This window comes from Aquarana catesbeiana, linkage group LG13, assembly GCF_042186555.1.
Source record: "Aquarana catesbeiana isolate 2022-GZ linkage group LG13, ASM4218655v1, whole genome shotgun sequence".
NCBI classification, from domain to species: Eukaryota; Metazoa; Chordata; class Amphibia; order Anura; family Ranidae; genus Aquarana; species Aquarana catesbeiana.
This window is the reverse complement of record NC_133336.1, coordinates 182,837,637-182,909,725: the sequence shown is the minus strand read 5'-3', so window position 1 is coordinate 182,909,725 and position 72,089 is coordinate 182,837,637. Positions and strand designations below refer to the sequence as shown.

The following is a 72,089-nucleotide window of genomic DNA, read 5'->3' as shown; positions in this document are numbered from 1 at the left end:
TGTTGTGTCTGCAGCAAGCACGGATATAGGCGTGACACCCGGTATTATTGTCCCTCCTGTCCTGACAATCCTGGTCTTTGCATTGGTGAATGTTTTGAACGCTACCATACACTAGTTGAGTATTAGCGTAGGGTACAGCATTGCACAGACTAGGACACACTTTCACAGGGTCTCCCAAGATGCCATCGCATTTTGAGAGACCCAAACCTGGTACCAGTTAAAAAAGTTAAAGTTACAAAAAAAAGTGTAAAAAAAAGTAAAAAAAAAAAAAAATACAGAAATATATATTAAATAAAAAAAACAAAAATAGTTGTCGTTTTATTGTTCTTTATCTCTCTATTCTCTCTCTATTGTTCTGCTCTTTTTTACTGTATTCTATTCTGCAATGTTTTATTCTTATTATGTTTTATCATGTTTGCAGTTTTTTTTATACTTTACTGTATACTGTGTTTTATTTTTAATAATTTTTTTATTTTCAGGTACGCCATTCAGCTGCAGCGCGGATTTTTTTATCTTGACAGCAACAGTGTTTGCTCCCACGATACATAAAGCCGTGACTCCGCATGGGGGCAGCAGGGGCAGAGGAGCGATTTACTCCTAACTTTTGCCCCCATGGTTCAGCATATATAAATGGTGCATGTATGCCCATCATTAGAAGTGGGTGGATGAAGGGAGGTTTTCTAATGGTGGGCATACTCACCAATCAAATCTCTTTTTTTCGTTCAACCCACAGGCTGCATGAAAAAAAAGATTACGATATATGCCCAACAAGGACCAGCAACGTACTGGTATGAGTGATTATACCAGAATGATGCCTGCAGGCAAAAAAAAAAAAAAAAAAAAAAGCACCCGTGCCCCCCCCTGCTCTCGCACAAAGGCGAACGCAAGCGTCGGTCTGGCGTCAAATGTAAATAGCAATTGCACCATGCATGTGAGGTATCACCGCGAAGGTCAGATCGAGGGCAGTAATTTTAGCAGTAGACCTCCTCTGTAAATCTAAAGTGGTAACCTGTAAAGGCTTTTAAAGGTTTTTGAAAATGTATTTAGTTTGTCGCCACTGCATGTTTGTGCGCAATTTAAAGCATGTCCTGTTTTGTATCCATGTACTCGGCCTAAGATCATCTTTTTTATTTCATCAAACTTTTGGGCAATATAGTGTGTTTTAGTGCATTAAAATTAAAAAAAGTGTGTTTTTTCCCAGAAAAATACGTTTGAAAAATCGCTGCGCAAATACTGTCTGAAAAAAAAATGAAACAGCCACCATTTTAATCTGTAGGGCCTTTGCTTTAAAAAAATATATAATGTTTGGGGGTTCAAAGTAATTTTCTTGCAAAAAAATAAATTATTCTTTCATGTAAACAAAATGTCAGAAAGGGCTTTGTCTTCAAGTGGTTAGAAGAGTGGGTGATGTGTGACATAAGCTTCTAAATGTGCATTTTGTCATTATTCAATCACTTGGGACAAAAAAATAAAATATTCAATGGGCTCAACATGCAATTTCCTTGGGGTGTCTACTTTCCAAAATGGGGTCATTTGGGGGTGGGGGGGTTGTACTGCCCTGCCATTTTAGCACCTCAAGAAATAACATAGGCAGTCATAAACTAAAAGCTGCGTAAATTCTAGAAAATGTACCCTAGTTTGTAGACGCTATAACTTTTGCGCAAACCAATAAATATACGCTTATTGACATTTTTTTTTACCAAAGACATGTGGCTGAATACATTTTGGCCTAAATGTATGACTAAAATTGAGTTTATTGGATTGAGTAGAAATTATCATTTTTTTTTCAAAATTTTCGGTGTATTTCCGTTTATAGCACAAAAAACAAAAACGGCAGAGGTGATCAAATACCATCAAAAGAAAGCTCTATTTGTGGGAAAAAAAGGACGCAAATTACGTTTGGGTACAACATTGCATGACCGCGCAATTAGCAGTTAAAGAGACGCAGTGCCAAATTGTAAAAAGTGCTCTAGTCAGGAAGGGGGTAAAACCTCCCGGGGTTGAAGTGGTTAAAGAGATGTGCCAATTGGAGCAAAGTCATTAATACCCAAAATTAGAATCAAAGCAGGAGATGACTGTAGAATGTGCAGAATGAAGGAAGTGTCAGTGCTGGTATTGTTCAGTGATCTGCTGCGTGTGAGCTTCTACTACCAGCCTCTCTACCTAGTCATCAGATAAATGAGAGACTGTTAAGAGAGCCACAAACATAACTAAGCCCACAAGTGCGAATAAACTGACCATGCACGATGAGAGGATTTCAATTTTTATGTGGGGTCCATTCATAATTATGGGCTGTGCTGCGATGCATCATGGAAAATGATTTTTTTGATGCACCAGATCTTGCTTTTGGCCTTGTAGGCTTCAATAACAGCATATGAAAAGTGCATGAAAAATGTGCATCAAAATGCTAACACAAATAGCAGGGGAATACTGCAAAGCAGTGGATCACATTTCGTAGGATGTGTGACAGATGATGAGGGGGCGATATGTTTTAATCCTCAATATTCTGACCCACCTTGCCATAACAGTGCACTGCACATGGTTTTAGGGCGGTTGAGGTGTGGCCATATCCACTTAAGTGGGTCTTGTTTGATGGCAGTAATGCCCACCAAATGCAACATGCTGTTTTGTTTTTTTCTATGAAGCAAAGCACTGCAGGCCGCATGTGTACAGTCCTGTTCACCTGTATATCTGTGTTTGGGTGGGAGGTCAGGGGCCAGTAAAATCTCAGCTCAACTGCCTGATTTTACTGCCTTCTGGCTGCCCATGTGAATGAGCCCTTAGACAGTTGTCGCTGGAACAGATGTTCTGAATGAAGGTTTTCTCTATATCTCTGTTGGGATGAAAATGTTGGATACCCCATCAGTTTCTGTCCTGCTGATAATGGTCACCAGGACCAACTGAGAGTATAAATGTCCCCAGTAAGAACACAAACAGCAATAAATCACCTAAAAGGGATTCTAACCCTTCCAATCTGTATCCAAAACTAAAATCAAACTAGTGTTAGATATATATTTATCGAAACTTGACACCTGAACTGTTATATAAGACACACATATATTATATTATTATACAATATAAAGGCACACAAATATTATAGTATTATATAATATTGGTACACATACAGAATTATATTTTTATACAACATTTGGAACACACATAATATATTATTATATTATATAAGATATATATATATATATATATATATATATATATATATATATATATATATATATATTTATTTATTTATATAATATAAGGTACACATACAGTATAATATTATAACATAAGGCAAAGATACAGTATATTATAATATTATATAATATAACTTACACATATGTTATATTATTATATAATACAGTATAAGGTGCTTATATAATATAAGGTATCCATATGTAATATTATTATATAATATAAGGCACACATATGATATATTATTATGTAATATACGGCACGCATATATTATATTATTATATACTATAAGGTGCACATACAGTGGGGACGGAAAGTATTCAGACCCCTTTAAATTTTTCACTCTTTGTTATATTGCAGCCATTTGCTGAAATCATTTAAGTTCATTTTTTTCCTCATTAATGTACACACAGCACCCCATATTGACAGAAAAACACAGAATTGTTGACATTTTTGCAGATTTATTAAAAAAGAAAAACTGAAATATCACATGGTCCTAAGTATTCAGACCCTTTGCTCAGTATTTATTAGAAGCACCCTTTTGATCTAATACAGCCATGAGTCTTTTTGGGAACGAGTTTTTCACACCTGGATTTGGGGATCCTCTGCCATTCCTCCTTGCAGATCCTCTCCAGTTCTGTAAGGTTGGATGGTAAACGTTGGTGGACAGCCATTTTTAGGTCTCTCCAGAGATGCTCAATTGGGTTTAAGTCAGGGCTCTGGCTGGGCCATTCAAGAACAGTCACAGAGTTGTTGGGTGGCACAGTGGTGTAGTGGGTAGCACTCTCGCCTAGCAGTAAAAGGGTCGCTGGTTTGAATCCCAACCATGACACTACCTGCCTGGAGTTTGCATGTTCTCCCTGTTCCTGCGTGGGTTTCCTCCGGGTACTCCGGTTTCCTCCCACACTCCATTGACATGCTGGTAGGTTAATTGGCTTCTGCCCAAAATTGGCCCTAATATATAAATGTGAGTTGGGGACCTTGAATTGTGGGCTCCTTGAGGGTAGGGACCGATGTGAGTGTGCGATGTATATGTGGAGCACTGCGTAATTTTTGACAGCGCTATATGGGTACCTTAAATAAATAGGGATAATTGTAGACACTCACTCAGGTTGAACTGGATGGACTGGTGTCTTAATTCAACCTTACTAACTATGTAACTATGCTTAGGGTCATTGTCTTGTTGGAAGGTAAACCTTCGGCCCAGTCTGAGGTCCTGAGCACTCTGAGGAAGGTTTTCGTCCAGGATATCCCTGCACTTGGCCGCATTCATCTTTCCCTCGATTGCAACCAGTCGTCCTGTCCCTGCAGCTGAAAAACACCCCCACAGCATGATACTGCCACCACCATGCTTTAATGTTGGGACTGTATTGGACAGGTGATCAGCAGTGCCTGGTTTTCTCCACACATACCGCTTAGAATTAAGGCCAAAAAGTTCTATCTTGGTTTCCGTCGGGCCACTCTGCCATAAAGCCCCGACTAGTGGAGGGCTGCAGTGATGGAAGACTTTCTACAACTTTCTCCCATCTCCCGACTGCATCTCTGGAGCTCAGCCACAGTGATATTTGGGTTCTTCTTTACCTCTCTCACCAAGGCTCCTCCCCCCCGATAGCTCAGTTTGGCCGGACGGCCAGCTCTAGGAAAGGTTCTGGTTGTCCCAAACGTCTTCCATTTAAGAATTATGGAGGCCACTGTGCTCTTAGGAACCTTAAGTGCAGCAGAATTTTTTTTGTCACCTTGGCCAGATCTGTGCCTTGCCACAATTCTGTCTCTGAGCTCTTCAGGCAGTTGCTTTGACCTCATGATTCTCATTTGCTCTGGCATGCACTGTGAGCTGTTAGGTCTTATATAGACAGGTGTGTGGCTTTCCCAATCAAGTCCAATCAGTATAATCAAACACAGCTGGACTCAAATGAAGGTGTAGAACCATCTCAAGGATGATCAGAAGAAATGGACAGCACCTGAGTTAAATATATGAGTGTCAAGCAAAGGGTCTGAATACTTAGTACCATGTAATATTTCAGTTTTTCTTTTTTAATAAATCTGCAAAAATGTCAACAATGCTGTGTTTTTCTGTCAATATGGGGTGCTGTGTGTACATTAATGAGGAAAAAAAATGAACTTAAATGATTTTAGCAAATGGCTGCAATATAACAAAGAGTGAAAAATTTAAGGGGGTCTGAATACTTTCCGTCCCCACTGTATATTATATTATTATATAATATAAGGTATACATATGTAATAATATTATATAATACTGTATAAGGCACACATATATTATATTATTATATAACATAGGGCACACAAATATATTTTATTATACAATATACGGTACATATATTATTATATTAAGCACATATATATTACATGATATTATATTTTATGATTATATTATATTAAACATACTTTTTGTGCCTGTCTGCCCCTTTAGGATTTTTTTCATCAGCGTCCTGCATCTGCTCCTACCCCCCACCACTCCATCAGGGGGGGGGGAGTCTATCACTCCAAAACACGCCAACATTAATTAAAGGAACGCAGAACTATTTTCCCTAAACCTTTGAAGTATATTCATACTGATGACAGAGTGTTTTCTGCTGCATTGCTGGGAGACATAAACGCAGCTGGCTTTATTTTAACTGACAATTGCGCAGTCGTGCAACGTTGTACCCAAATAAAATTGATGTCCTTTTTTCCCCACAAATAGAGCTTTCTTTTGGTGGTATTTGATCACCTCAGTGTTTTTATTTTTTGCGCTATAAACAAAAAAAGAACGACAATTTTGAAAAAAAAATATATTTTTTTACTTTCTGCTATAATACATATGCAATAAAAAAATTTAAAAAATCAAGTTTCTTCATCAGTTTAGGTCAATATGTATTCTGCTACATATTTTTGTTAAAAAATAAATCCCAATAAGTGCGTATTGATTGGTTTGCGCAAAAGTTATCGTGTCTACAAACGATGGGATATTTTTATGCATTTTTTATTTATTTATTTTTTTACTAGTAATGGCGGCGATCAGTGATTTTTATCGTGACTGTGATATTGCGGCGGACAAATTAGACACCTAACTGACACTTTTGACACTTTTTGGGGACCAGTGACACCAATACAGTGATCAGTGCTAAAAATATGCACTGTTACTGTGATGTGAATGTACAATGTATATATAAAACGCTGTGTAAATTGACAGCGCTATATAAGTACCTTAAATAATAAATAATACTAATGACACTGGCAGGGAAGGAGTTAACACCAGGGGCGATCAAAGGGTTAAGTGTGTCCCTAGGGGGGTGATTACTAACGGATTGTTCTGACTGGGAGAGCACAGAGATTCGTGTTCCTGCTTAACATTCCCATATCCCTGTATATTGTGTTCGCTAAGATGCCCATCAAAAAGTTTTATTGAAAAATAGCAAATAATCCACAATAAAAAATTTTTTTTATTAGATTTATGTGGTCTAGGTAGCTTACTGGGGGGATGTGACGGAGCGTCGTTACGTAGGAGCGCTCCGTAGGAGGCCTGGCGCCACTGCTCTCCCCGCACACCCGCTCAACAGAGAGGAGGAGGTTTGGAAGCCGCAAAGACGCCGGCACCGCGAGATGCTACCGACGCGGCCCGACGTGAGATAGTGTGAGTCCCTCGCTGCCCTGGCTGCCGCCGCGAACCACAACACCGCCGCTGACACTGACACCGGGAGCTGGGAGCTCCGAAGCAACGGACAGGGAGGAGACCGCGTACGGCTCTGGAGGTACAGGTTGGCTCAACAACAGCAAGGTAACGCTGCAGCTGGAGGGGGGTGAGCCTATAAAGGGATACACTGAAACGAGAGCTGGGAGAGGTGAGAGAGGATGAGAGCTCAGTATAGGCGAATATCCCCTCTGGTGTCCCGCCTGCTCCCCTATTGAAGTGTCTATGGTGGGAAAGCAGCTGGAAAACAGGGTAAGAACTTAAACTGTATTCCTGATATAAAATCAACTCCGCTATACACTGCTATATATTATTGAAGCACTTGGATTCATGATAAGTCTATAGTGGGAAAGCAGCTGGGAAATAGGGTATGAACTTAAACTGTTATCTTGATACAAAATTAACCCTGCCACATATGATTGAGACACTCGGATTCATGACATGTACTAAAAAGCAGAATGAACAATTCTTAGAACAATAAGGAACAGATGAGATGTGTCTGAGGCGCATTTGTCTATATACAGATGAACCGTTCACCCGTTTATCCAGTGTGAGCTCTTGCATGCACCCACACCCCCTCCCCGTGGATCCCTGCAATCTCTTAAGGTAAAGGAGGAACGGAAGTAGGGAGACTAAACCATATAGATAAACCCCAAGGAGAACAGAGTGGGCTTTGGGTTCACAAGAATAGCCGGAGTCGAAGATAAAAATCTTAACTCTAAATGACAATCACTGCAACAGTATGAACACTATGAGACGCTTGTATTAGATTGCAGTTGATCGGAATAGACGGTACTGTTCCTTTTTTTTTTTTCTTTCTGGTTTTTTCTCTCCTTTTCCCCCTCCACGGATATTTTAACGTAGGGACCATCCCGGACTCTTTTTGATGTCTAAGGTTAAGAAACTTTAAGTATCCGGCTTAAACACCGATTTTCCTGGACTACTTGGACTAAATAGTGAACATTTGGCATAGGGATAGAAGGGTACAGAGGTAGGCGCAAGATTCACCCAAGAAGAACTACACATTCTAAGCCTGGGTTTGGGGGCTAAAACTCATTTTTCACTCCGACAAACAGGGTATATAAGGAGCCTGACAGTAGCCCTGCGGTTTGTGTGGGAGGTGAACGTTCTTGCCCGGACCTGACGAGCAGAGTGGTCAGTGGCGGACAAGGCTCCTACGCGAGACCCCCCATAGACCCAAGTGGGCCCGGGAGGTCCCCCGTGGAACTAATATAGGACCCTTTGCATAAGCGGATACAAGCGATTCACACACTGTTATAAGAGGGTTATGAGAGGGAACTGAGGGAGTCGGCCCCCGACCCTGCCAAGGAGCAATCTGTATACAACTACTAGGTCTTATACCCAGGCTTGCATCTTTCCCTCAGGGTAGGGCGGAGTACTAGAGGCCTGCGGAGATGAGGGGGAAGGCAACTAAAGGTAGCAAAGGAGCGGTAAATGCACCAAGTCCAGGTGGGATTCAGCGCTACATGTCAGCTGAAGCCAGCATGCTGGAAGAACCTCAAGGGAGTCCCAGATTGGGAGTATCCTCACGTCCAGGAATTAACAAACAGAGAGGGGCATCAGAGGAGAATAAAAGCAAAAGTGCAAGAGCAAGGATCAGCGGAAGCCAACAGATGTTGGGCCCTGAGACACAGGAAGGCCCTTATGAGAGAACTGAGGAGGAAGTCACTGCAGGGGGGAATAAACCACCACTGCAGCTCACACAGGAGGAAGCTCCATATATTAGAGAGATGCTTGCTGAATTGCTACTGAAACTGGAGACCTCCCTTAAAAAAGAGATTGCGACCGTAAGAGCAGACATTGGACACGTATTGAAAAGGGTGGAGGAGACGGAAGACAGATTGGAAGAACACGAGCGGAGACTAGAGGGTATGAATATGCAAATAAGAGACATGCAAAGAGCAAACAGAAGTCTCCTCTATAAATTAGAAGATCAGGAGAATCGCAGTAGACGCAAAAATCTGCGACTTAAGGGTCTCCCAGAGAAATTCGGGAAGGAAGAGCTGGCGCCGGCACAACAGCAATTACTAAACCCATTGCTGGATAGAGAAATAACGACCCCCCTGAAAGTAGATAGAGCCCATAGGGTCGCACGATACCCCAGAAATACATCAGAGAGTCCAAGAGATGTAATAGTGAAGTTCCACTATGAGGAGGAAAAAGTGAAAATTTTGGGAAAACTGCGACGTCAACCAGGCTTAAGCATTGAAGGGGCAGAGATACAAGTTTACTCAGACCTATCAGCAGAGACCCTCACAAGAAGGAGGCTGTTGAAGCCGCTAACAGGCCTACTGAAAACGACAGAAATAGCATATCAATGGGGGTTTCCGGCTTGCCTAATTGGAAAAAGGAATGGACGAACGGCAGTGCTTAGATTCCCAGAAGATCTTGAGGACTTTTGTCGCAAGTTAGACATTGCCCCTCCACATATTCCTGGTTGGGGTGTGGAAGAGACTGCAGTTCCAGCGCGAGACACAATAGGGTGGAGGGAGGGGAGGGGCACAATGGGTAATGTAAGCTAACAACCAAGAAGCTTAGTTAGGGGATGAAGGGCAGTACCGATATGAGCGGGGCGGGGGGCGGGGGGAGGTGGGAGGGCGCTGGGGTAATACGGGGAGTCCTCACGACATGAGCCCTATGGGGAATATGGGTGTAGGGTGGTATCTGATCGAGGGAGTCCACCTGACCCATATCTTGAACAGAGGAGTTTGCCCCGCCGGTAATAGGCGATCTGTTCCAGATGGGGGGGTGGGGGGGTGGAGGGTGTGGGGGTGGGAAGGGAAGGTGGGGGTGAAGGGAGGGGGGGTGTGGGCGGGTTTTTTTTTTTTCTCCTCCCTCTCTCTCTCTCCTGCTATGCCACATGGGATTGGCCGGACGCTCTCTTCAGCAATAAAAAATGGGAGTAGTTAGTTTCGTCACATATAACGTGAGGGGACTGAATACAGAGAAAAAAAGATATAAAATTAATCAGGACTCGGAGCTACAACTCCTAGGCGCAAACGTGGTGTTTCTGCAAGAAACATATGTAACGCACGCAAGTAAGGGATTAACATCACACTTGTTCCCTAAATGGTTTTATGGGGATGCTGGATCAGCACATTCAGGGGGAGTAGCTATAGGGTTTGATAGAACAATGACGTTTGAAGAAGAGGAGCGATTGGCCGATCCCGGAGGCAGGTTTCTGTTTGTGAAAGGGAAAATGTTTGAGACGTGGATCACATTGGTGAACATCTATGCCCCTAATAGAAACCCGGAGAACTTTGTAAAGAGAATTTTGACGAAACTAGAATCTTTTAGAAAAGGCAAACTAATAGTCGCAGGAGATTTGAACCTATGTATGGATCCGGAGGTGGACACGTCAAGGGGCGATTTAAGATTAAGATTGGGCACACAGGGAAAGACACTCAAAAAAATGTTAAATCACCTTCAATTAATGGATGCATGGAGAATAAGCCACTTAAAAGATCGGGACTACACTTTCTTTTCCCCTGTTCATAAATCATTCTCGAGGTTAGACTACATTTTTATAGAACACCAGATGGTCCCTTTTCTGAGGGCAGCAGAAATTAAGGCTATTACCCTATCCGATCACGCACCGGTGAAAATCCAAGTAGAGATCACCGGTGTGGACCGGCCTAGGATAAACTGGAAACTTAATGATTCCCTCACACGGGACCCAGATGTAGTTGCGAAAATAGAGCAGGAATTAAAAAATTACTTCGAGATTAATGATACAGAGGACATATCCAGATCCACTCTGTGGGAAGCACACAAAACCTATATAAGAGGGATTTGGATTGCTATTGGAACGAGGAAAAAAAAAGAGAGGGGAGAAAAGTTGACACGTCTACTCAGGGAGATTCAGGAAGCAGAACAAAGCACAAGACCTAAGGGTCTCCCAGAAAAGCAGGAGCTAATTAAGAAAAGAAGAGACCTAAATGAGTTGCTGGAGAAGGAAAGGAGCTGTGCTTTCGATATGATAAACAGAGACATGTACCGAGAAGGGAATAAACCAGGAAGGTGGATGGCCAAAAGGATTAGGGAAAAAAGGAATAGGACCTTTATACCTAAAATAAGAGATGAAGAGGGGAACCTTGAATTCTCTACTCCAAAAATTGCTGGAATATTCCACTCTTACTACAGTGCACTTTATAAGGTAGGACGGAGGGAGAGATTGAGCGACAACAAGAAGGAAAGGATAAGGGAGTACCTTCGGGGACTAGACCTTCCCAGGGCAGAGAGGGATATGGTCGAGCGTCTCGATGCACCCATATCCCAAGGGGAGGTAGAAAAGGCGATAAAGGACACTGCCCTGAGAAAGAGCCCGGGCCCCGACGGATACTCCGTAGCTTACTATAAAAAATTTTCTCAAATACTTGTACCCAAACTGTGTGACTATCTGAATGCCCTCGGGGAGAACGAAGAGTCCCGAGAAGAATCCCTATTAGCGTATATTACCCTTATCCTGAAAGAAGGAAAGGATCCAGCCTCACCCGGAAGCTACAGACCAATCTCGCTCCTTAACGTAGATACAAAAATTTTCGCTAAAATACTTGCAGATAGGCTGAAAACTGGATTAAAACAATGGATACATAGTGACCAAGTGGGATTCGTCCCGGGTAGGGAGGGGAGAGACAACTCACTGAAAACACTTCTTCTTATGCAGGAAGCAATCAGGAGCAACACCCCTGCAGCCCTGCTATTAATCGATGCCGAAAAGGCATTAGATAGAGTGGATTGGGGCTTTATGACTGAAACCCTGAAACATCTAGGATTGGGGGAGAGGATGATGAAATGGATCCTCTCACTATATAGGCATCCCAAGGCGAGGATTAGAGTGAATGGGACCCTGTCTTGTCCCCTTGAACTGTTTAACGGGACAAGACAGGGTTGCCCTCTTTCCCCAATTTTGTTTATTTTATCCTTGGAGCCACTCTTAGCGACTTTTCGTAGGAACGAAGATATTCAGGGAATTAAGGTGGGAACGAAGGAGTATAAAATAGCAGCTTTTGCTGACGATCTGCTATGTTTCGTTACCCGACCTAGAACGACAATCCCCATGGTGCTCAAGGAGTTGGAGCACTATGGAGGCTTGGCAAACTTTAAAGTAAACATGAGTAAGTCAGAACTCCTAAATATATCAATTCCTAAGCGTGAACAGAGGGCACTCCAAGCTGGGCTTCCATTTGTATGGTGTGAGAGGGAATTGGTTTATCTAGGTATAAAAATATCATCTTCACCGGGGGACTTGTTTGCCGATAACTATGTACCCCTACTTAATAAAACTAAAGATCTACTAGGTAGGATGAGATATAAAGCCCTGTCTTGGATCGGCAGGATAAATGCGATCAAAATGTTTGTGCTTCCCATGTTATTATACACCTTCCAAATGGTCCCAATAGAAATCCCCCCTATATTTTTTGTTAAACTGCAGTCATTAATCTTAAGATTTATATGGGCACGTAAGCACCCTAGGGTAGCGTATGACACTTTGTCGAAGGATAAAAAATTGGGAGGGGTAGGTGCACCGGATATTAAAAGGTATTATCAGTCGGTTGTTATCTCTAGAATAACTGACTGGCTACACAGTAAACAGGAGAAAAGTTGGGTGAATATTGAAGCAACACTGAGTGGGGTGGATATAGAAAAATTAATATGGACCCCACCACAATATAGGGATTTGGGAAATAGAGTTAACTTTTTGACTAAGAACACTTTTAGAATCTGGGATAGGGTAGGCAAGAGTTGCCATTGGGAATTCAACTCACCACTATTATCACTATTAAACACGGATTATTTTTTACCTGGGAAGGAGGAACACCTATATTTTACGAGATGGGCAAAAAAAGATGTAATACAACTACAAGATGTGATGAAAGGAAATAGATTGTACACTTACACTGAAATCACACAGGCTTGGGGGAACAAACCACTAGATAAGTGGAAGTACGCACAGATACTGCACTTTACACGTTCACTGCCACAACCACTAAGAGGAAAGGACCAGTTAAGAGATATTGAAAAACTATTAAATACCCCCACGTGTGTGAAAGGAAGTATCTCAAAATTATATAGCGTTCTAAGGGGGGAAGCTAGTAAAGGACCCCCCACTTTCCTGGAAAAGTGGGAAAAGGAAATAGGAGGCTTAGAAGGAGAAGCACACAGAAGTAAGATTCTAAAGATGGTTCACTTAACGGCAAGAGACTCCTGGACACATGAAATGGCCTATAAAGCGATAGCAAGATGGCATAGGACGCCTCGGAAGGTACATGAATATGATGCTGAGACCCCCCCAACTTGCTGGAGAGGATGTGGAGAAATGGGCACTCTTGCCCATCTTTGGTGGGAGTGTCCTAAAATCCAGAAATATTGGGGAGAAGTCCTGGGTGAAATACAACAGATAACGGGGGAGCAGGTTAATAAAAATCCTTGGACGTGTCTGTTCCATGACACGGAAAGAGAGATCCCCCAATACATCAAGTCAGTAACCCCATTCCTCTTAAACGCAGCTAAAGCACTGATCCCTTGTCACTGGAAAGGGGTAGAAGCCCCAAGGATGAAGGATTGGATAATAAGGGTAGAATGGGTTAGAGGAATGGAAGAAGCAAAACACGCGATGGAAGGCCGGCGAGATAAATACACTAAGACGTGGGCAAGATGGCATGAGTATAGGAACACAGAAAAGTACTTGACAATTATGGAGGCTTGAGGACCATGGAGGGGAGAGGGACGCCGGACCGGAAGTCGAAAGTTACATGCTCCGGTCACCAGGAAAATGACGCCGGACCGGAAGTCACATGCTCCGTTCACCAGGAAAATGACGCCGGACCGGAAGTCACATGCTCTGGTCACCAGGAAAACGACGCCGGACAGGAAGTCACATGCTCCGGTCACCAGGAAAACAACGCCCGACCGGAAGTCACATGCTCCGGTCACTAAGAAAATGACGCCGGACAGGAAGTCACACTCTCCGGTCACCAGAAAATGATGCCGGACCGGAATCACATGCTCTGGTCACCAAGAAAATGACGCTGGACTGGAAGTCATATGCTCCGGTCACTAAGAAAATGATGCCAGAAGTCACATGCTCTGATCACCAGGAAAACGGCGCCGGACCGGAAGTCATATGCTCCGGTCACCAGGAAAATGACGCCGGACAGGAAGTCACATACTCCGATCACTAAGAAAATGACGCCAGACCGGAAGACACATGCTCCGGTCACCAGGAAAATGACGCCGGACCAGAAATCACACGCTCCGGTCACCAGGAAAATGACGCCGAACCCGGAAGTCACATGCTCCGGTCACCAGGAAAATGACGCCGAACCCGTAAGTCACATGCTCCGGTCACTAAGAAAATGACGCCAGACCGGAAGTCACATGCTCCGGTCACCAGGAATATGACGCCGAACTGGAAGTCACATGCTCCGGTCACTAAGAAAATGACGCCAGACCGGAAGACACATGCTCCGGTCACCGGGAAAATGACGCCGGACCGGAAATCACACGCTCCAGTCACCAGGAAAATTACGCCGAACCCGGAAGTCACATGCTCCGGTCACCAGGAATATGACGCCGAACCCGGAAGTCACATGCTCTGGTCACTAAGAAAATGACGCCAGACCGGAAGTCACATGCTCCGGTCACCAGGAATATGACGCCGAACTGGAAGTCACATGCTCCGGTCACTAAGAAAATGACGCCAGACCGGAAGTCACATGCTCCTGGTCACCAGGAAAATGACGCCGGACCGGAAATCACATGCTTTGGTCATCAGGAAAATACTGCCGGACCTGAAGTCACATGCTTCGGTCACTAAGAAAATGACACCGGACCAGAAGTCACATGCTCCCGTCACCAGGAATATGACGCCGAACCCGGAAGTCACATGCTCCGGTCACTAAGAAAATGACGCCGGACAGGAAGTCACACACTTCAGTCACCAGGAAAATGACGCCGGACCGGAAGTCATATGCTTCGGTCACCAGGAAAATACTGCCGGACCGGAAGTCACACACTTCAGTCACCAGGAAAATGACGCCGGACCGGAAGTCATATGCTCCGGTCACAGGAAATGACGCCGGACCGGAAGTCACACACTTCAGTCACCAGGAAAATTATGCCAGACAGGAAGTCACATGCTGCGGTCACAAAGAAAATGACACCGGACCGGAAGTCACATGCTTTAGCGTGAAATGCATTACCTTTTATGTTCCTGTCATATTTGTGATGTGATTTTAATGCTTCAATAAAGATACCAAGAAGTGCAGCAATTAAAAAAACAAAAAATAATAATATATACCAAGCAGTCTAGCAATATTCCGGATTTTGCATGTTACTGAATCTCACAGACAAGCTGTGCAGCACCCTGGGTTCCAGTTCACAACATGTGAGAGTCACTCACCTAGAGCGTCATTTCCTTGGCCTGAGTGTATTTTGTGTTTATATAAAGCAGCTGGTTACTTTTACGGGTCTATATTTAATTTTTTTTTGGATACAAGTCCCCTTTACAGCTTATAGAAGGAGGGTTTCATGAGAATAAGGTGGTTTGTGTTGAACTAACACTTTTAAAGGGCTGTCTGGAGGAAGGGGTTATATTTGTCTCCTAATATTTTGGGGGCAAATCCATTTCTCCTGCTGCCGTGCATTTTAAAAGTGTCCCTGTAAGAGTCCCGGCACCGTATTGCAATGCTTGAATAGCCTGCAGCCTTTATTTTTCTTCTTGTCAGAAACTCTGGCTTACATGGACTGTGATAGTCTTAGCTGAACGACTGTGCTAGTCTTAGCTAATACTGAAAGTATTAGCTGAACGACTAACACACACCCAAGAAGGAAAAAAAAAAGAACAGCCCGTGCAACAAACTAAGTACGACTGTGATTGGCTTCAGAAATCATCAGACACTCTTACGTCCTCCCAACCTTTACCCTCCCCCCGCACACAGCTGAAGCTCTATTGGTGTTTCGTGTACTCGCAGTATTTCCAGTTTTACTGGTACATTGCCAAGTTGTGAAAGCGTTCTTCATTTCCTGCTTCTTGCTGTAGTCATACACAGGACGGAGAGTCACCATGTTCCTCCGTCGGTTCCAGCTCTTATTTATAGAAAAGATGTCTACACTCCAGATGAGGTCCCATTATGGACTCTCCCATATGGTAAGATCACGGAGACGTGTCTCAGTAATGATTGGGGATTTATCTGTAGGGTTGTGACCTGTTAGATTTTTTTTTTCTTTAAGCCCTCAGGCTGAAGAAGAAAAATCTACATATGTATGGCCAGATTCAGAGAAGGCCTTCATCAACTAGAGGAGGGGACACTGAAGCAGAGAGAAGTACAGACCGGACTGAGTGTGTGTGGGACTGACAGATAGAGGAGAGTGAGGTGGAGAGGAGAGGGACAGGCTGTGTAGATGTAGATGGAAGGAGAAGAACAGCGACCAGAGAAGAGGAAGGGCAGGTTGGGAGCAGTGAGTATTTTAGATCTGACCGCTGGGGGGGAGGAGTTCCAGCTGACAACAAAAAAAAACCTACATGTGTCAGTGAGAGATGATGATTAACACTTGAGGATTTAAAAACTCCTTCACATCTTCTCCTGGCACATCACTCCTGTTATCATACATTCCTGTACATAGATCTGAAATGGATCTCCCCATCCCACTTTACTACTGCATTCTACTCGGTGAGTACATAGTAATAGACAATAGGAGATGTCAGTAAATTGCATGAATAACTGTTACATATTATTTTTTTTTCATTTTTCATTTATAACAAAATGAAAAGTACAGGACATCAATAGTATATTCTGTATGCTGTTATGATTAGGCACAATAAAGCGTAATTACTAATAGAGCAGAATCAGTTATTTGCTGGTGTTGTGTAAGGCTCGCCATACATGTTACAACCTGACCGTACAATCAGCATCTTTTGATTTACCAAAACTACCCACCTAAACTACTTATTAAAACTTTATCCAATCAAGCAGGCTCTTGCATTGCATACTTGTTGGTAGATCTAAAGGATATTGTACAATCAGAATGTAACATGCGTGGTGAGCCGCACCGCGAGAATGGATGTGGTATGTGTGCCTTATAAGCATGTTATTTATTAAAGAAGGGAAAACAAAGAGGAGACTCACAAGGAGGTTGAAGGTGAAAATGTACTATTTCTATTACAATGGACAGTAGCTGTATAATGCAATCTGTATTATAGAACTATATGTTCCACTAGTAAAAGTTTGTCCATTCTGGGTCCAGGAGGGGAAAGTGAAAAAGTGAATTCACACAGCAACACATTCTACATGTATTAGAGACACAACTGCATAAGTCCGTCTTGTTACAGAGGGGTATTTAAGGTAATCCCCCGTACACACGGTCAGATTTTCCGATGGACAATGTCCGATCGGAGCGTGTTGTCGGAAATTCCGACCGTGTGTGGGCTCCATCACACATTTTCCATCGGATTTTCCGACACACAAAGTTTGAGAGCAGGAGATAAAATTTTCCGACAACAAAATCCGTTGTCGGAAATTCCGATCGTGTGTACACAAATCCGACGGACAAAGTGCCACGCATGCTCAGAATAAATAAAGAGATGGAAGCTATTGGCTACTGCCCCGTTTATAGTCCCGACGTACGTGTTTTACGTCACCGCGTTCAAAACGATCGGATTTTCCGACAACTTTGTGTGACCGTGTGTATGCAAGACAAGTTTGAGCCAACATCCGTCGGAAAAAATCCTAGGATTTTGTTGTCGGAATGTCCAATCAATGTCCGACCGTGTGTACGGGGCATAAGAGTTGTGAATGTGTGGAATGATCTGCTACAATAACTGTTCTAGTCAATTGAGTAGATTGTTTATAATAAGAGGTAAATGTGATTGTAAATGCACAATACAAAAATAACTATTTATATTTTTAACGCTTTATAAATGTTTTTTTAACCCTCTGGATTTTTTTTTCTTATCTTTTTTTTGTATAACTATGTATCTGAATAAAACTAAACTGCAAAATGTTTTTCCAGCTCTGCTCTACAAAAACGTTGCTGCCAATCCTGAATATACTGCGGTTTCATCAGAGATTACTTTGTGTGGATTTTCGTGTATAGAAGATGTTTTTTATGATCTTATAAAAAAGCCCTGAAGAGTACCTTGTGTATGTGTCTTGTAATACCTGGAGCCAACAGCATTTCAGAAAAGGAATCTATGTGAATAGAACCACTGGGTGTTGCATAATAGAAAATGTGCAGAAAAGTGACAGCGGATTCTATGAGTTGTTCGCCGCTAAAGAAAGTGGAGCTCAAGTAAATGTTTTGCATAAGGAATGTAGAGTCATAGGTAAGTGCATTATTATCTTTCCCCTAATGCTCCATCTTCCATCTTGGCAGTAAGTTAAAGGGGCAAAATATGTTGTATGCATCCTTTTTTTTTCTTTTTGTTACCTGTAGAATGTGTTTATATGAAACTTGTTCCGCCCAGTAGCATAGTGTGTGTTGTCAGCACCCGGGGCAAGGCAAGTCATTTGTGCCCCCTAATCTGCGGACTTTTAGCACTCCCCGAGTCCCTTCAAATACAATAGTACTGACCTACCTAATTCCTTTACTGACCATTACACTAACCTACTTAATTTCAACACTGACCAACCTGATTACTGACCATTACACACTACACTGACCACTACACTATACTATCCACTACACTACACTGACCACTACACTATACTATCCACTACACTTACCACTACACTATGCTATCCACTACACTACACTGACCACTACACTATACTATCCACTACACTTACCACTACACTATGCTATCCACTACACTACACTGACCACTACACTATACTATCCACTACACTACACTGACCACTACATTACATTGTCCACTACACTACACTGTCCACTACACTACACTGACCATTACACTACACTGACCATGACACTACACTGACCATTACACTACACTGACCACTACGCTACATTACATTGTCCACTACACTACACTGTCCACTACACTACACGACACTGTCCACTACACTACACTGACCAATACACTACACTACACTGTCCACTACACTACACTGACCACTACACTACACTGACCACTACGCTACATTACATTGTCCACTACACTACACTACAATGTCCACTACACTACACCGACCACTACACTACACTGACCACTACGCTACATTACATTGTCCACTACACTACACTACAATGTCCACTACACTACACTGACCAATACACTACACTGTCCACTACACTATACTATCCACTACACTACACTGTCCTAACCATTACACTACACTGACTACTACACTATGCTGACCACTACACTGACCAGGGGTTGAAAGAGGAGAGAGGGAAAGAGGGTGAAAGATGGAGGATAAAGGGGGGGGGGATAAGTGGGGAGAAAGAAGAGGGATAGAAGGGAGAAAGAGAGGGAGGAGGGAACAAGGGGAGAGAGAAAGTGGCTCCAAATTCCAGAAATGGATGATGAGATTTATTTTATGATACCAAAATGTCCTTTCCAGGCCTCCTCTGTCTAAATTCTTTACAATGAGAATAAATGTTTGAGCTGCTGTCTCATTCCCACAGATTACAGAGCTAGTGTGATCTCACTTCCCCCTCCATACAGGGGGTGGAGGAAATGGTGTGGAAGGGAGGAGATCTGCACTATAAAACACAGAGCTGTCTGCATTCTAATCACATCTGACGACCGCTGGGAGTTGGACTCTGGGAGATGTTTACGTGGAAATTGACAGAAGGGAAAAGAATAGAATCTTTAGGGCTCATTTACACTTTCTTCGACTTTAACACAAATTAAAGCGCCTACTGCTTCAACATGCTTTTTTGATGTATTTTTGATGCTTCTGAAATACTTTGGTGATGCTTTTTTGATGTGTTTTTGATGCTTCTGAAATACTTTGGTGATGCTTTTTTGAAGCTTTAATGAAGCTTGGCAGATGCCCTGTGTGTGTTGATATCTCATACTTGCAATACCTCCAAAACAAAGCAAAGTTCCAGTTTGTCCCATTCAAAATGAATGGACTGGCATGCACCTCAGCAGACCTGCAACTTTTTTGACAGAGCAGTGCACTGCAACGCATGTTAGCGTGTTGCCATGCGTTGCGCTGCAAGGTGTGTCGGAATGAATAGCACAGCGTTGCACCATTGCATGTAGTGCCTCATGTTGCAGTAACGTGCACAGAAACATGAGTGTTCCCACGATGTGATAATGTGAACAGAGTTTAACTTGCTAGTTAAAGTTTGCTACATTATAATAGTCATGTCAAATCGTTTCAGAGCATTAGCAGTACATGTGAATTCGCTTTGTGGATACTGCCATCTAATGGACAAAATTATAAATGCAAAAAGACACATTCGATGCCATTATAATTAATACAATGCTGCCATCTAGTGGACAAAATAAGAAAGGCAGACAGAAATATTTGATGTTAGAAAAATGTACACAATGCTGCCATCTTGTGGTCAAAAAATTAGTTGTGTCCAAACCACCTGCACACCAAAGGTGTGAATTATATCTGAGCAGCAGGCTCCATCCTACAGAACATATGAACTCAAGACAAATCTGCAATTTATCATTAAATTCAAAATCACCTGTCTTGTGAACAATGTGAGACTGTCAAGGCTGACCTTCTATGTTGATCCCCTGGCTTCAATTTTTTGAGTTACTGACCTGGAACAAGCCTTCACAAGTTAAGTAAGAACTCCATTTGCATATATGCTCCGAGCTGGTGGTAAACTAATGAATGAGAAATTAATAAAGCGGAGTTCCACCCAAAAATGGAACTTCCACTTTTCCGGTTCCTCCCCCCCTCCGGTGTCACATTTGGCACCTTTCAGGGGGGAGAGGGGAACAGATACCTGTCTAATACAGGTATGTTGCTCCTTCTTCTAGGCATAGATACCCGAGCCACGTGCGGGTATCTACGCCACTTCCTGTCCCCCCCCCTGCTGTCTTTTGGGAGACACACAGGTCCCAGAAGACAGCAGAGACCAGTGGGATAGCGCAGCGTGAGTCGCGCCTGCGCAGTAGGGAACCAGAAAATGAAGCCTCAAGGTCAACCAAAGTCAGACGGATTCGTACGTGATGACATACACCGGACTAAAATAAGGAAGTTGATAGCCAGTAGCCAATAGCTGCCCTAGCGTCGGTTTTTGTCCCTCGGCCTAGCATACAGACGAGCGGATTTCTGGGTCCGGCGGAGTTAAGACGTAAAGATTTGAAGCATGTTCCAAATCTAAAGTCTGTCAGATTTGCGGCTGGAAAAGTCCGCTGAAGGTCCGGTGAAGCCCGCACACGATCGGATTGTCCGCCGGATTTGGTCGAAAAGTCAGACCGTGTGTATGCTGCATAAGTGTTGTACTCTGCTTCTGCAGCATTTCTGAAGGCTGTGGAAAGCCATCTTTGAGTTGGGTCTTGTGGAACTGACTATATTTGCATTCATTTTTTATTTTGATTATATATATATATATATATATATATATATATATATATATTTATATAAAATATATACATACAGTATCTCACAAAAGTGAATACACCCCTCACATTTTATTATATCTTTTCATGTGACAACACTGAACACTTATACTTTGCTACAATGTAAAGTAGTGAGTGTACAGCTTGTATAACAGTGTAAATTTGCTGTCCCCTCAAAATAACTCAACACACAGCCATTAATGTCTAAACCGCTGGCAACAAAAGTGAGTACACCCCTAAGTGAAAATGTCCAAATTGGGCCCAAAGTGTCAATATTTTGTGTGGTCACCATTATTTTCCAGCACTGCCTCTTGGGCATGGAGTTCACTAGAGCTTCAAAGGTTGCCACTGGAGTCCTCTTCCACTTCTCTATGATGACATCACGGAGCTGGTGGATGTTAGAGACCGTTTGAGGATGCCCCACAGATGCTCAATAGGGTATAGGTCTGGAGACATGCTTGGCCTTTCCTTTACCTTTACCTTCAACTTCTTTAGCAAGGCAGTGGTCATCTTGGAGATGTGTTTGGGGTCGTTATGTTGGAATACTGCCCTGTGGCCCAGTCTCTGAAGGGAGGGGATCATGCTCTGCTTCAGTATGTCACAGTACATGTTGGCATCCATGGTTCCCTCAATAAACTGTAGCTCCCCAGTATCGGCAGCACTCATGCAGCCCCAGACCATGACAATCCCACCACCATGCTTGACTGTAGGCAAGACACACTTGTCTTTGTACTCCTCACCTGGTTGCCATAACACACGCTTGACACCATCTGAACCAAATAAGTTTATCTTGGTCTCATCAGACTAAAAGACATGGTTCCAGTAATCCAGCCATGCAGACCAATTTGATGCAGTGTGCGGCGTATGGTCTAAGCACTGACAGGCTGAGCCCCCCACCCCTTCAACCTCTGCAGCAATGCTGGCAGCACTCATACGTCTATTTCCCAAAGACAACCTCTGGATATGACGCTGAGCAGGTGCACTTCTTTGGTCGACCATGGTGAGGCCTGTTCTGAGTGGAACCTGTCCTGTTAAACCACTGTATGGTCTTGGCCACCATGCTGCAGCTCAGTTTCAGGGTCTTGGCAATCTTCTTACAGCCTAGGCCATTTTTATGTAGAGCAACAATTCTTTTTTTCAGATCATCAGAGAGTTTTTTGCCATGAGGTGCCATGTTGAACTTCCAGTGACCAGTATGAGAGAGTGAGAGCGATAACACCAAATTTAACACACCTGCTCCCCATTCATACCTGAGACCTTGTAACACTAATGATTCACATGACATCCGGGAGGGAAAAAGGGGTATTTTGGCCCAATTTGGACATTTTCACTTAGGGGTGTACTCACTTTTGTTGCCAGCGGTTTAGACATTAATGGCTGTGTGTTGAGTTATTTTGAGGGGAAGCAAATTTACACTGTTATACAAGCTGTATTTACAGCTTGTATAACATTTACATGTAGCAAAGTGTAGCAAATTGTACATTGTAGCAAAGCGTCATTTCTTCAGTGTTGTCACATGAAAAGATAGAATAAAATATTTACAATAATGTGAGGGGTGTACAATTTATGTGAACAGTTTTTCTACAATATACCGTATTTATCGGTGTATAACACGCACCCCAAGTTTAGGAGAGAATTTTAAGGAAAAAAACTTTTAGGAGGGAAGTTTAAGGAAAAAAAACTTACATTAAAATGCCCATCAATGCAGCCTCATCAGTGTTCATCTGCAGCCTTGTTAGTGTCATTGCAGCCTTTTCAGTGTCAGTGCAGCCTTGCCCCAGTGTCCATTGCAGCCTTGTCAGTGCAGCTTTGCCCCAGTGCAGTCTTGTCAGTGCAGCTTTGCCCCAGTGCAGCCTTGTCAGTGCAGCTTTGCCCCAGTGGTCAGTGCAGCCTTGCCCCCAGTGTCCATGCTTGCCGCCGCCGCCGCCGACATATACATAGCTTCATGTAGTTTTAAATATGGCGCCACGGAGTTCGGAGGGACTGGGCGGAGCTGAACGAACGCCGCCGAGATACACATAGTCGAGTGTATTCGGCTCTTTCCGGCGCCGCTCACAGTCCCGCCCAGTCCCGCCATTGGACCTGTGTTATGTCCATCATAGGGCGGGACTGGGCGGGACTGTGAGCGGCGCCGGAAAGAGCCGAATACACTCGACTATGTGTATCTCGGCTCCGAGCAGTCACTGTGATTTTGGTGGCGCTCGTTCAGCTCCGCCGAGTCCCTCCGAACTCCGCGGCGCCATATTTAAAACGACACGCTATGTGAATGTCGGCAGCAATCGCCGCCGATAGATCACAATTAGCGGGGATCGGCGTATAACACGCACCCACTATTTTCCTCTGACTTTAAGGGGAAAAAAACTGCGTGTTATACGCCGATAAATACGGTAACTAATGATTAAGTATCCACGTGGTGTTACTCCATTTTTGAGTAGACTGGTTAGTCTCTACACACAATTCTGCCCCAAAGAAATATGTGTATTTTTTTGAGCTTTACTCACTGACACAATGCTCAGGTGTTTAACAAGCCCATTGAGAATAATGGGATTCTTCATCTTGAGTGTTGCTGTTCTTCAGAAATCGTGCAGCAAAATACTCAAGTGTGAATGTTAGTCTGAACGCACCCTTATGCCGTGTACTCACGAGCGGACTTTACGGCAGACTTTGCCCGGCGGACGGGATTTCATCGGACAATTCGATCGTGTGTGGGCTCCAGCGGACTTTGTTTTCTCAAAAGTTGGACGGACTTAGATTTGAAACATGTTTTAAATCTTTCCGTCGAACTCGAGTCCGGTCGAAAAGTCCGCTCTTCTGTATGCTAGTTAGACGGACAAAAAGCCACACTAGGGCAGCTATTGGCTACTGGCTACAGTATGAACTTCCTTGTTTTAGTCCAGTCGGACTTTGGTGGATTGTGTGTAGGCAAGTCCGTTCATTCAGAAAGTCCGTCATAAAGTCCGTCGAAAAGTCCGCCGGGCAAAGTCTGCCTTAAAGTCCGCTCGTGTGTACGCGGCATTAGTTATAAGAAGGCTCTAATCGGATACACATTGGACTAGCTGAGGGTTTTTGGTGTCTTCAGTCCTTCCTTGCTATAACTATCTAGGTTGTTAAATTTTGGTTGTTGTTCACCAAGTCCTTCTCCATTGAAGTCATGGTTTCCAAACACAGTACCGATGATGTCCAACAAGCATTGCAGTTTTGGATAAATGGTTCTTTTATTTTAGGTTATATCTGTTCTACACACACCAAATTCTGGATGTACATTTAGTCAGTTGGGCATAAAGCAAGGATTTGCATGGCCTAGCTAACTATCCTGAAATGAGGAGTAATACTCTTATTTTTGGTATATGTGATGGAATGGAATAAGACATGTACAGTATTGTTAATATCTTCCAAGGCTTCACAGTGGTTCCGTCAAGGAATTTTTGTTTTCTTTAGTCTAGTAGTTCCCCAACCTAATTTCTCAAGTACCCCCCCCCCCAGGTCATGTTTTCCAAACTTCCTTTCCTTCCTTGCACAGGTCCTTTAAATCAGGGGCCTCCACACTTTCTAAACAAAGGGCCAGTTTACTGTCCTTCAGACTTAAGGAGGGCTGGACTGTGACCATTGGGAGTAGAAAAGGTCCCAAAATCAGTGGGTTTTACAATGCCCCATCATTAGTGTCATTGGGAGGAATTGTGCTCCATCATTGGTGTCATTGGGCCCCATTGTTGGTGTCATTGGGAAGTATAGTGGCCCGTCCTTGGTGTAATTTCGAGGACTTATGCCCCATTACTGGTGTCAGTGGGAGGAATTCTACCCCTTCAATGGTGTCAATAGGGGAAATTATGCAACATTGTTGGTGTCAGTGGATGAAAATAGTGCCCCAAGGGTCGGATAAAAGCAAGCATCTGGCCCCTGGGCCACAGTTTGGAGACCACTGCTTTAAATCAATGTCAATGGCCTGCTATTCTTGACAGTTATTTTTTTCTAAGCTACATTCCTAAAACATGGCCTGTCGAAGGTACTTAGGACTGAGGATGAGCACCACTGTTTTAGTCTGTTCTTACCATACCCTTCTGGGTTATATACCTGTTAGTGGCAAATACAGTAGATGCTTGAGCAGTCAGAGGCTATGGGCCCTCCTGGCCCCGGATGGCTGCCCAAACTTTCCATAAGGTTCACATGCAATTTTTACATGCACCAGTATAGCCCTTTGCTGTGTGTTGCCTGCAAGTGTTCTGAATGTTCTTGACCAACAAAAATCAACAAAACACAATATCTGTCACCTAGCCATATGCCATTTTGCCAAAATGCATTATATGCATTTATTTTTTATTTTTATAGGTCCCAAAACACATGTACATGTTCAGCAGTGCAAAGGAAGGGGCCTAACTAATATATATATATGACAATTCTATGTATGCTACAGTTTCCCCGTGGCTAGGAACCACTTAGATCTGAAAGCAGCCTCAAGCAAGTAACTCCAAGCTTACTACCTCCTGAAATGTTGCAAAATGTAGCCTATGAACCACAGACTACTGGTATAGACCAGGGGTCTCCTAACTTTTGAAACAAAGGGCCGGTTTACTGCCCCTCAAACTATGGAGTAAACAATGCCATACGCTAGGTGGTCAGTGGGAGTAAACAAAATGGCATCCTTGGTGTCTGTAGGAGGAATAGTGCCCCATCATTGATGTGTGTAGAAGAATTAATTTCCCATCTCTGATATCAGTGGGAGGAATAGTGCCTCAAACCAGTAGAAGGAATATGGCCCCAAGGGCCAGATAAAGGCAAGCAAAGGGCCACACTCGACCCTCGGGCCGCAGTTTAGAGAACCCTGGCCTAGTCCATTTTCTCAGTGGACATTCCTGCAATGCCACATTAAATCATTCTTTCCCTTTTATTAATGAATGAACTTTACAGCACAAAACACAGTATAGTCTCCAATATTTGGTAATAAAATATAAAAGGTTGCATCGAGTAAATCGATACCATGTTTGGTATCTACAGTATTTACTTGACAAAACATCATCTTTTATTCTAAAATGTAGAGAAAATTTGATACCCAAGATTGTTCACAGGCTACACTGTAAAAGCCTTTACAGGTCATCAGTTTAACGTTCATAGTAAACGATAGACCTAGAATTATTGCTATGACTTCAGAGTATGCAGATATACCTAAAATGTGTGGAACAATCGTATCATACACTCGAGAGTCTGCGCTCATGGAGCAGGAGACCTTTATGAGCCCCCATGTGACAGATTCAGTTTAAAGAGACATCAGGGATATATTATCTCCAGCCAGAGAGGCCATGAGATGACAAATCTATACCTGGTAGTGCTTAGAGCCAGGGCAGCCAACACAGCTTTAGCCCTGGGCCTGACCACCAATATTCCCCAGGACCAACCCACTGGCCATCCCACCAAATCCACCCACAGTCCTGCGGGCAGCCCCGCCCCACATCTGTACATACTCAGTCCCCTTTGACGCAACACCCACGCACAACCTCACAGTCCCCCCTGTACACAAACAGCCCCTCTCTTAACCGGTGCACACAGCTCCTACTTGTAAAGGAGATCTTCCTAGTCCCAGCTTGTTTCCACAAAGCTGACACATGACCCAGAGACAGGGCAGTCACGTGCCTCCCGGACCTGCTTGGCGGTCGGCCCCTAGGGTAGGGTTGCCACTTTTTCTTCAAGCCAATCCCGAACACGTTAGCGGCACACAGCAAAACTTTTTTTTTTTTTTTTAGCATACTCTATAGGATTGTAAAAGACCTGGGAAACCTTTGGGTGCTCCAAAGAGAATAGTAATGTGGCGTGCATAGTGCCCCATCACCCTCCTATCAAGCCCTGTTCTGAGCTACATTCCTGTCTGAATATTGTGTCCAGGTTTCAGGTGGACTGAAATGCAGACACATGATTCAAAACCCGAACTGTCTGGGTGAATCCCAGACCCTACCCTGGGGACGCCCAGGCCCCTTACATGTGTATTGGTTGTCCCTCCCTGATAGAGGCCCTGCTCAGAGCTGAGTGCTTTCTGGTTCATTCTTTGCTGATCCCCTGCCACTTTCTATCCACTGGAATCCTAAAAAACAAAACTGTAGAAGTGTGCAGCTTTAGGGCTCCTGTGCACAGCTGAGCCAGTTCAGCATGATTGCCAGGTAGTCTAGGTGCAGCCGTGTGCTACTGTACTAATTTAGAGGAAAAATAGAAAATGATTATTTTTGCATATGGCTGTAAACATAGCTCCCAACTGTCCCTGATTTTGAGGGACTGTGCCTGATTTGGAGCAATGTCCCACTGTCCCTCATTCCTCCTCATTTGTCCCTCATTTTGGTCTGATCTATATAGTTGTATATAAAATGCACTTTTTATCTTTCAAAAAGTGTTTCCCAGTGCTAAACCTTTCATCCAATTTTCTAAATTGCTGCATTTGTAAATTCCAAAAGCCAATAAAGGAATAGTAGTGGTAAAAAAAGCACTTGCGGGTTTAACCAATCTTGATTTTTTTTTTGTACAATTCTCTTTAAGGGGGCGTGACAAGGGGTGTGTCCTATGGCTGCATACTTTTGCTGATAGGTGTCCCTCATTTCCATCTCAAAAAGTTGGGAGGTATAGTTCATGGGTATGTGTGTACAGCCCCCGGACGCACAGGGGTTCAAACCACTACTTGTAAAACTGGGCTGAGTGGGTGAGTTCGTACAACTGCCGCATCTCTATTTACTTACTGTATATGGCCTCATGCATACTAAGCATTTGCCCAGCTCTCTTGAATGCCATTCTCCTGGCTGAAGAAAAGCAGCATCAAAACTGCACCTAAGCCTAGGTTCACATTGATGCGATTTGCCAAATCGCATGCCTAATTGGCCGCTATTGCCGCACCGATTCCCAAAATGAGTTTCTGTACTACTTTTGGCGACTTCGGGGTTGCGATTTATATAGAAACCTGTGCAGGAACCCGCACAGATGTCTCTGAAATCGCTCCCGAAGTCGGACTGACATGCGGGTATGAAATTGTGCGAGTTCAATCTTGCTGTCAGTGTGAGGCTAAAGCCAAGTTTTTGTAAAAGTGTTTGGGCTAGTCAAGCACTTGGGCTTTAATCACTTCAGCTCCGGAAGATTTACCCCCCCCCCTTCATGACTAGGTCATTATGAGTGCTGCCAGCATTGCTGCAGAGGTTGAAGGGGTGGGGGGTCAGCCTGTCAGTGCTTAGACCATACGCCGCACACTGCATCAAATTGGTCTGCATGGATGTCATCCCAGAAGGAAGCCTCTTCTAAAGATGATGCACAAGAAAGCCCGCAAACAGTTTGCTGAAGACAAGCAGACTAAGGACATGGATTACTGGAACCATGTCATGTGGTCTGACGAGACAAGATAAACTTATTTGGTTCAGATGGTGTCAAGCGTGTGTGGTGGCAACCAGGTGAGGAGTACAAAGACAAGTGTGTCTTGCCTACAGTCTTGCCTACATGAATGCCAACATGTACTGTGACATACTGAAGCAGAGCATGATCCCCTCCCTTCGGAGACTGGGCCGCAGGGCAGTATTCCAACATGATAACGACCCCAAACACACCTCCAAGATGACCACTGCCTTGCTAAAGAAGCTGAGGGTAAAGGTGATGTACTGGCCAAGCATGTCTCCAGACCTAAACCCTATTGAGCATCTGTGGGGCATCCTCAAATGGAAGGTGGAGGAGCTCAAGGTCTCTAACATCCAAATTGTAAATATTGTATTATATCTTTTCATGTGACAACACTGAAGAAATGACACTTTGCTACAATGTAAAGTATTGAGTGTACAGCTTGTATAACAGTGTAAATTTGCTGTCCCCTCAAAATAACTCAACACACAGCCATTAATGTCTAAACTGCTGGCAACAAAAGTGAGTACACCCCTAAGTGAAAAATTAGCCCAATTGGGCCCAATTAGCCATTTTCCCTCCCCGGTGTCATGGGACTCGTTAGTGTTACAAGGTCTCAGGTGTGAATGGGGAGGTGTGAATGGGTGTGTTAAATTTGGTGTTATCGCTCTCACTCTCTCATACTGGTCACTGGAAGTTCAACATGGCACCTCATGACAAAGAACTCTCTGAGGAGCTGAAAAAAAAAATTGTTGCTCCACATAAAGATGGCCTAGGCCAGGTATGTCTAAAGTCCGGCCCGCGGGCCAATTGCGGTCTGTGTTCCTGGTTTCATACGGCCCCACTGGTAATTTGGATATATACCGTATTTATCGGCGTATAACACGCACTTTTTTCCCCTTAAAATCAGGGGAAAATAGTGGGTGCGTGTTATACGCCGATCCCCGCTAATTGTGATCTATCAGCGGCGATCGCCGCTGACATTCACATAGCGTGTCGTTTTAAATATACATATACATAGCTTCATGTAGTTTTAAATATGGCGCCGCGGAGTTCGGAGGGACTCGGCAGAGCTGAATGAACGCCACCGAGATACACATAGTCGAGTGTATTCGGCTCTTTCCGGCGCTGCTCACAGTCCTGCCCTATGATGGACATAACACAGGTCCAATGGCGGGACTGTGAGCAGCGCCGGAAAGAGCCGAATACACTCGACTATGTGTATCTCGGCGGCGTTCGTTCAGCTCTGCCGAGTCCCTCCAAACTCCGTGGCGCCATATTTAAAACTACATGAAGCTATGTATATGTCGGCGGCGGCGGCAAGCATGGACACTGGGGGCAAGGCTGCACTGACCACTGGGGCAAAGCTGCACTGGGGCAAAGCTGCACTGACAAGGCTGCAATGGACACTGGGTCAAGGCTGCACTGACACTGAAAAGGCTGCAATGACACTAACAAGGCTGCAGATGAACACTGATGAGGCTGCATTGATGGGCATTTTAATGTAAGTTTTTTTTCCTTAAACTTCCCTCCTAAAAGTTTTTTTCCTTAAAATTCTCTCCTAAACTTGGGGTGCGTGTTATACGCCGATAAATACGGTATATCTTTTGTGGCCCCCCAATGAATCTGGTATTCGTTGGGGTGGGCACAAAAGATATATACCGTATATATACCGTATTTATCGTTCCTCGGAGGGGACAGAGAGGGGGGCAGGACGAGTGCCGTCAGATTACATACAGGAGAATTTCCTGTTTACTCAGTGGATTCTGTAATAGGAAGTCCTGTCTCCTAGGCTGCTATTGGATGACTGTTCTGTCTATCATAGGAGGTGGGACTTTGTATTAACCACTTGCCAACCGCCCTATAGCCAAATGACGGCTGCAGGGCGGCTGGATAACTCTGGGATCACGTCATATGACGTGATTCCAGAAAACTGCTCCCGCGCGCCCCCTGGGGCGCGCACACGGGAACATCCGTGACCGCCGGGTCCGGAGGACCCTGCGCATCACGGATCACGGTAAACGGCCGCTTATCGCGGCCGTTTACCATGTGATCGCTCCGTCAAATGACGGAGCGATCACATGTAAACAAACCGGCGTCATGTCATGACGCCGGTTCCTCCCTCCCCTCTCTGTACCGATCGGTACAGAGGGGGAGAAATCGGATGTGAGCCGCGCTGTGGGCTGGATGTGTAGTGCCCACAGCGCAGCTCAGTGACATGTACAGTCACATCCATCCATCCCTCCATGCTCAGCCATCCCCCCCTATGCTCTGCAATGACCCTGTGCAACCCTGTGCAATACTCTGCAACCCTGTGAAATACTCTGCAATGATCCTGTGCAACCCTGTGCCATACTCCGCCATACTCCGCCATACTCCGCCATACCCCGCCATACCCCGCCATACTCCGCCATACTCCGCCATACTCTGCCATACTCTGCCATGCCCCGCCATACCCCGCCATACTCCGCCATACTCCGCCATACTCCGCCATGCCCCGCCATACCCCGCCATACTCCGCCATACCCCGCCATACCCCGCCATACTCCGCCATACTCCGCCATACCCAGCCATACTTTGCCATGCTCGGCTGTACTCGGCCTCTGTATGTGGCCAGGCTGTGGAAGTCTCACACATGTGGTATCGCCGTACTCAGGAGGAGTAGGAGAATCTATTTTGGGGTGTCATTTTTGGTATGTCGTCATACGACGTCCTTGACTTTGTGTGGGGATATCTGAATGATGCCTGCAGCTACAGGCATCATTCAGATATCATCTTTTTCAGCCGGCGATTCCCTACACCATAAGAATGATCATAGCGGCTGTTCCACTGCTTGATCATTCTTACGGGAGGCGAGAGGGGACGCCCCCCCCCTCTCCCCGCCCTCAGGTGCTTCTACAGACTCACCGCTACGATCAAAGCCAGGATCATTTTTTTTTTTTTTTTATCTCAGGCTTCCCAGCCTAAAGGTGAGATGTGGCGTCTTATTGACCCCATATCTCACTGTAAAGAGGACCTGTCATGCCATATTCCTATTACAGGGGATGTTTACATTCCTTGTAATAGAAATAAAAGTGATCAAAAATTTATTTTTTGGAAAAAAGCCCCAAACTAAAATAAATAAAGTAAAATTAACAATAAAAAAAAAAAAATAAAAAAAAATTTCCCTGTGTCCCCGTGTGCTCGCAGTCAGAAGCGAACGCATATGTAAGTTGCGCCCACATATGAAAATGGTGTTCAAACCACACATGTGAGGTATCGCTGCGATCGGTAGAGCGAGAGCAATAATTTTGGCTCTAGACCTCCTCTGTAACTCACAACATGTAACCAGTAAAATTTTTTAAAGCGTCTCCTATGGGGATTTTTAAGTAGCGAAGTTTGGCGCCATTCCACGAGCGTGTGCAATTTTGAAGGGTGACATGTTAGGTATCTATTTACTCGGCATAACTTCATTATTCACATTATGTAAAAACATTGGGCTAACTTTACTGTTTTGTTTTTTTTGAAAGCACAAAACTGTTTTTTTTTTCAAACAAAACGTGTTCGAAAAATTGCTGCGCAAATATAGTGCGAGATAAAAAGTTGCAACGACCGCCATTGTATTCTCTAGGGTCTTTGCTAAAAAAATATATATAATGTTTTGGGGTTCTATGTAATTTTCTAGCAAATAAATGATGATTTTTACATGTAGGAGAGAAATGTCAGAATTGGCCTGGGCACTCCAGAACGCCTGAAGGTGCTCCCCTGCATGTTGGGCCTCTGTATGTGGCCACGCTGTGTAAAAGTCTCACATGTGGTATCGCCATACTCGGGAGTAATAGCAGAATGTGTTTTGGGGTGTAATTTGTGGTATGCATATGCGGTGTGTGAGAAATAACCTGCTAATATGACAATTTTGTGAAAAAAAAAAAAAAAAGAAAAAAAAAATCTTGATTTTGCAAAGAATTGTGGGAAAAAATGACAACTTCAAAAAACTCATCAGGCATCTTTCTAAATACCTTGGAATGTCTTCTTTCCAAAAAGGGGTCATTTGGGGGGTATTTGTACTTTTCTGGCATTTTAGGGTCTCAAGAAGTGAGATAGGCCGTCAGTACTTCAGGTGTGATCAATTTTCAGATATTGGCACCATAGCTTGTGGACTCTATAACTTTCACAAAGACCAAATAATATACACCGATTTGGGTTATTTTTACCAAAGATATGTAGCAGTATAAATTTTGGCCAAAATATATGAAGAAAAAATTACTTATTTGCAAAATTTTATAACAGAAACGAAGAAAAATGCATTTTTTTACAGAATTTTTGGTCTTTTTTCTTTTATAGCGCAAAAAATAAAGAACCCAGCGGTGATTAAATACCACCAAAAGAAAGCTCTATTTGTGTGAAAAAAAGGATAAAAATTTCATATAGGTACAGTGTTGCATGACTGAGTAATTGTCATTCAAAGTGTGAGAGCATCGAAAGCTGAAAATTGGTCTGGTTAGGAAGGGGGTTTAAGTGCCCAGTGGTCAAGTGGTTAAAGAGGCCACCGAGTAAACAGGAGATTCTCCTGTACATAATCTGTCGGCGCTCGTCCCGGCCCTCCCTGTCCTTTGCGAGGCTGCAGATGGGCTTGGATGAGGCTGCACTGATGGCAATGGTGAAGCTGCATTTATGGCAATGGTGAGGCTGCATTCAGAGGCAGCATTTATGGCAATGGTGAGGCTGCATTTATGGCAATGGTGAGGCTGCATTCAGAGGCTGCATTTATGGCAATGGTGAGGCTGCATTCAGAGGCTGCACTGTAAGCAATGGTAAGGCTGCATTCAGAGGCTGCATTTATGGCAATGGTGAGGCTGCATTTATGGCAATGGGGAGGCTGCATTCAGAGGCTGCATTTATGGCAATGGTGAGGCTGCATTTATGGCAATGGTGAGGCTGCATTCAGAGGCTGCATTTATGGCAATGGTGAGGCTGCATTCATGGCAATGGTGAGGCTGTATTCAGAGGCTGCATTTATGGCAATGGTGAGGCTGCATTCAGAGGCTGCACTGTAAGCAATGGTAAGGCTGCATTCAGAGGCTGCATTTATGGCAATGGTGAGGCTGCATTTATGGCAATGGTGAGGCTGCATTCAGAGGCTGCATTTATGGCAATGGTGAGGCTGCATTCATGGCAATGGTGAGGCTGCATTCAGAGGCTGCATTTATGGCAATGGTAAGGCTGCATTGATGGGCACTGACCCTTATTTTGCTGCACAGTTCTTTATTTAAAATGTAACTTTTTTCCTGAATCTTTCCTCTTAAAGTGAAGGTGCGTGTTATACGCCTATAAATACGGTATATCCAACCTGTAAGACAAAGGCATAATGAGCTAGTATGCAATGGTGTGAGTGGCTGGAGCCGTGATGACATCATGCGTGGGAGTCCTCCATTCTGGCAAGGTCCGGCAGCATCCGTCTGACCTTCAGAGCGCATGCAGCTGTTGATGTCAGTGGCTGCGTGCAAGGTGAATATCTCCTAAACCATACAGGTTTGGGAGATATTAATTTTACCTACAGGTAAACCTTATTATAGGCTTAACTGTAGGTAAAAAATGTGCAAGCAGGGTATACAACTGCTTTAAGTGGTTAAACACATGTGCAGAAGATGCAAAAAACACCTCTGGCAGCGAAAAGGGTTAAAGTCAATTAAACACTTCCTGCCGGGAGGGCATACATGGACGTCCTCGCACTTCAGTGGTTATACCAGGCTGATACCTGCACCTATAGGCATCAACCCAGTATCCTTTTCTTCAGCCGGTGATTCCCTTCACCGTAAGAACAATCATAGTGGCAGTTCAGCCGCTTGATTGATCTTACAGGTGGGGGGAGGGGAAGTCCCCCCCCCTCTCCCGCTTCCCTCTGGTTCTTCTCCCTGGTCACCCGGCCATGCCATCGGTGAGCCGGACAAGGACACCACCCGCGGCAGCAGTTGACCGTAGAGATGTCCAGGGAACAGATGGTCCTTGGCCATCTCTATGACTCTTGGAGGTCTGGGTGTGACATCATAACGTCGCGCATGGATCTCCGAGAGTCATAGAGATGACCAAGGACAGTTGTAAATACTGCCATGTACTCGGCTGGAAAGCCGAGATTGTCCTGTGTTTTTTACATTTTTTTATTTTGGTCTTATTTATTTTGGAACCCACATCTCTCCATAAAGAGGACCTGTCATGCACTATTCCTATTACAAGGGATGTTTACATCCCTTGTAATAGGAATAAAAGTGATCAGAAATGAATACATTTCAAAGTGAAAGTGTAAAAAAAAACCTAAAGTGCCCTGTCCCCCTGAGCTCGCACACAGAAGCGAAAGCATATGTAGGTTGCACTTACATATGTAAACGGCATTAAATTCACACATGTGAGGTATCACCCCGAATGTTACAGCGAGAGCGATAACTCTAGCACTAGACCTCCTCTGTAACTATAAACAGGTAGCCTGTAAAAAAAAATAAAGCATTGCCTATGGAGATTTTTGAGTACCGAAGTTTGGCGTCATGCCACGAATGTGCGCAATTTTCAAGCGAGACATGTTAGGTGTCTTATTTACTTGGCTTAACTTCATCTTTCACATCATACAAAAAAATTGGGCTAACTTTACTTTTTTTTTTTTTTTTTTTAATTCATGAAACTTTTTTTTCCTAAAAAAGAAAAAGCATTTGAAAAAGCGCTGCGCAAATACAGCGTGACATAAAAAGCTGCAATGATCGCCATCTTATTCTTTAGGGTCTCTGCTAACAAAAACATATAATGTTTAGGGGTTCTGAGTAATTTTCTACCCAAAAAATTATGATTTTTAAAATGTAGGAGCGACGTGCCAGAATTGTCCTAGTATGGAAGTGGTTAAGAGAATAACCTGTGGAGGTCACATGATTCTTGTGGCCGGGAGGCGCTCCAGTCTGCAGGCTGCCAGCCATAGGCTGTAGTGCTTGCTGCGCACGCGCGTTCGTCCCAGGGCGCATGTGCATTACAGGCTCTAGCTGGAAGTTACGCACAGCTGAGTTCCGATCTCCGCCGAGAGACGGGGGGAACAGATTTTGACGGGGAAACCATTCTCGGCACAACACCGGACGTTCTCACAGGTGCAGAAGGAGAAGGCAGAGGCGTCTGCTGGCTTCATAAATGTTTAGGCCCATTGTCGCCGGTAAGAATATTACATATATAGAACAGTTCGCCCATTGAATGTACTGGAGCGCCGGGCTCGTTCACATCGGTACAGCGGGGGGTTAGATATGATAGTGGGATGCAGAGAAATCCACCTGTAGGCTGGCTCCAGCCCTCCAGCTGTTGTGGAACTACAAGTCCCATCATGCCTCACTCACTGGGAGTCCTGTCTGGTTGTCAGAGTCCCTCAATGCCTCATGGGAGTTGCAGTTCAGCAGCAGCTGGAGGGATAAAGTGAACCCCCGCAGGCCAGTTGTGCCTTCTGTAATTTCTGTATACGGTATGATGGTCCTCTGTATGTAACAGACGTCACAGTGTGTGGAGTACCATGCCCACAGCCTCTGACATCTCCTGTACCATGCCCACGGCCTCTGACATCGCCTGTACCATGCCCACGGCCTCTGACATCGCCTGTACCATGCCCACGGCCTCTGACATCTCCTGTACCATGTCCACAGTCTCTGACATCTCCTGTACCATGTCCACAGTCTCTGACATCTCCTGTACCATGTCCACAGTCTCTGACATCTCCTGTACCATGCCCACGGCCTCTGACATCGCCTGTACCATGTCCACGGCCTCTGACATCTCCTGTACCATGTCCACAGTCTCTGACATCTCCTGTACCATGTCCACAGTCTCTGACATCTCCTGTACCATGTCCACAGTCTCTGACATCTCCTGTACCATGTCCACAGTCTCTGACATCTCCTGTACCATGTCCACAGTCTCTGACATCTCCTGTACCATGTCCACGGCCTCTGACATCGCCTGTACCATGTCCACGGCCTCTGACATCTCCTGTACCATGCCCACGGCCTCTGACATCTCCTGTACCATGCCCACAGTCTCTGACATCTCCTGTACCATGCCCACAGTCTCTGACATCTCCTGTACCATGCCCACAGTCTCTGACATCTCCTGTACCATGCCCACAGCCTCTGACATCTCCTGTACCATGCCCACAGTCTCTAAGGTAGTCTGGAGAGGAGTCAAGAGTGGGAGTGCGCCGGGATGGGGGTCACGGGAGAATTCAGACATGTGCGGGCTGTGGAGAGGAGACTATAGGAAAACCAGAGCCACCAAGCTGGAGCCGACTGTCTGAGTCCTGCATGGTGCACCTGAGAGGAGGTCAGAGACAGCACCGCTAGGCCAGTCTGGGGGGGGGGGGGTCATTGATGTAAGGGGGGAGTGAATACAATAATGTAAGGGGGCACTGATATAAAGGTTTCCCTCTTACCTTAGTGTATTTTCTGCGGAAGGTGGTCTCTGGTCCCCAGAGTCCCCCTCCCCCCCCCCCATATCTGTCTTATCTATACATAATACGCTCTTTAAATGTGCATTAAAATAAATAGTTTTTTCTTTCATGAACAAGAAAATAATGACGTTATGCTGTTGGGCTTTTATAATAATGCTATGGGGCTTGTATGACATTTACTCCAGGGCTGGATTTTATTCCCAGTCCGGCCCTGGTGGAGTATACAGTATGATGGTCCTCGTATGTAACAGACAGCACAGTGCCTGAAGTGATGTGCAATTTTCCAGGATACTGATTTTCTTCCAATTTTTTGGCAATAGCGTGCTCAGAGCTGCCACATGCTGTACCTTGCATATTGTGGACCACCAGGCTCTATACCGTGCACTGTGTGTACATGCTCAGGACCTGCACACTGTGCTGTAATTTACACACCACAGACTGGCACACTCCATATGCTGCACCTGTGCATGACAAGCTTTAGACCACCACACTGTATAATCCACACCACTCCAGAACCTGTGCTGTACATTACATGCAAAGGACCACCACACTACAGAGTACTATACAGTGCTTTGAAAAAAAGTATTCGTACCCCTTGAAATGTTCCATATTTTGTCATGTTACAACCAAAAACCTAAATTTTATTTGGTTTTTAGGTGATAGACCAACACAAAGTGGCACATAGTTGTGAAGTGGAAGGAAAATGATAAATGGGTTTTCAATTTTTTTACAAATAAATATGTGAAAAGTGTGACGTACATTTGTATTCAGCCCCCTTTACTCTAATACCCCTAATAGTGGAACCAATTGCCTTCAGAAGTGTGTAATTTAAAGCAGAGCTCCACCCTAAAGTGGAACTTCCGCTTATCGGATTTCTCCGGCATAGATATCCGCAGAATCTGCATTGATTTACACCACTTCCCCCCCCCCCGCTGTCTGCTGGGAAACACACGGGTCCCAGAGACAGCAGGGACCATCCGCATTGCGCTGCGCGATTCGCGCATGCGCAGTAGGGAACCGGGATGTGAGGGCGCAAGCCTTCACTTCCCGATTCCCTTACCGAAGATGGTGGCGGCAGCACCCGAGGACCAAGAGATGGTTCGGCCTCAGGTGCCGACATCGCGGGTGCCCTGGCCAGGTAAGTGTCCATGTTTTAAAAGTCAGCAGCTGCAATACTTGTAGCTGCTGACTTTTTAAAAAAAAAAAAATATTTCGGCGGAGCTCCGCTTTAATCTCAGTAAAAATACAGCTGTGAAGCCCTCAGAGGTTTGTTAGAGAACCTTAGTGAACAAACAGCATCATAACACCAGACAGGTCAGGGATAACGTTGCGGAGAAGTTTAAAGCAGGGTTAGGTTGTAAAAAAATATCCCAAGCTTTGAACATCTCACAGAGCACTGTTCAGTCCATCATCCGAAAATGGAAAGAGTATGGCACAACTGCAAACCTACCAAGACATGGCCGTCCACCTAAACTGACAGGCCGGGCAAGGAGAGTATTAATCAGAGAAGCAGCCAAGAGGCCCATGGTAACTCTGGAGGAGCTGCAGAGATCCACAGCTCAGGTGGGAGAATCTGTCCACAGGACAACTATTAGTCGTGTTCTCCACAAATCTGGCCTTTATGGAAGAGTGGCAAGAAGAAAGCCATTGTTGAAAGAAAGCCATAAGAAGTCCTGTTTGCAGGAAGCCATGTGGGGGACACAGCAAACATGTGGAAGAAGGTGCTCTGGTCAGATGAGACCAATATTTAACTTTCTCTAGTCATCTTCCAGAACGGCACACATGATAGGCTCCTCCCTACAGTTAACACAATCAATTGACAGCTGTTTTAAGTCCCCACCTTCCCCTTGATCCTCAGTTTTTGATTTTGTTTCTCCCTGCACAGCGAAACGTGTTTTTTTTTTTTTTTTTTTTTTCCTAACCAGATGACCAAGTGTCGGATGGTAACCCTGTGAGGCAGGTATAGGCAGGCCTGGGGCTGAAATATATCCTGCGGGCTCCGGCCTTCTCACAGGTGGCCCAGAAACTGTATCAGTGATCCGGTCACTGGGGTGTGAATCCGCCACTGTTGTACACTGCTCAACATCCCTGCTTCTCAGGCTCCTTCTGTCTTCCTTCCTAAGTGGAGGACGATGGTGCGACCCCAGGAAGGTGAGGTGCTGGAGGAGACGCCGACCAGAGTGGCAGCTGAAGAGAGAGCCCAAAGAGGCACCAGTTCACTACGGTGGACAAGTGGTGCAGAGGAGCGAGTGTCTGCCCAAACCACCTCAGATGGGAAAGAGTAGAGTAAGGCATTGACCCCCCGTATATACTGACTGGTGCAGTGCAGGACACAGCCTAACCTTGCAGCTCCCTATGAGGGACAGCAGTTGGGGGGGGGAACTTTGGTGGCTATCCTCCATACGTGTGGACCATAAGGATGGAAAAGCGAGCCCGGTAGCTGTGGCAAAAGGGGAAGACGATGACAGTGAGTACTTCCCTTTGCCTTGGGAATTTAGCTGCAAAATCCCTAATACCAGCCAGATGGTTTCTGGGCATTTGAGATAATCTCCCCTGGGGTCTGGATACAAATAGCCCAGAAGCTTCTGCTAAAACCACCAGCCACAGCTCCCTCTTACACCAGAGACGCTTTGGTTATCGGAACAGTAGGTTTCCAGCCTCTCTTTATAAGCCCGATTGTAGTAGGGTGAATATAGCGAAGAGGGGATACCTGGTAGATAAAGTTTTTCTTAGAGGCCAGGTATACCACTGAACTAGTTATTAAAGGAGCGTTGACTGTGCATTGGTTGTCAGGAACCTGCAGGGTTCAGGAGTAAGCTCCCCTGGTCAGAAGGTGCACTACAATCCCTGGCAAAAATTATGGAATCACCAGTCCCTGAGGATGTTCCTTCAGTTGTTTATTGTTGTAGAAAAAAAGCAGATCACAGACATGGCCAAAAACTAAAGGCATTTCAAATGGCAACTTTCTGGCTTTAAGAAATACTAAAAGAAATCAAGAAAAATAATTGTGGTGGCCAGTAACAGTTAGATTTATAGAACAAGCACAGGGAATAAATTATGGAATCCCTCAATTCTGAGGAAAAAATTATGGAATCGCCCTGTAAATTTTCATTACAAACACTAACACCTGCATCAGATTAAATCTGCTTGTTAGTATGTAGGTAAAGAGGGTAAATCATCACGCAGTGTTACACAAGATGTTGGTTGTTCACAGTCGGCTGTGTCTAAAACATGGACCAAATACAAACAACATGGGAAGGTGGTTAAAGGCAAGCATACTGGTAGACCAAGGAAGACATCAAAGCGTCAAGACAGTAATAGCTCGGATTGTGAGTAACTTGGTTAACGAGCGTTTTGCAATACGAGCTATTACTTTTAAAAAATCCTGACTCGGTTTGCGAGTTTGTCTTGCAAAACGAGCAGGATTCAAGTCTCTGCGGTGTGCAGTACCGCTTTTGGCCAGAGGTGCAGAAGCGCCGGTGACGCTCGGAGCCGCTCAGATGCACGTGGAAATACTCGGAAATACTCAGTTCCCGAGTGTTTCCGAACCTCTCCGATGGTTTCCAAGTGCATCTGAGAGGTCTCCGAGTATTTCCGAGTCTCTCCGGTGCCCCCCACCTCTGGCCAAATGCAGTACTGCATACAATAGAAGTCAACGTGGAATGCATTATCTTCATTTCCATTGACTTCTATGGGGAAACTCGCTTTGATATGCGAGTGCATTGCATTACAAGCATTCTCCTGGAATGGAATATGCTCGTAATCCAAGGTTCCACTGTACAGTATATCTCTTCTGTCTGTTAATCTCAGAGTAGATTAGAGATTTTGCTCCCTAACCATATAGTTGGTTATTTATATTTACCACTGCATAGAGGTATTTTAAGAATAAATTGCCTTTAAAAAAAAAAAAAAAACTTTTACATATTAACCACTTGACCACTGGGCATTTAAACCCCCTTCCTAACCAGACCAATTTTCAGCTTTCGGTGCTCTCACATTTTGAATGACAATTAGTCAGTCATGCAACACTGTACCCATATGAAATTTTTGTCCTTTTTTCACACAAATAGAGCTTTCTTTTGGTGGTATTTAATCACCGTTGGGTTTTTGATTTTTTTGCGCTATAAAAGAAAAAATACTGAAAATGTTTCTTTGTTTCTGTTATAAAATTTAGCAAATTAGTAATTTTTCTTCATAAATTTTAGCCAAAATTTATACTGCTACATATCTTTGGTAAAAAGAAGTACAAATTGGTGCATATTATTTGGTCTTTGTGGAAGTTATAGAGTCCACAAGCTATGGTGCCAATATCTGAAAATTGATCACACCTGAAGTACTGACAACCTATCTAATTTCTTGAGACCCTAAAATGCCAGAAAAGTACAAATACCCCCCAAATGACCCCTTTTTGGAAAGAAGACATTCCAAGGTATTTAGAAAGATGCATGGTGAGTTTTTTGAAGTTGTCATTTTTTCACACAATTCTTTGCAAAATCATTTTTTTTTCACAAAATTGTCATATTAGCAGGTTATTTCTCACACACCGCATATGCATACCACAAATTACACCCCAAAACACATTCTGCTATTACTTCTGAATATGGCGATACCACATGTGTGAGACTTTTATACAGCATGGCCACATACAGAGGCCCAACATGCAGGGAGCACCTTCAGGCGTTTTGGAGCACCCAGGTCAATTCTGACATTTCTCTCCTACATGTAAAAATCATATTTGCTAGAAAATTACATAGAACCCCAAAACATTATATAGGTTTTTTTTTAGCAAAGACCCCAGAGAATACAATGGCGGTTGTTGCAACTTTACACGGTATTTGCGCAGCAATTTTTCGAACACTTTTTTTTTTTTTTTGGAAAAAAAAGTTTTGTGCTTTAAAAAAAAAAAAAACAGTAAAGTTAGCCCAATGTTTTTGCATAATGTGAAAGATGAAGTTACGCCGAGAAAATAGATACCTAACATGTCACCCTTCAGAATTGCACACGCTCGTGGAATGGCTCCCAACTTCGCTACTTAAAAATCCCCATAGGCGACGCTTTAAAATTTTGCTCTCGCTCTGCCGATTGATCGATACCTCACATGTGTGGTTTGAACACCGTTTTCATATGTGGGTGGGACTTACGTATGCGTTCGCTTCTGCATGCGAGCACATGGGGACAGGGGCGCTTTAAATTTATTTTAATTTTTTTTTTTTTATTTTAGTTTGACACTTTTTTCCAAAAAATACATTTTTGATCACTTTTATTCCTATTACAAGGAATGTAAACATCCCTTGTAATAGGAGTATGGCATGACAGGTCCTCTTTACAGTGAGATATGGGGTCAATAAGACCCCACATCTCACCTCTAGGCCGGGAAGCCTGAAATAATAAAAAAAAGAAAAAAAAAATCCTGGCTTCGATCGTAGCGGTGAGTCGGTAGAAGCAGCGGAGGGCGGGGGGACATCCCCTCTCGCCTCCCGTAAGAATGATCAAGCAGTGGAACAGCCACTATGATCGTTCTCATGGTGTAGGGAATCGCCGGCTGAAAAAGCTGATATCTGAATGATGCCTGTAGCTGCACCCATCATTCAGATATCCCCACACAAATTCAAGGACGTCATATGATGGCGGGCGGAAAGTGGTTAAAACGTTTGTGTTAAAAAAAAAGTTGTCCATTTATACAATATTTCTAGCAAATAGCATGTACATGCCAAAAATGACACCCCTCCTACTCCTCCTGAGTACGGCGATACCATGTGTGAGACTTCCACAGCCTGGCCACATACAGAGGCCGAGTACAGCCGAGCATGGCTGGGTATGGCAGAGTATTGCAGAGTATGGCTGGGTATCACCAAGTATTGCAGGGTATTGCTGAGCATGGAGGGATGGCTGAGCATGGATGTGACTGCAATTGTCACAGAGCAGTGCTGTGGGCACTACAGATCCAGCCCACAGCACTGCTGCCATCCGATCCCTCCCCCTCTCCTCTCAAACTGTACCGATCGGTACACAGAGGGGAGAGAGGAACGGGCGTCATGAGATGACGCCGGTTTGTTTACATGTGATCGCTCTGTCATTTGATAACGTTTGTTGTTTGTAAAGGCTCGCTTTAAAACAATAAAAAATAAAATAATCACTTTAAGTACGGCTGAAATGTTTTGCATCAAATATCTATTTTATATCATAATAATTTTTTGTCTTTCAGTCCTGCTGCTGGCCAGTTTCGGCCATGCCATCTTCCCAGATGTGGAGAAAGACCCATGCGTCAATCTGATTTTCTGTACATTGAGGTCGCAGAATAATTACTGTGAGTTTTATCGTGGTTCAGACTTTGTACTGGAAGTGGACAGAAATAGATGGAATGTTGCCGATGAGCTAAAGAACAGGTCCATCGTCCACAAATATGGTGACTATGGGTGTGCGACCATCAGAAACCTGCGAGAGAGTGACGCTGGGTACTACACGTTGCATATCTCCAAAGAGGATGGGATACGTCACTTGAGACAGACCTTTTCACTGAGTAAGTGAACTTGCATCTTTTCCATCCTGTGATCTTATAAGTAATCCCCCCCCCCCCCCATTTCTGGGGTGCAGTAGTGTTTTTTTTTTTTTTGTATCAAAGTTGAACTCCAGGCAGATATAAAAGGTGCAAATAAATGCAGATGTGTAATCATTTAAACGTAACCCCAGGTTTACTTTCACGTTAAAGCAGAGGTTCACACAAAAATGGAACCTCCGCTTTTCGGAACCCCCTCCCCTCTGGTGTCACATTTTGCACCTTACAGGGGGGAGCGGGGTGCAGATACCTGTATAATACAGGTATTTGCACCCACTTCCGGGCATAGACTCCTCCTATGCCTCTTACCGCCACCCCCCCCCCCCCCCCCCCCGCTGTCTGCTGGGAAACACACGGGTCCCAGAGACCGCAGGGACCATCCAGATTGCGCTGCGCGACTCGCGCATGCACAGTAGGGAACCGGGAAGTGAAGCCGCAACGCTTCGCTTACTGATTTCCTCACGGAGGATAGTAGTCAAAAGCTGCAGTATTTTGTAGCTGCTGACTTAAAATTTTTTTTGGGGGGGGGAACCTCCACTTTAGTCTGAGCCAAGCTGGCCCAGACAGCCAATTTCCGGTACTAATTGCTGCACCCACTGTCAGTGCTGTACAAACTGTATGTAGCATCAGTTATCATTATACAACATTTATATAGCACCAACAGTGTGTGCAGCACTTTACAGAATGGAAGCAGACATTACAGTCACAATCCAATGCAAGAGGAATCGGAGGGCCCTGCTTGTATTGAATTGAATTGTATTGTACCTGTAATGTCTGCCTCCATTTTGTAAAGCACTGAGCAAACTGTTGGTCTATATAAATGTTTTATAATAACTGATGCTGCATACATTTTATACAGCACTGACAGCGGGTGCAGCATTAGTAAAGGAAGTAGTTTTGTTTGGGCTAGCTTAACTCAAATGAGCTATTTAACCCCCTTGGAGCTGGCTGGTTTGGAATGCCAGGAGGCAGGACTTATGGTCATGTGACCACTGATTGGCTGTCACATGATCCGAAAGCTTCTGATTGCAAGCAGTGATTGAGAGCTTTCTGTTAGCCACCGGTAATTGTGCCAGGAGCACACCGGGGACATGCTCTCAGCACAGCTCTATTGGAACCATTGCACGCAAATATGCTGCCACTCTGCACCAAGACCACTCTGCGCCGAGAAGCCGCATATTTGCGCGTCTAATTGTTTGTTGTTATTTCCAGGTTGAGAAAGATGGGAGCATCTTATAGGAGGTTATACATGGCTGGAGTTGGTGCTGTTTGCAGGTTGAGGAGGATGGGAGTATGTTCTACAAGGATATACAGTGTCTCACAAAAGTCAGTATACCCCTCACATTTTTGTAAATATTTTATTCTATCTTTTCATGTGACAACACTGAAGAAATGACACTTTGCTACAATGTAAAGTAGTGAGTGTAAACTTGCTGTCCCCTCAAAATAACTCAACACACAGCCATTAATGTCTAAACTACTGGCAACAAAAGTGAGTACACCCCTAAGTGAAAATGTCCAGATTGGGCCCAAAGTGTCAATATTTTGTGTGACCACCATTATTTTACAGCACTGCCTTAACCTTCTTGGGCATGGAGTTCACCAGAGCTTCACAGATTGCCATTGGAGTCCTCTTCCACTCCTCCATGACGACATCACGGAGCTGGTGGATGTTAGAGACCTTGCGCTCCTCCACCTTCCATTTGAGGATGCTCCACAGATGCTCAATAGGGTTTAGCTCTGGAGACATGCTTGGCCAGTCCATCACCTTTACCCTCAGCTTATTTAGCAAGGCAGTGGTCGTCTTGGAGATGTGTTTGGGGTCGTTATCATGTTGGAATACTGCCCTGCGGCCCAGTCTCCGAAGGGAGGGGATCATACTCTGCCTCAGTATGTCACAGTACATGTTGGCATTCATGGTTCCCTCAATGAACTGTAGCTCCCCAGTGCCGGCAACTCTCATGCAGCCCCAGAAAATGACACTCCCACCACCATGCTTCACTGTAGGCAAGACACACTTGCCTGGTTGCCGCCACACACGCTTGACACAATCTGAACCAAATAAGTTTATCTTGGTCTCATCAGACCACAGGACATGGTTCCAGTAATCCATGTCCTTAGTCTGCTTGTCTTTCAGCAAACTGCGGGCTTTCTTGTGCGTTATGTTTAGAAGAGGCTTCATTCTGGGATGACAGCCATGCAGACCAATTTCATGAACTGTGTGGCGTATGGTCTGAGCACTGACAGGCGCACCCCCCACCCTTTCAACCTCTGCAGCAATGCTGGCAGCACTCGTACGTCTATTTTCCCAAAGACGGCAGTTCTGAGGCACAACAACAGCAGCACTAACTGGATGTCAAATTTACTACCTTGAGGCTTTCCATTTAGCTTCTACAGTACAACAAGGTCTAGAACAGCTCAATAAGGTAGGCCTCTACCCTACAGCAGACAATGGTCATCACTTCGAAAGAGAGCAGAAAATCCATCTCTGCTGAATTGGTTGCAATAAACGAATTAAAAAAAAAAAAAAAAAAAAGCTTTAGAACCTCCATGACAACCTCCAAGCCTCCTAACACCCAGAGAAACACTATTGCCTGCCCCTAGGACAGGGATATGCAATTAGCGGACCTCCAGCTGTTTCAAAACTACAAGTCCCATCATGCCTCTGCCTCTAGGTGTCATGCTTGTGGTTGTCAGAGTCTTGCTATGCCTCATGGGAATTGTAGTTCTGCAACAGCTGGAGGTCCGCTAATTGCATATCCCTGCCCTAGGACGACAACCCAAAACTCTTCTCCATCTGACTCCACCATAAATGGAACTTTTGAAACAAAGCGCATGCCCACTGCAAATCCCATCTCATGCAAGTTCCCATTTCTTCCCAAACTGGGGTCGATTTACTAAAACTGGAGTGTGCAAAATCTGGTGTGCAGCTGTGCTCAGTAGCCAGTCGGCTTCAAACTTCAGCTTTATTGGCTCAGGCAGCAGAAAGAGTCATTGGCTCCTACTGCTGTCAGTCACAGCCTGTGAGGAGGGAGCGGAGCTGGACCTCTGTGTGTGTGTGTGTGTGTGTGTGTGTGTGTGTGTGTGTGTGTGTGTGTGTGTGTACACACACACACACACATACGTCCAGCTCATAGCAAGAGGCTTCCTATGGGGCACTCGGCAAAGTGGAGGAGCCAGAGTGCCGGTGGGGGAACCCAGAAGAGGAGGATTGGAACTGCTTCTACCAAAACATTTTTTACCTTAATACAAGTAATGCATTAAGGGAAAAAATTAGGGCTGGGGAAATGAAAGATTAATTCCTCGATTAATCGTTAATTTTTGGATCAGTCAAAGTTCTTTTGATCCGTACTCACCTCTTCGCCGGCTTCCGGGTCTTTAGGGAGTTCCGTCGGAAATCCGGTGACGTCACGGACATCGACGTCACTGGACTCCTCCCCCCTTCCCCAAATGCCTCCGTCTGCTAATGAAGGGAAGGGGGGGAGGAGTCCTTTGACATCGATGTCAGTGACGTCACCGGACAGCCTGGACAGTGATGGTAAATATAGATGTGGTTAACTGGGATCATTCAGTGAGCTAAGTGTAGGCAAATTTGATAACCTCCGTTTTTAACATTGTTGTCCTTAAAGTGGTGTTCCAGGCAAAATTATAATTTTTAAATAAAAATACCCCTATAATACACAAGCCTAACGTATTCTAGTAAAGTTAGTCTGTAAACTAAGGTCTGTTTTGTCAGTTTATAGCAGTAGTTTGTCATTTTATAAAGTTACAGCAGGCCGTGGCCATCTTAAGTGTGGGCATCTGAAGCCAGACTGTATTTCTTCCTGGATCTCATCCTTGCAGATCTCGCACATGCTCAGTGCAGCACAAGCAGTGTAATAGGTTTCAGGTCAGGTTTCCATAGCAACGGCAGTGTCAGAGGAAGATGCCGCCCCTTTCCAGAAGGCATTGCAAACAGGAAATTATGCGATGGGCCGTGGCCAGGGAGGAGGAAGTGAAAAATGACAGCAGATATACAGTAGGTGCTGAGAAAAAAAAAAAAAAAAAATATATATATATATCCAATTCGTTTACAGTGCACAGTTTAGTGAGGGATGCTGAAGAGTTGTAAAAGTGGGTGGAACTCCACTTTAACTTAGAGGCTGATAAGCTGTGATATTTTTGCCGTGTGGATCAGCTTCTGCTGTTGCCATGATGGCGGCGCTTGCTACAGTTTGAATTTAAAACGTATTTGTGTGAACTGTGAAGTTAAGTCATGGATTGTGGAAACTAACTAGTGTCGGGTAATTGTACGTAGTGTATACCACATTTACCACTGACTAATGCAGAGTTGCAATGCAAGGAGATCAGCTAAAAGTAGTTGGATCTGTATGTGCGTTAATGATTAATCGAACACGAAAATTTTAATCAGTAACAGCCCTAGAAAAAATGTTTTAGGCTTTAGAGCAGGAGTGCCCAACTGCTGGCCCACGGGCCACATTTTATTGGGATTTTATGTGTTAAACCAACATAAAGTGGCACATAATTGTGAAGTGGAAAGAAAATGATTAAATGGTTTTCAAGATATTTTTACAGATATGTGAAAAACGTGGAGTGCATTTGTATTCAGCCCCCCTGAGTCAATACTTTGGAAAACCACCTTTCGCTGTAATTACAGCAACAAGTCTTTTTGGGGATGTCTTTACCATCTAAAAGAGCTATAAACAAAAAGTGACAATTTTGGGGGGAAAAAAACAACAATTTTTCTACTTTTTGCTATAATAAATATCCAAATTAAAAAAAAAAAAAAAATTCATCAGTTTAGGCCGCTATGTATTCTTCTACATATTTTTGGTAAAAAAAAATCGCAATAAGCGTATATTGATTGGTTTGCGCAAAAGTTTTAGCTTCTACAAAATAGGGGCTAGATTTTATGGGAAACTTTATTTATTATTTTTTCTAGTAATGACGGTGATCAGATTTTTAGCAGGACTGTGGCGGACAGATCAGACACTTGACATTTATACAGTGCATCGGGTTCCCCGCCTTGCATCGGGCGCGTGTCTGCTATGGCTCTTAAAGTAGCTGACCTACAGGTACGGCAATTCTGGGGAATGAGCCAACTTTTGGCCAGCGGCTGGTCCGCAACTGGTTAAAGAAGTCCGTCCATATATAGGTGCATGAAAGCAAATGTGACATCCACGCACCGAATCTTCCAGTGTATGATCACTCTGTCACCAAGTGAATTACAGACTCTCCAGAAACACAGCTACAGTGAATGTAGCAGCAACAACAGCCGATCGCTCTCTCCTTGTTCCAGCACAATGACAGTCACACCAGCTCTGGTTTTCCTTCCCGCACATTTTAACAGTACCATGTCAGTAGAACTCAAAGGAAGCCAGACAGGGAATAGCTATAGTGTAGTGTATTAATCCAACACGCATACAACTCAGCCTGCCCCCCTCTCTTTTTACTGGATGTGATTGACAGCAGAAGGAGCCCATGGCACCTACTGCTGTCCTCTGAGCCTACGAGGAGAGAGAGCTGGATTGAGATGGGGCTCAGGTAAGTATAATGGGGGAGGAAGGAGTGGCATACACAGTTTGTTACTTTAATGCGGAGAGTACATTAAAGCAGAGTTCCAACAAAAAAAAATAAAAAATTAAAAGTCAGCAGCTACAAATACTGCAGATGCTGACTTTTAATAATCGGACACTTACCTGTCCAGGGATACGGCGGAACGAAGCCCCGCTCGTCTCCCCCCTCCTCTCTGCTGCGCCGGCATTGTCACTGTGGGCGCTCGGCTGTGCCTCCACTGCATATGTGCGAGCCGCGCTGCGACTGGCCGGGCAATCATCTGAGACCTGTGATGTGCCCCAGATGATTGCTGAGAGGGAGGGGGGAGAGGTGAACTTACTTGAGGTGCCCCGTGAGGAAGTGGGAGCTGAAACCCCGCTCCCCCCCCCCCCCCCAAATGTGGCATGTCAGGAGGTCGCCTTCCCTTTAAAGCGGAAGTTCCATTTTTGGGTGGAACTCCGCTTTGGGGTAAAAATCTGCTACCTTTTTAGCACTACTTTTTTAACAATTTTTTTTTTTTTTGTAGTTTTAAGCACATTTCTTATTTTGAAGAGCACTGTATTAGTGCATTATGCACTTTATGCCTATTGTGGAGTATTAATTGATTCACAATTTGATATTTTTATATTGGTACTGCAAAAATCTTTATTTCAGTCTATATAAGTACACTTCAAAAGATCTGTATTATTTCCGAAGTCTTATACTTCCCCGTCTTTCTCCTAGGTGAAAGTGTCCTCAAATGCCTACTCAATGTTAGTCATTTCGATGTGAACACGTCCAGGATTGATGTCGGTCTGCCGATCTACAGGAGAAAAAATGACACTGAGCTGCCTGAAGCACTGCAACTGACTGCTGTGAATGGCAAAATACCAGGAGATTACAGTTTGGCCTTCGTGGTCACAGCACAGGATGTAGCCAGTGAGAAGTCTATGGATGTCACCACACCAACAGGTGAGAGGTCTGCTGAAACAAAACCCAATGATGTTCTCTACTTGTTCTACCTATAGGGCAATTGAAGTGTCTGCAAAAATTATTTATTTACATCATGCTGCAAAAAATGTGTGATTTATATAATGTGTGTAAAATAAATAAATTGCAGTGTGTACTACGCACAAGTCTGGCAATGTTGTCGCAGGGAGTGATAACAGCTATAGAACCAAGAGATTCTGCTCTCACACATAACGGATCCGGTCCGAACTCCTTTCCCCATGCTGTTCCCTGTGTGAGAGCAGCAATCTCTTGGTTCTATAGCTGTTATCACTCCCTGTGACAACATCGCCAGACTTGTGCGTAGTACACTCTGCAATTTTTTTTTTCTGTTCAACCCAGCGTTGAACGAAAAAAAAAACTCTCAACTCTGGTCGGAGCCACTGTACTAACGATTCAATGTTAGTACAGCGATCTCCCCTGCTGAGCTGTTGAGTCCCGACAGGGGAATGCCCCCCTCCTGCCAGACATCATCACCAGACTTCTGTCTAGTACACACTGAGTTTTTTTCCATTTAACCCAACAGTTAGTACAGCGATCTCCGCCGAGCTGTTGTGTTCTGAGGGGGGACAGCCCCCTGACAGAACACTCCGATCAGTGCCAAGCTGGCTTCTGTGGGACCGGCTGCTTTACACACAGGCCAAATGGCTTTTATAAAATTATTTCAGGGGCAGCTGTTTGGAAACCATTTTCTATTTATGTGGAAGTGTCATATTATCATAAAATCCCTATGGGCAAAACATATTAGTCTACAGCTTGACCTTCTCTTTTTTTTTTTTTTTTTTTTTTTTTTTTTTTTTTTTTGCATGTCATTGACTCCTTTTTTAAAAGATTCAGGAGAATGTAAAGTGGTTCAAAAGGCAGAATTTTTTTTTTTTTTTTTTACCTTAAAGCGGAGTTCCACCCAAAAATGGAACTTCAGCTTATCCGCTCTCCCCCTCCGGTGTCACATGGGGCACCTTTCAGGGGGGAGAGGGGAGCAGATACCTGTCTAATATACATCGCTGCAGAATCTGCGGCGATCTATGCTATGTCCGGCCCCTCCTCTGTCCCCCCCGCTGTCTTCTGGGAGACACAGGTCCCAGAAGACAGGGACCAGTCAGGACACACAGCGCGACTCGCGCATGCGCAGTAGGGAACCAGGCTGTGAAGCCGCAAGGCTTCACTTCCTGTTTCCCTTACTGAAGATGCCGGCGCCTCCACCCGGAGCCGTGGGAGGACACCGCGGGCACCCTGGACAGGTAAGTGTCCTTACTTTAAAAGTCAGCAGCTGCAGTATTTGTAGCTGCTGACTTTAATTTTTTTTTTTTTTTTTGGCGGAACTCCGCTTTAATGCAATCTCTGCATTAAGGTAAAGATCCTTCTGTATGCTGCTGCTCCTCCCAAGCCCCCCCCCTCCCCCTCAAATACTTGCCTGAGCCTGATCTGGATCCAGCGCTGTGCCTGAGAGCAACCGCCCTCTCTCCATCTCTCCCTCTGTGGGCAGAGAGGCAGAAGAGGGACCCATTGGCTCCTGCTGCTGTCAATCACAGAGAAGTAAAATGAAAACACGTGCAGCGCTGGAGATGTCAAATATACAATAACTGACATATAAGTGTGAAACAAACACACATACAAGTGCAGAAAGTGTAATAAAAAATATATAAATAATATATATAGATGGTCAAATGTCCATATATGAAATATGAAATGGCAAAAAATATATATAAAAAGAAAAAAAGTCCACATGTGCAGTATCAAATGGTGAAGGAATATCTCCTCAATTTCCAATCAGAAGGTGAGCATCAAGGGACGTGTAGATTATTCAATAGGAAAAGGTACCCTTACCAGATCTGTAGGACGCACATACCGTATAGCAGTGCGTCAAAAAGGCATAAGGAGGATCTCCCGTGATGTCATGCCGGAAAGTATCCTGTGGGTCACGAGCACCAATGGACACCAAATGGAAGGTGGTCCCAAACGGAGGTTCAGCAACTGTCACTCACAGTACCCGTATCCAGGGAGAGGTGATCCAGGGATGGTCATCAGTGTTCCAACATGGGGAAAAGAAAAAGGGAACTCCACATGGTGCGGGTCAACAAAATTGGGATTTATTGAAGTAAAACACCATACACAGATAAAAATTAAAAAGTGATCACTATAGAAATAATATGGCAATGTGGGAAGCTAAAACGCTAGCCCAAACAGGAAATTGAGGAGATATTCCTTCACCATTTGATACCGCACATGTGGACTTTTTTTTTTATATATATATTTTTTGCTGTTTCATATTTCATATATGGACATTTGACTATCTACCTATCTCATATATATATATATATATATATATATATATATATATATATATATATATATATATATATATATATATATATATATATATATATATATATTTTTTTTTTAATTTTTTCTTCCTTTCTGCACATGTATGTAAATTTGACATCTCCAGCGCTGCACTTGTTTTCATTTTACTTCTCTTTGACTTGGTTTGTTTGTGTGCCAGCTGCTTTTAGTTCAAATATTTTTGTTTTAGCGCAGCATTTTCACTTTTTCTTTGCTGTCCATTGACATTGTTTATATAACAAATAAAAAAACTGTGGTTATCAAATAACACCAAAAGAAAGCTCTATTTGTGGGGGGGGGATGATTGTCATTTGTGTGCAGCGTTGCATGACCGTGCAATTACAATTAACGCAGTGCCAAAAAGCCTGGTCATGAAGGGGGGGTAAATCTTCCAGAGGTCAGGGGGTAATGGTTGTTATGTTGCATTACAGTTTTATAACACACCAGTAATTATGTGCAGTTCATTTGCTGCTACTTACTTATATTATGCTTTCATCTTCTAACAAATTTCTCTTTTTTTTTTGTTGTGCTTCCTTTCTACACAGCGGTTTAAATGGTATGATTTTATGTAGTGGTTGTAATGTGTGGTATTTATACTGCCTCCATTAAAAAAATGTCATGTTCAGTGGGTATTACGGTACCACCACGCAGTTGCGCGCACAGTGGTTTGGGATTTTCAGGGTTAAACTGGCAACATATCGCCTCCCAGCCGCCTGTCAATTGCTCCCTGAAAAAGTGATCCACTGGGGATCACTTTTCAGAGAGGCATTAAGGACTGCTACTTGAACGAGACCAATAACCTGTTGTTCATTATATTAATGAACATAGAGCTTCATTCATTTGTGTCTTTCATATCTGCCTAAAGTTCAGCTTTAAAGTGGTGTTCCGGCCAAAATGATACTTTTTAAATAAAAATACCCCTATAATACACAAGCTTAATGTATTCTAGTAAAGTTAGTCTGTAAACTAAGGTCTGTTTTGTTAGTTTATAGCAGTAGTTTGTTATTTTATAAACTTACAGCAGGCTGTGGCCATCTTAAGTGTGGGCATCTGAAGCCAGACTGTATTTCTTCCTGCATCTCATCCTTGCAGATCTCGCACATGCTCAGTGCAGCACAAGCAGTGTAATAGGTTTCAGGTCAAGTTTCCATAGCAACGGCAGTGTTAGAGAAAGTTGCCACCCTTTCCCAGAAGGCATTGCAAACAGGAAATGATGTGATGGGCCACGGCCAGGGAAGAGGAAGTAAAAAATGAATACAGCAGATATACAGTAGGTGCTGAGAAAAAAAAATTTAAAATATCCAAATCTTTTACAGTGCACAGTTTACTGAGGGTTGCTGAAGAGTTGTAAAAGTGGGTGGAACTCCACTTTAACTATGTTCCTGACCTGTAGTGATCACTGTCTGGTGTTTGCAGAGCTCCTGTTGGTATGGTGATGTTTCTATACAGTCCGTCAGGTCCCCAGTTTTAGCCGCCTCATGCAAACCCCCGAGAAGTGGGGGTGTTCCCATATCGGGAGTATCAGCTGGGAGCCCGTCAGAATCCTGGAGACTTATGGGTAGGGGTGTTCTGACAAACCCGGCAGAATAAAGTGACGTGGAATCAGCTGTTGCTGAAAACCACATGCACTGCACATGCGCACCACATCATCTGCGCCTGTGCAGTGCGTCATCGCTGATGTCAGGACACTGCATGGCAAATTCTTTGACGGCCATCTTGCTACAGGCGGCAGCAGACCTCTTTTTACACCCACCCAACTCTTGCATTCCACACTTATTTTTAACAGTAAACTGAGCTTATAAAGTGCAAAACAGTATTTGCGAGTACGTGACTCTTTTTCGATGTTAAATTCAGTCCATTGTGAAAGGGGTCTTGGAGATATAGGGATTAGGCTTGCATTCAGCTACTATGTGTAGGAATTGGGCCTCTTTCACACTGAGGCGCTTTTTCAGGTGCTTTCGCGCTAAAAAAAATGCACCTAAAAAGCTCATGAAAACGTATTTCTATTAAAATCAATGAGTGCTTTCACACTGGGGCGGTGAGCTGGCGGGGCGGTGAAAAAACGTCTGCAAGCAGTATCTTTGGAGCATGTTTGGAGCACTAAAAAAAGGGCTTCAAGAAACGCCCCCCCTCAATTGAAATGAATAGGAAGCTCTTCAAAAGGGCCTGAAAAGCTCTTTAACCACTTAAGGACCGCCTCACGCCGATGTACGTCGGCAAGGCGGCACGGGCAGGCAAAATCACGTACATGTACGTGATTTGCCTCCCGCGGGTGGGGGGTCCGATCGGACCCCCCCCCGCCGCCCGAGGCGGTCCCGTTCTGTCCCCCGGCGATCAGAGACGAGGGGGAGGCCATCCGTTCGTGGCCCCCCCCTCGCGATCGCCGCCGGCCAATGGGAACACTCCTTTGCTGCTGTATGCTAAACAGCAACAAAGGAAGTGATGTCATCTCCCCTCGGGTCGGTAGTTTCCGTTCCGGCCCGAGGAGAGAAGGCAGGTATGTGAGTGCACCAACACACACACACACAGTAGAACATGCCAGGCATACAAAACACCCCGATCCCCCCCCCCCCGATCGCCCCCCCGATCGCCCCCCCAATCACCCCCCCCCCCCCCCCCGTCACAAACTGACACCAGCAGTTTTTTTTTTTTTTTCTATTACTGCATGGTGTCAGTTTGTGACAGTTACTGTGTTAGCACAGTTACTGTTGCCCCCCTGTAGGTCTAGGGTACCCCCCTAACCCCCCCTAATAAAGTTTTAACCCCTTGATCACCCCCCGTCACCAGTGTCACTAAGCGATCATTTTTCTGATCGCTGTATTAGTGTCGCTGGTGACGCTAGTTAGTGAGGTAAATATTTAGGTTCGCCGTCAGCGTTTTATAGCGACAGGGACCCCCATATACTACCGAATAAATGTTTTAACCCCTTGATTGCCCCCTAGTTAACCCTTTCACCACTGATCACCGTATAACCGTTATGGGTGACGCTGGTTAGTTCGTTTATTTTTTATAGTGTCAGGGCACCCGCCGTTTATTACCGAATAAAGGTTTAGCCCCCTGATCGCCCGGCGGTGATATGCGTCGCCCCAGGCAGCGTCAGATTAGCGCCAGTACCGCTAACACCCACGCACGCAGCATACGCCTCCCTTAGTGGTATAGTATCTGAACGGATCAATATCTGATCCGATCAGATCTATACTAGCGTCCCCAGCAGTTTACGGTTCCCAAAAACGCAGTGTTAGCGGGATCAGCCCAGATACCCGCTAGCACCTGCGTTTTGCGCCTCCGCCCAGCCCACCCAAGTGCAGTATCGATCGATCACTGTCACTTACAAAACACTAAACGCATAACTGCAGCGTTCGCAGAGTCAGGCTTGATCCCTACGATTGCTAACAGTTTTTTTGGTAGCGTTTTGGTGAACTGGCAAGCACCAGCCCCAGGCAGCGTCAGGTTAGCGCCAGTACCGCTAACACCCACGCACGCAGTGTACACCTCCCTTAGTGGTATAGTATCTGAACGGATCAATATCTGATCTGATCAGATCTATACTAGCGTCACCAGCAGTTTAGGTTTACCAAACACGCAGTGTTAGCGGGATCAGCCCAGATACCTGCTAGCACCTGCGTTTTGCCCCTCCGCCCAGCCCAGCCCACCCAAGTGCAGTATCGATCGATCACTGTCACTTACAAAACACTAAACGCATAACTGCAGCGTTCGCAGAGTCAGGCCTGATCCCTGCGATCGCTAACAGTTTTTTTGGTAGCGTTTTGGTGAACTGGCAAGCACCAGCCCCAGGCAGCGTCAGATTAGCGCCAGTACCGCTAACACCCACGCACGCACCGTACACCTCCCTTAGTGGTATAGTATCTGAACTGATCAATATCTGATCCGATCAGAACTATACTAGCGTCCCCAGCAGTTTAGGGTTCCCAAAAACGCAGTGTTAGCGGGATCAGCCCAGATACCTGCTAGCACCTGCGTTTTGCCCCTCCGCCCGGCCCAGCCCACCCAAGTGCGGTATCGATCGATCACTGTCACTTACAAAACTCTAAACGCATAACTGCAGCGTTCGCAGAGTCAGGCCTGATCTCTGCGATCGCTAACAGTTTTTTTAGTAGCGTTTTGGGGAACTGGCAAGCACCAGCGGCGTAGTACACCCCGGTCGTAGTCAAACCAGCACTGCAGTAACACTTGGTGACGTGGCGAGTCCCATAAGTGCAGTTCAAGCTGGTGAGGTGGCAAGCACAAGTAGTGTCCCGCTGCCACCAAGAAGACAAACACAGGCCCGTCGTGCCCATAGTGCCCTTCCTGCAGCATTCGCCAATCCTAATTGGGAACCCACCACTTCTGCAGCGCCCGTACTTCCCCCATTCACATCCCCAACCAAATGCAGTCGGCTGCATGAGAGGCATTTTCTTTATGTCCTCCCGAGTACCCCTACCCAACGAACCCCCCCAAAAAGATGTCGTGTCTGCAGCAAGTGCAGATATAAGCGTGACACCCGCTATTATTGTCCCTCCTGTCCTGACAATCCTGGTTTTTGCATTGGTGAATGTTTTGAACGCTACCATGCACTAGTTGAGTATTAGCGTAGGGTACAGCATTGCACAGACTAGGACACACTTTCACAGGGTCTCCCAAGATGCCATCGCATTTTGAGAGACCCGAACCTGGAACCGGTTACAGTTATAAAAGTTACAGTTACAAAAAAAGTGTAAAAAAAAAAAAAAATATATGAAATAAAAAAAAATAGTTGTCGTTTTATTGTTCTCTCTCTCTATTCTCTCTCTCTATTGTTCTGCTCTTTTTTACTGTATTCTATTCTGCAATGTTTTATTGTTATTGTTATTATGTTTTATCATGTTTGTTTTTCAGGTGTGTAATTATTTATACTTTACTGTTTACTGTGCTTTATTGTTAACCATTGTTAACCATTTTTTTGTCTTCAGGTACGCCATTCACGACTTTAAGTGGTTATACCAGAATGATGCCTGCAGGTTTAGGTATCATCTTGGTATCATTCTTTTCAGCCAGCGGTCGGCTTTCATGTAAAAGCAATCCTAGCGGCTAATTAGCCTCTAGACTGCTTTTACAAGCCGTGGGAGGGAATGCCATCCCCCCACCGTCTTCCGTGTTTTTCTCTGGCTCTCCTGTCTCAACAGGGAACCTGAGAATGCAGCCGGTGATTCAGCCAGCTGACCATAGAGCTGATCAGAGACCAGAGTGGCTCCAAACATCTCTATGGCCTAAGAAACCGGAAGCTACGAGCATTTCATGACTTAGATTTCGCCGGATGTAAATAGCGCCATTGGGAAATTGGAGAAGCATTTTATCACACCGATCTTGGTGTGGTCAGATGCTTTGAGGGCAGAGGAGAGATCTAGGGTCTAATAGACCACAATTTTTTCAAAAAAGAGTACCTGTCACTACCTATTGCTATCATAGGGGATATTTACATTCCCCGAGATAACAATAAAAATGATTTAAAAAAAAAATATGAAAGGAACAGTTTAAAAGTAAGATTAAAAAAGCAAAAAAATAATAAAGAAAAAAAAAAAAAAAAAAAAAAAAGCACCCCTGTCGCCCCCTGCTCTCGCGCTAAGGCGAACGCAAGCGGCGGTCTGTCGTCAAACGTAAACAGCAATTGCACCATGCATGTGAGGTATCACCGCGAAGGCCAGATCGAGGGCAGTAATTTTTCCAGTAGACCTCCTCTGTAAATCTAAAGTGGTAACCTGTAAAGGCTTTTGAAGGCTTTTAAACATGTATTTATTTTGTTACCACTGCACGTTTGTGCGCAATTTTAAAGCATGTCATGTTTGGTATCTATGTACTCGGCCTAAGATCATCTTTTTTATTTCATCAAACATTTGGGCAATATAGTGTGTTTTAGTGCATTAAAATTTAAAAAAGTGTGTTTTTTCCCCAAAAAATGCGTTTGAAAAATCGCTGCGCAATTACTGTGTGAAAAAAAAAAAATGAAACACCCACCATTTTAATCTGTAGGGCATTTGCTTTAAAAAAATATATAATGTTTGGGGGTTCAAAGTAATTTTTTTGCAAAAAAAAATAACTTTTCCATGTAAACAATAAGTGTCAGAAAGGGCTTTGTCTTCAAGTGGTTAGAAGAGTGGGTGATGTGTGACATAAGCTTCTAAATGTTGTGCATAAAATGCCAGGACAGTTCAAAACCCCCCCAAATGACCCCATTTTGGAAAGTAGACACCCCAAGCTATTTGCTGAGAGGCATGTCGAGTCTATGGAATATTTTATATTGCGACACAAGTTGCGGGAAAGAGACAAATTTTTTTTTTTTTTTTTTTTTGCACAAAGTTGTCACTAAATGATATATTGCTCAAACATGCCATGGAAATATGTGAAATTACACCCCAAAATACATTCTGCTGCTTCTCCTGAGTACGGGGATACCACATGTGTGAGACTTTTTGGGAGCCTGGCCGCGTACGGGACCCCGAAAACCAAGCACCGCCTTCAGGCTTTCTAAGGGCGTGAATTTTTGATTTCACTTTTCACTGCCTATCACAGTTTCGGAGGCCATGGAATGCCCAGGTGGCACAAAACCCCCCCAAATGACCCCATTTTGGAAAGTAGACACCCAAAGCTATTTGCTGAGCGGTATAGTGAGTATTTTGCAGACCTCACTTTTTGTCACAAAGTTTTGAAAATTGAAAAAAGAAAAAAAAAAATGTTTTTTCTTGTCTTTCTTCAATTTCAAAAACAAATGAGAGCTGCAAAATACTCACCATGCCTCTCAGCAAATAGCTTGGGGTGTCTACTTTCCAAAATGGGGTCATTTGGGGGGGTTTTGTGCCACCTGGGCATTCCATGGCCTCCGAAACTGTGATAGGCAGTGAAGAGTGAAATCAAAAATTTACACCCTTAGAAATCCTGAAGGCGGCGATTGGTTTTCGGGGCCCCGTACGCGGCTAGGCTCCCAAAAAGTCCCACACATGTGGTATCCCCGTACTCAGGAGAAGCAGCTGAATGTATTTTGGGGTGCAATTCCACATAGGCCCATGGCATGTGTGAGCAATATATCATTTAGTGACAACTTTTTGTAAATATTTTTTTTTTGGTCATTTTTCAATCACTTGGGACAAAAAAAATAAATATTCAATGGGTTCAACATGCCTCTCAGCAATTTCCTTGGGGTGTCTACTTTCCAAAATGGGGTCATTTGGGGGGGTTTTGTACTGCCCTGCCATTTTAGCACCTCAAGAAATGACATAGGCAGTCATAAACTAAAAGCTGTGTAAATTACAGAAAATGTACCCTAGTTTGTAGACGCTATAACTTTTGCGCAAACCAATAAATATACGCTTATTGACATTTTTTTTACCAAAGACATGTGGCCGAATACATTTTGGCCTAAATGTATGACTAAAATTTAGTTTATTGGATTTTTTTTATAACAAAAAGTAGAAAATATCATTTTTTTTCAAAATTTTCGGTCTTTTTCCGTTTATAGCGCAAAAAATGAAAACCGCAGAGGTGATCAAATACCATCAAAAGAAAGCTCTATTTGTGGGAAGAAAAGGACGCAAATTTCGTTTGGGTACAGCATTGCATGACCGCGCAATTAGCAGTTAAAGCGACGCAGTGCCAAATTGGAAAAAGACCTCTGGTCCTTAGCCAGCATAATGGTCCGGGGCTCAAGTGGTTAAAAGCACTCTGTGTTTTACTGGCAGTTTAGAGACACCTCAGTGTGAAAAGGGGCCTTGGGGTTTGCCACCATTTCTGCCTCCCTGCGCCGCACTTCCACCCAGATAGTTTCTGGATCTACGTTTAATGTCTGTAATCTCACGTACAATAAGCCGTCATAGAAAACCCTTCAATGAGTCTCAGACCACAGCTTCTGTGGTGGAGTTTGCATTAACCACTTGAGCCCCGGACCATTATGCTGCCTAAGGACCAGAGGTCTTTTTCCAATTTGGCACTGCGTCGTTTTAACTGCTAATTGCGCGGTCATGCAATGCTGTACCCAAACGAAATTTGCGTCCTTTTCTTCCCACAAATAGAGCTTTCTTTTGATGGTATTTGATCACCTCTGCGGTTTTTATTTTTTGCGCTATAAACGGAAAAAGACCGAAAATTTTGAAAAAAAATGATATTTTCTACTTTTTGTTATAAAAAAATCCAATAAACTCAATTTTAGTCATACATTTAGGCCAAAATGTATTCGGCCACATGTCTTTGGTAAAAAAAATGTCAATAAGCGTATATTTATTGGTTTGCACAAAAGTTATAGCGTCTACAAACTAGGGTACATTTTCTGTAATTTACACAGCTTTTAGTTTATGACGGCCTATGTCATTTCTTGAGGTGCTAAAATGGCAGAGCAGTACAAAACCCCCCCAAATGACCCCATTTTGGAAAGTAGACACCCCAAGCTATTTGCTGAGAGGTATAGTGAGTATTTTGCAGACCTCACTTTTTGTCACAAAGTTTTGAAATTTGAAAAAGCCGACTGCATTTGGTTGCGGATGTGAATGGGGGAAGTACGGGCGCTGCAGAAGTGGTGGGTTCCCAATAAGGATTGGCGAATGCAGCAGGAAGGGCATTATGGGCACGAGGGGCCTGTGTTTGTCTTTTTGGTGGCAGCGGGACACTACTTGTGCTTGCCACCTCACCAGCTTGAACTGCACTTATGGGACTCGCCACGTCACCAAGTGTTACTGCAGTGCTGGTTTGACTACGACCGGGGTATACTAGGCCGCTGGTGCTTGCCAGTTCACCAAAATACTACCAAAAAAACTGTTAGCGATCGCAGGGATCAGGCCTGACTCTGCGAACGCTGCAGTTATGCGTTTAGTGTTTTGTAAGTGTCAGTGATCGATTGATACTGCACTTGGGTGGGCTGGGCTGGGCCGGGCGGAGGGGCAAAACGCAGGTGCTAGCAGGTATCTGGGCTGATCCCGCTAACACTGCGTTTTTGGGAACCCTAAACTGCTGGGGACGCTAGTGTAGATCTGATCGGATCAGATATTGATCCGTTCAGATACTATACCACTAAGGGAGGCGTATGCTGCGTGCGTGGGTGTTAGCGCTACTGGCGCTAACCTGACGCTTCCTGGGGCTGGTGCTTGCCAGTTCACCAAAACACTACCAAAAAAACTGTTAGCAATCGCAGGGATCAGGCCTGACTCTGCGAACGCTGCAGTTATGCGTTTAGTGTTTTGTAAGTGTCAGTGATCGATTGATACTGCACTTGGGTGGGCTGGGCTGGGCCGGGCGGAGGGGCAAAACGCAGGTGCTAGCAGGTATCTGGGCTGATCCCGCTAACACTGCGTTTTTGGGAACCCTAAACTGCTGGGGACGCTAGTGTAGATCTGATCGGATCAGATATTGATCCGTTCAGATACTATACCACTAAGGGAGGCGTATGCTGCGTGCGTGGGTGTTAGCGCTACTGGCGCTAACCTGACGCTTCCTGGGGCTGGTGCTTGCCAGTTCACCAAAACACTACCAAAAAAACTGTTAGCAATCGCAGGGATCAGGCCTGACTCTGCGAACGCTGCAGTTATGCGTTTAGTGTTTTGTAAGTGACAGTGATCGATACCGCACTTGGGTGGGCTGGGCGGAGGGGCAAAACGCAGGTGCTAGCAGGTATCTGGGCTGATCCCGCTAACACTGCGTTTTTGGGAACCCTAAACTGCTGGGGACGCTAGTATAGATCTGATCGGATCAGATATTGATCTGATCAGATACTATACCACTAAGGGAGGCGTATGCTGCGTGCGTGGGTGTTAGCGGTACTGGCGCTAATCTGACGCTGCCTGGGGCGACGCATATCACAGCCGGGCGATCAGGGGGCTAAACCTTTATTCGGTAATAAACGGCGGGTGCCCTGACACTATAAAAAATAAATGAACTAACCAGCGTCACCCGTAACAGTTATACGGTGATCAGTGGTGAAAGGGTTAACTAGGGGGCCATCAAGGGGTTAAAACATTTATTCGGTAGTATATGGGGGTCCGTGACGCTATAAAACGCTGACGGCGAACCTCAATATTTACCTCACTAACTAGCGTCACCAGCGACACTAATACAGCGATCAGAAAAATGATCGCTTAGCGACACTGGTGACAGGGGGTGATCAAGGGGTTGAAACTTTATTAGGGGGGGTTAGGGGGGTACCCTAGACCTAAAGGGGGGTAACAGTAACTGTCCCAACACTGTAACTGTCACAAACTGACACCAGTGCAATAATCAGAAAAAAAAAAACTGCTTGGTGTCAGTTTGTTACAGGGGGGGGGGGGGTGATTGGGGGGGCGATCGGGGTGTTTTGTGTGCCTGGCATGTTCTACTGTGTGTGTGTAGTGTTGTGCACTCACAGTGAAGTCTTCTCTCCTCGGGCCGGAACGGAAATTACCGAGCCGAGGAGAGATGACATCATTTCCTTTGCTGCTGTTTAGCATACAGCAGCAAAGGAATGATTCGAAGGAATGATCCGATCGGACCCCCCACCCGCGGAAGGCAAATCACGTACATGTACGTGATTTTGCCTGTCCGTGCCACCTTGCCGACGTACATCGGCGTGAGGCGGTCGTCAAGTGGTTAATGTGAAGGAATTTCACCAATGCCCTAGAGAATGGTATCAGGTGTAGGGGAGAGCGTCAACCAGAATGGATTAACACTCCATAGTGGGCAGGCTGATGATTAGGAAATGGCTAGGGACAGTGGTCTGAGAGAAGGCAGGGTTTATAGGCTGAATCAATCACATAGGGAAGCATTGCAGAACTACCTAATCCTAAATCAATACAGGATAGACCGCCAAGGGATGCCGAATGGCATAAATAACACTTACCATCTGCATGTGTCTCCCTTCACACATCCATGAGACTCAATTCAATAAGCAAATTAGCAGTTTGTTTCATGTTTGGTTGGAGTGGTGTTTCTTATTCAGTACACTATTTCTTTGTTCTTCACTCTTCCTAACAGCTGACACTAACATCATTTTATGTTTTTCAGGAGCGCCCCCTTCCTCAGGAAATGCTGAAACTGGTACAATAATCATCATTTTGGTAATGGCGGTGGTGGTTATTTATATTTGTGCCATTACCATATATTACTGTATCAGGTAAGCAAAAAGTGACTATTTGCTGTGCTTCTGCCATCTGTTCTACTCTGTTCCACTGTATGTAAATCTGGAATATACAGCTTATACAGTACCATCTTGTGCAAGATCAGTATAACCTCCACACTGCTGCCCAAGCTGTGGGTATGGCAGCAGGGCTTGAGGTTCCCCCCCACCATGACTGGCCTTTAAATGTGCCAACTAAGTCACAGCCGAGGGACTGATGCTCATTGGTCAAAAACTGAAACGCACCAACAAACTAAGATATGCAGAAGAAAAAAGGGAGTCCCTCCCCTTCTAGGGGCAAGGAAAAAAATAAAGCTCCTCTAACACGTGGTTTTCCCGTCCCATCTATGTCTAGGATAGGAAGGTTCCGATGTTCAGGCTTGTTGGTTCGCTTAAACCAGTTGCAAAAATGAGGGGTTGGCTAGCGCTAGGAGAGCAATATCCAAACTAGAGGAGACAGTATGTGACCCAACAGCATGTATCGTTTCCAGGGTGCCCAAATGGAGTCAAAGTGGCCTTTGTTTCCCAATCATGTGGCTATCCACCCCTCTGCCTCCATAATTTCCGTTACTTTCTTTATCCAGTCCCAATGGCTTGGTACATGGGCGCTCTTCCAATGAATTGCTACCAGCCGTTTAGCTGCATTAGGCAGATGGGGGAAGATGCTGCATTTTATATCTTATTAAGGGGACAGTGGGGACATGGAGCAAGAGGTGGGCTGGTTGGAATGGCAGGTCAATCTTTAAAATATCATTTATACAGTCCCTAATCTCCTTCCAGAAAGGTCTAATCTGGGGGCATTCCCACCATATATGTAAGAGTGTGCCCCGTTGGCCGCAGCCTCTCCAACAAAGATCGAAGGCAGAGGGGTAGATCCGAGCCAGGTTCGCAGGCACTCAGTACCATATGGTCAATAGTTTATAGTTATTTTCTTGGAGTCTATCAAACTGGAGTGGGTCAATTGGTATAGATGAAGCAGTTGCTCCTCAGTGAAGTCAGTCTGTAAATCCTGCTCCCACTCCCTGATGTAGCCTGTTTTGGATGGAGGGAGCGTTGCAGCGGAGCAATTGATACATTGATAGATTTGTGTGAGGAGTGGGTTCACTGACGTCCCAGAGGCATTCAAACACCATTAGGGTGGTTTCTCATTCGGGAAGGATGGCCCTGGGCAAGATGGAAGTTACGGAGCTGGTGGTATCTCCAGAAGACCAGGGGGAAGGGAGCATATAGTTCCCGCAAGGAATCTAAAGGCACCACATTACCGCCATCTGTAAATTTACCCAGGCTAATGACCCCATCCCTCAGCCAAGTGCTAATAGAGATCAAGCTCTCTCCGAACCGCCTAAGGGACTTGAAGGTGGAGCAGTGTGGTAAATATTGAGATCATTTGGCTTGAATTGTACAGTTGATGTTGAGTCCCATCAAACTGAAAATCACACAATCTCCGCTGATGTTGGCAGCCCATTCTGTGAACTGTCTTGTGTAGCTACAATTATGTGCAGCTAATATATGTTCACACACAGCCAATTGTCATGTAATTGTTTTGTAAAGTGACTTTAAAGTGCTGGCAATCCTAAAGCCGGCCATAGATGGGTCGAAATTCGGCTGGTTTAGCAGGGACCGGACAAATTTCAATTAATTTGTGAGCAGGCTGGCTGTCCCCAAGTCGAGAGATCGACTTGGGGACAGCCAACCTGTTGCTGTTTTTTTTTTTTTTTTTTTTTTTTCTTTTTTTCTGCTCGATCCGTGTGGCCAACTATAGCTGGCAACACTGATTATTGTACTCTTACAGTGGGGAACTCTCCTGTCAGAATACAATAGCCGCGCAGGAAGGATTCCCCCATCAACACACTCGGTGTTGAACATACAAAAAAAGAAAAAAAAATATTGTCTAAGCCTTAGGCTGGCCATAGATGTTGTTGTGTTTTTTTTTTTTTTTTGTTTTTTTTTTTTTATTTTATTATCAACCAACAGGCTGATAATAAACTAATAAAAAAAAAAAAAAAAACAATTCCCTCATCTATATAAGCAAGTTTGATGAAGGAATCCTCCTTGCTGTGTTGTATTCTGACAGTGGGGACTCCTTTTTATCAAGTGTCAGAACACATCAGCTCTGCACCTGATTGGCTGTGGCCACTGATCAAATGAAAAACTTCCAACCTCTCGTTTGTCAAAAGTCGATTGTTGGATCGACTTCTGTCAAGGGGGAACGGCCATAGATGTATTGTATATAAATTTGTCCGGTCCCCATCTATGGCCAGCTTTAGTCTAGACAGTCATGGTGGATCTCCGAGTGATGTTTCATCATGTGGCTGGTGTGATGGGACATCCTCTACTGCAGTTTGAGAATTTGCGTTTTAACATAAATTTTTTTTTGCTATTTTCTCATTTGAAAATGATCTAATTTCTAAAGGACAATCTAATTTTTAAAAATCATTTTTTTTCTCTCTCAGGGATTTAAAGTCAATTAACTCATTGGATTTATGAAGAGATATAGAAAAAAGCAACAACGTTGAGCAGAATTTCCAGTCTTCCTACACCAGAAAGTTTTGGAGTACCACACCCCAAAAACGGTGTCATTAATTCAGAATTGTTAATTTTAAGGCAACTCTCTGAAGACCAGTTTAGCCAAGTAGACATCAGCCAAATGTACAGTAGGAAGAGGAGAGTTATTGGTAACCTATGAAATGAACTGGTCCTTCAGTTCTGCCTGTGGTACTCTCTGCTCCCCCTGGACATATAGCTTTACCGCAACTTGTCTTATTCTGTTACTGCCGCATATTTATTATTACCAAAGTGCCAAAACTTCTGCTGCTGCTGAAATCCAGCTAGTTATTCCTTAGGGTGCTGGAGCTAAATGTTTTGTACTTTTTATAGTATATGGTCTGTTTATTAGCGATGACTTTTTCTTTTTTTATGACATGCAAACCAATCGTGAATGAAATATAACTGTTATCTTTCTAATCGCACTCCCAAAAACATAGAAAAGTGACAAGTAGTCCATTGAGTCTGCCTGTTTTGCTTCTAGCTTAATATTTGCTTTTGGTTTTTAACTGACCTTATTTTTTTTAATTCAGAGGATTGCTGTATTTTTTTTTTTTTTTTTTTTTTTTTTACATACTGGTGTTCATTTTTTGAAAGTTACACATTTTGCAAAAAGGGATTACCATTCTAAACACTTTCCATGCTGATTTTTTTATTTATTTTAAGCATTAATTTGTAATTTTCTGAAGTATATTTTCATGTTCTTACAACCTCTCAACTCTGCTGCTGTCAATAGGTCTAAAATCGGGATGGAGCACTGATAGAATAAATCGGTAAAGTGGTTAGGTGTGAATAATCCGCCCTACGTAGAGGTTGGTAACTGGCACATTTCGGGGTTTGCTAACGCCTCTTTTCAGGCTCCAGACTACAAAGTGCTACGTATGCAAATTTTCCAAATCTGCAATTACAGGGTTTATCTATATTCCATTTCTTTAAGAAGATTGTAATTATCTGAAGCCCCTAAGAAGGGGGATTTGTAAACTCTGAAACGTGTTGGTATCCATCTAATACAACCAGATTTTTCCCCAATTTATTCTTTTGGTACTAAACACCCTTTTTTTTCTTCTTTGCACTTTAAGTTTTAACCAAGGTTTCCTAGCAGTTAGAGGGACTTGGTATTTTAGGAGCTGCCTATTTGGTATACTGTCTCTAGACTTACGTTATCTGTTTTACCACATTGTAATTCTAAATATTTTTTTTTTTTTTTTAAATACCTGGTCTGCCATCATCCCATGGTCATAATATTTTATATACATAAATTTAGGTGCTCTCTCTACTTGTTATTTGTATGTTACATATCTGCTGAGACACCCATAGTAATGTGGACTACTGCTTAGGAATGAGTCCGTTGTTTTAATAGCGGACTTCAGGTTTATTTATTACACCAAAGACACATTTCATGGCTAAAATATATCACTTCCTCAGTTTAATAATGTTACACAAGAATAATAATAATAAATAAATATATATAATAAAATATAATATAATATAATAAAATATAATATAGATCCCAAAACACGAAGGACTCTTTGAGGAGTAGCAACAATGCACTATCGGGGTCCATGCACACTGAGCTTTTTTTTTTGTTTTTTTGTTTTTTTTTGTTTTTTTTTTGCTGCCAGAAAAAACTGAAAGGGAAAACAAGATTTTTTTTTTCCTGCCTCTAAACGCTGAGCTTAGTGTCACTAAACCCACATCATAAAAAAATATCAATAAATTGTGTATTACATTCTGTATATACTCACTATAAGATTCATTTTCTGCACTCTGAAAAAAAATCAGTTTGATCCTGCTGCTCTCTATCTCCCCCTTTTGTTCATGTCCAGCGAGGGATTTTGCAGCTGTGGTGGCAACTCTGCACATGCTCAGTTTTCAGTGAGCTTCGATGCTGACCATTTCCTCCCCATCACATCTAAGCAGCACATGTGGGTGTATTACACAGTGCTAAGTTAATGACAGCCAACTCCCTTCCCCCTTATTCATGCTCACTAACCAGATAAACACAATGAGGGGAATATTACATGTAGATTGATGGTGGCTTTGCCTCCCTCTTATTCTAAGACACAGGCTGGAGGGACGTGACAAAGACTGTGACTGGCAGAAATCTACCCACACCATGGTATTGCCAAAAAATAATAAAGAATTGATTTCAAATATATAGTTGGTGATATTAATTAATTTTTACTCTATTCAAAGGCTTTTTTTTTTTTTTTTTTTTGAACATGTGACCAGCAGCAGAGGACTAAAAGCTCCTCCTGCTTATGTTTCCCTGGGAAAGATCTGGGTCACGTGACAGCTGTTTATTAACTAGGAAAAGGTACTTTAAAAAAAAATATAGTGCCATCATCCATATACAGAAATAGAAGGGAAAATGTAAAGTATACAGCGTGTGTTTAGTATCACTTTAAAATATGCCTTTAAGGCTGGGTTCACACTAGTGCGAATTGGGTGTGGGTTTCCTCCGCATCCAATTCGCATGGTAGGAGGTGGTGACTGTCTCTCTTTGGAGCTGGTTCACATATCCCTGCGGCGGCTCCGGTGCGAATTTGCACAGGAGTCCTGTGCGTCTTTTGGGCCATTTCAGGTCCGAATTCAGCCAAAATTATGGGCTGAAATCAGACCTGAAACAGTGAACGAGGACGCACCGACTCCTGCTGTGAGCCGCTCTGTACTCAATTGTGAACCCAGCCTAAATGTCTCAATTTGGGCAATGGACACATAACATTGAGCTGCTTCTATAGCCAAATCTCTAAACTCCTCTAGAGGCAGCATTTTTCTTTTTTTTTTTTTTTTTAAGCCAGTGTGCATGGAGCCTTTACTGTGATACTAGCCAGGAAACCTGACTTGTATGTGGAAGAAGGAAGTAAATAGAAGTATTCTCAAGCATTATTATCAATTTAGCATTAATTAAATTTTGCCATTAAAAGAGCACTTTAGACACACCAAAGGGTATTTGCAAAAGTCCTTTAGTATGTAGATGTACAGTTTGTGATATAAATGTTATATGTAAATGTAGTTTAATATTTATCCTTTTAACCACTTGCCGACCACTGCGCGCCGATATACGTCGGCACAATGGCAGCGGTGGGCAAATAGGCGTACCTGTACATCCCCTTTAAGAGCCGGCGATAGCAGGCGCGCGCTGCTGCGTACTGCATGACCGTGCCCGCACGAGTCCGCCGGTCTCCCGGCGATCGTGTCACAGAGCTTCAGAACGGGGAAGTGCCTATGTCAGTGATGGCTAACCTTGGCACCCCCAGAGATTTTGGAACTACATGCATGAGCATGAGCATCATGGGAAAAGTAGTTCCAAAACCTCTGGGGTGCCAAGGTTCGCCATCACTGGCCTATGTAAACAAGGCATTTCCTCCTCCTGGCTTGTGTCATGACAGAGATCACTGGTCCCTGTCATCGGGAGCGGTGATCGCCGTCATGTGATTTGAAGCCCCCCCACAGTTAGAATCACTCCCTAGGACACACTTAACCCCTTAAACGCCCCCTAGTGGTTAACCCCTTCACTGCCAGTGTCATTTACACAGTAATTTTTATTGCACTGATCGCTGTATAAATGACAATGGTCCCAAAAAGGTGTCAAAAGTGTCCGATGTGTCTGCCGCAATCTCGCGGTCCCGATAAAAATCGCAGATTGCCGCCATTGCTAATAAAAAACAATAAGTTAAAAATAAAAATGCCATAAAACTATCCCCTATGTTGTAGACGCTATAACTTTTGTGCAAACCAATCAATATACTCTTATTGCGAATTTTTTTTTTTTTTTTAACGAAAATTATGTAGAATACATATCGACCTAAACTGATGAAGAAAATAGTTTTTTTATATATTTTTGGGGGATATTTATTATAGTAAAAAATAATGCGTTTTTTTCAAAGTTGACGCATTTTTTTTTTGTTTATAGCACAAAAAATAATAACCGCAGAAGTGATCAAATACCACCAAAAGAAAGCTCTTCTTGTGGAGAAAAAAAAATATTTTTTTGGGTGCAACGACCGCGCAATTGTTAAAGCGACGCAGTGCCAAATCGCAAAAAGTGCTCTGGTCAGGAAGTGGGTAAAATCTTCCAGGACTGAAGCTGTTAAAGATGTAAGATGGTGTTTCTACGCTGACAATCATGTTGTTTGGTCGCAGCCTTTCATACTGTATTTAGCTCATCATTTTGCTATAATATGAATTATCTGCCGTCTATAAAACACAATCTGATGTGCCAAATTGACTAATTTTCTACTAATTACTTGGCAATTCCATATCAATTTTAAAGGGAATCTAAAGTTTTTATTTAAAAAAGTTCCTATAAAATATATATTTTTTTTAAAGAATTAAAAAAAGAAAAAATTGATATATATGGACTAATTGCATGTGAACGATGAATAAGCTCTGTATGCTCTCGGCAAGCTTTTTTGACGTGTGGCCATCACATTCCTAGCAGAAATAGGAATGTCCTCCAGTTCTGTTTCACAGAAAATATTTAATCGCTACAGCCTGCCATTTCCCTGCATATGTACTGTATATTTTGAATTGGTCTTCATCTCTAATGTCAGCATATTTTTTGCCGTTCTAAGTCTGCACTGAACAAATCTGAGCACTTAAGTGAACAATAGGTACAAAAACAAATTACTACTCCTGTGCCGTATAGCATCAAATAGTCATTGCAAATGCATTCTTAAAGTGGATGTAAACCTGAATTTTTTTTTCTATCATACTATAGGGTATAAGATTTTCTATCATTTGAGCCCAGTCTTGCCACACAGAGTTAATCCATCTCTGAGCAATCCTCTTTTATTGTTCAGTGAGATAAATCTTGACAAACTGAGAAAAACTTTGTCAAATACTCCCCCTTGCTGTGAGTGACAGCCTAAGACACAGGCAGTATTTTTTAATTCCCTCCCCCACTCCTTTCTTCAGCAGCTCTGCAAGGATTGGCTGTTCCACACCTCACCATGATTTGGCATGCTGAAGTCATGTGGTTACTTTCCTGTCTTTTCACTGGATGTTAGAGATCATAGCAGAAGTTCAGTGTAAATAATACACAGGAGAAAATGCATATTGACAAGGGGAGAGTAGAGGTGGGCGGGGAGTCTACTGACATCACGACTCCACCCACCGAGCTCCAGACAACAGACCCACCCACAGAATCTGCAGTTTTTCGGGTCTAATAACAGACAGAGGGGAGACATTTGACAGGTAAAGATACATGCAGGAGGCATGTATATCCTTATAGAAAACCTCTATGGCAGTGGTTTAGAAAGGATGACATTGGGTTTACATCCACTTTAAGCATATGTAGTAGTAACATATTTTTGTTTTTATTTTTTCTCAAGTGTTTGTTTCTTTTTATTTTCTTATGCAATTTAACAGATTTGGAAAATGCACTTTAATATCTGATTATGGCCAGCTTGGAAAGTCCTCTTGTGTTGATATTATTTAATATCAATGTATGTGCTGCTTCCAAAATAAAAAAAAAATTGAAAAGCCTATGTATTTTGTGTTTTTTTTTGTTTTTTTTGTTTGTTTGTTTTTTTGTGTGTGTGTGATTTTTTTCTTGTTTCCCATAATAAGTGGGGCAGATGATCTGCATCTCTATTTTAGGCAGTCCTCAGCAAGACAGATGGGTACATCATGACATATGACTATTAGCTTATCCATTGTACCCGTGTGTATGTGTAATATATATATATATATATATATATATATATATATATATATATATATATATATATATATATATATATATATATATATATATATATATATAAATAAATAAATAAATAAATATGAGAGAGA

General features: G+C 43.8%; 1 protein-coding gene across 1 annotated transcript; it reads left to right on the top strand.

The window, feature by feature from the left end:
• Positions 1-14,812: 14,812 nt before the first annotated feature.
• Positions 14,813-71,780, top strand: LOC141116616 (uncharacterized). The gene is made up of 6 exons (XM_073609009.1): positions 14,813-15,135; positions 18,031-18,230; positions 43,406-43,720; positions 50,036-50,263; positions 63,635-63,743; positions 66,200-71,780. Exons 1-6 carry the CDS (start codon positions 14,813-14,815, stop codon positions 66,231-66,233), a joined length of 1,209 nt encoding a protein of 402 aa, XP_073465110.1. The 3' UTR covers positions 66,234-71,780.
• Positions 71,781-72,089: the final 309 nt, after the last annotated feature.

Excerpts from the sequence above, each read along its gene's own strand:
- LOC141116616 (XM_073609009.1), top strand. The coding sequence starts at position 14,813 with ATGACGCCGGACAGGAAGTCACACACTTCAGTCACCAGGAAAATGACG. Across the intron at positions 15,136-18,030 it reads GTTCCTGTCATATTTGTGAT|CCCTGAAGAGTACCTTGTGT; the intron begins GTGATTTTAATG and ends CTTATAAAAAAG. Across the intron at positions 50,264-63,634 it reads GGATGTCACCACACCAACAG|GAGCGCCCCCTTCCTCAGGA; the intron begins GTGAGAGGTCTG and ends TATGTTTTTCAG.